This window comes from Brienomyrus brachyistius, chromosome 4 (genome assembly GCF_023856365.1).
Source record: "Brienomyrus brachyistius isolate T26 chromosome 4, BBRACH_0.4, whole genome shotgun sequence".
NCBI classification, from domain to species: domain Eukaryota; kingdom Metazoa; phylum Chordata; class Actinopteri; order Osteoglossiformes; family Mormyridae; genus Brienomyrus; species Brienomyrus brachyistius.
Window position 1 is genome coordinate 38,208,135 of NC_064536.1, and position 69,616 is coordinate 38,277,750.

The 69,616-nt window shown below is 46.6% G+C and overlaps 5 protein-coding genes across 16 annotated transcripts; 2 read left to right on the forward strand and 3 right to left on the reverse strand.

The window, feature by feature from the left end:
• Window positions 1-23,453: 23,453 nt before the first annotated feature.
• On the reverse strand, window positions 23,454-34,743 carry LOC125740747 (beta-galactoside alpha-2,6-sialyltransferase 1-like). 7 transcript variants are annotated; one of them, XM_049012348.1, is made up of 7 exons: window positions 28,544-31,155; window positions 28,289-28,396; window positions 25,784-26,155; window positions 25,420-25,517; window positions 24,228-24,329; window positions 23,868-24,042; window positions 23,454-23,779 (listed from the first exon to the last, which is right to left on the reverse strand). In XM_049012348.1, the coding sequence occupies exons 3-7, from the start codon at window positions 26,064-26,066 to the stop codon at window positions 23,469-23,471; spliced, it is 969 nt and encodes a 322-aa protein (XP_048868305.1). In that variant the 5' UTR covers window positions 26,067-26,155; window positions 28,289-28,396; window positions 28,544-31,155; the 3' UTR covers window positions 23,454-23,468. The 7 variants fall into 7 exon arrangements, with proteins under 7 accessions (XP_048868305.1, XP_048868300.1, XP_048868302.1 ...); XM_049012343.1 differs by having other exon boundaries at window positions 25,784-28,396; window positions 28,606-31,155; XM_049012345.1 differs by lacking the exon at window positions 28,289-28,396.
• LOC125740751 (adiponectin-like) lies at window positions 25,832-37,758 on the forward strand. Of its 3 annotated transcripts, none has more exons than XM_049012360.1 (4): window positions 25,832-25,882; window positions 35,738-35,979; window positions 36,349-36,560; window positions 36,644-37,758. In XM_049012360.1, the coding sequence occupies exons 3-4, from the start codon at window positions 36,374-36,376 to the stop codon at window positions 37,189-37,191; spliced, it is 735 nt and encodes a 244-aa protein (XP_048868317.1). In that variant the 5' UTR covers window positions 25,832-25,882; window positions 35,738-35,979; window positions 36,349-36,373; the 3' UTR covers window positions 37,192-37,758. The 3 variants fall into 3 exon arrangements, with proteins under 3 accessions (XP_048868317.1, XP_048868315.1, XP_048868316.1); XM_049012358.1 differs by lacking the exon at window positions 25,832-25,882 and adding an exon at window positions 33,868-34,305; XM_049012359.1 differs by lacking the exon at window positions 25,832-25,882 and having other exon boundaries at window positions 35,738-35,975.
• A 614-nt stretch (window positions 37,759-38,372) lies between these two features.
• and1 (actinodin1) lies at window positions 38,373-41,307 on the reverse strand. Its single transcript, XM_049010459.1, has 4 exons — window positions 41,235-41,307; window positions 40,209-40,253; window positions 39,983-40,119; window positions 38,373-39,797 (listed from the first exon to the last, which is right to left on the reverse strand). The coding sequence occupies exons 1-4, from the start codon at window positions 41,305-41,307 to the stop codon at window positions 38,373-38,375; spliced, it is 1,680 nt and encodes a 559-aa protein (XP_048866416.1).
• Window positions 41,308-46,436: 5,129 nt separating this feature from the next.
• LOC125740750 (apolipoprotein D-like) lies at window positions 46,437-52,834 on the reverse strand. The gene is made up of 6 exons (XM_049012357.1): window positions 52,782-52,834; window positions 51,513-51,647; window positions 49,649-49,789; window positions 48,807-48,928; window positions 48,511-48,596; window positions 46,437-47,948 (listed from the first exon to the last, which is right to left on the reverse strand). The coding sequence occupies exons 1-6, from the start codon at window positions 52,821-52,823 to the stop codon at window positions 47,710-47,712; spliced, it is 765 nt and encodes a 254-aa protein (XP_048868314.1). The 5' UTR covers window positions 52,824-52,834; the 3' UTR covers window positions 46,437-47,709.
• LOC125740748 (myosin heavy chain, fast skeletal muscle-like) lies at window positions 52,174-55,319 on the forward strand. 4 transcript variants are annotated; one of them, XM_049012353.1, is made up of 11 exons: window positions 52,174-52,310; window positions 53,151-53,303; window positions 53,379-53,496; window positions 53,630-53,680; window positions 53,771-53,848; window positions 53,940-53,996; window positions 54,146-54,205; window positions 54,299-54,351; window positions 54,570-54,681; window positions 54,894-54,985; window positions 55,069-55,319. In XM_049012353.1, the coding sequence occupies exons 1-11, from the start codon at window positions 52,213-52,215 to the stop codon at window positions 55,271-55,273; spliced, it is 1,077 nt and encodes a 358-aa protein (XP_048868310.1). In that variant the 5' UTR covers window positions 52,174-52,212; the 3' UTR covers window positions 55,274-55,319. The 4 variants fall into 4 exon arrangements, with proteins under 4 accessions (XP_048868310.1, XP_048868309.1, XP_048868308.1 ...); XM_049012352.1 differs by having other exon boundaries at window positions 52,175-52,310; window positions 53,792-53,848; window positions 54,849-54,985; XM_049012351.1 differs by having other exon boundaries at window positions 52,176-52,310; window positions 54,573-54,681; window positions 54,849-54,985.
• Window positions 55,320-69,616: the final 14,297 nt, after the last annotated feature.

Sequence of the window (69,616 nt, forward strand, 5' to 3'; positions counted from 1 at the left end):
GACCAGTGAGAGCCAGCAAGGCATGTAAGGGTATGCTGTACGCCAGCAGATGATTAGCTGGAAACTAAGCCTACAGTGAACGAACAAGGGTCTCTCGTTTAGTGATGGGAATTCCGGCTCTTTTTAGTGAACTAGATGATTTGGAAATAAGAATTGGTTTTGTGTGCATGAATATCATTTAAATTATTCAGTGTATTTATATATACACAAATGAGTTGGTATGTGAACAGGGGACTCAGATAAGCTATATATAGTCTACATGTGCAGTAACGTCCAGTATAGTGCAGTTGGATTTTAGAGATTCCCAGACATTTTCACAATTTTAAAATTATTTTAAACAAGATTTATTAGCATTTGGACTTGTTAGCTGACTATGTGATGTTAGGTTCGTGTTTATAACAAACATGGGTGTCTGAGGTATCAATGTTGAAAGGTATTGACTATATTTCAATAACAAATATTATTTTTCTCACATGACCTATTGGTGATATTTAGCTTACACCTTAGCATTATTTAGCCTAAATAATAGGCTATTTTTGACATAGCAGAACACAAGTGTTTCAGTTCTATTTCATGCACACAGGAAGTGCCACTAAATGAGTTGATGAATGAATCTGAACAAATCTTTTAAGTGAACTAAATTAAACAAATGGCGTCCCAAAAAAGTCATTTAGCCCATCACGATTAGCTAGGGATAATGATTGACTGCTCTGGTATGACAACCACGCAGTAACACTTTCAGCTCACATGGGGGCAGCACATTCCAAATGAACATGTTCAGAATAAAGAGCGGTGCCTCTCTTTCCTCTCTGTGGCTTTCAGTTCTATAGGTGCTTCCTGGCTCTTCTGCAGTGTCAGCTGCCAGAGACCACCTCCGGCTCCAGGGGCTCGTCCAGGCCCACCAAGATCGCTCGATCGTCACTGCGCGCCAACAGTAACTGCATCACCATGGCAACACGCAACCAGAGGAACAAGCTGCAGGGATCTCCCAAGCAGGAAAGGCTGACATGTGTTGTGCTGACCAAGCATCATGTGATCTTGTGTACAAACAGCATTTATCATGCGATTGGAAGGGAGCTCCAGTTTCAGTGGGACATCTAGGTTCCCCACGGATATGATTTGTGACCGAGGCTTCCTCTCAATCCCATGATTCCTACTTACCTGTACCCCCATGCCGGAGGATCCGCTGAAGTTCCGGACCCCTGGTCCAGTCTCTTGGATCTGCACGTCTTCAACGCCGGGCTTTTGGCATCAGGGAGTTATCTCGATGTCATCATTTAGAAGCTGAAGAACGGTCTGAGGTTCGAGTCTGAGTATCTGCGTACAGTGTCTGGGTGAAGGACTTCCCGAAGAAGGTAGCAATTTAATGAAGGGACTTCAAGCAGTGTTGTGTGTTTTTAGGTGTCTGTACATGCATGGTGTTGGCTCTCTTTGTTGTGGCATTCTGGCCCGTGGATTCCATAGTTCTGGTCATGTTTATATGAATTCCTAGCCCTTTGATCCTGACATCCTGTACACATTGGATTAACTTCATGGTGACCTTGCTTGGTGATTTACTGCACACACTTTCATGTGGGTGCCAGCAATACATTTCAAAATGATTCTCAGCCCTTTGCTGGAAGGTGTGGTGCCTATTGTGTCTTTCTGAGGTTTTTGCCAGATTAATGGTGCCTATGACAGGCCATAAGCCCACAGGCAAACGATTCCACCTCTGGTTGGCTACGCGCCCTTCACAGCAGATATTTGTAAATAAAAAACTAAATAGTGCCACAACAGAAATAATTTTCCACCTGAACCTCACCTGTGTTTATGTCATTGTCAATAGGTATAGATGAGGGGCTGCAGCAAGAGGGGGTTCCTTTGCTGTTGGAGAGGTTTCTGATTGCCCTGCGTTCGGCAAGTTCCCCCCACCAAAAGCACTCATAGCTGGGACAGAGCACAGATCACAGAGAAGGGAATAGAGTCGCTGAGCTTGAGCTCTCTGTAGCAGAGAGATGAGTACCTGAGGATTCTGGGAAGATGGGTTAACAGGACCATCAGATGATGCTGGATGAGTGCTTCCCAAGCGAGCTTGAGAACTATACTTGTTTGTATAGTTCTTATGTTCTATGTCGGGACCATCAGACGATGCTGGATGAGTGTTATGTGACTGGTGAAGAGGTGGAATTGGCAAACAGGAAGCAGGTGGTAATAACTGAAGTTTAATCTCCTTTGTATCTTACAATCAGCAACTATGGAGGAGCATCATGACTCTCTGTTAGAGGCTGTTTCTCAAGATGTTTCCAGATGTTTCTGTGATGTTTGCCAGCGTGGGGAGGATGCTTCCAGTCCCTGCAGATGCTGCCTGTCCTGGGATGGCCTGAGGAGTCTTCACTATCACTGGTCCTGAGTTGTGGAGCTATCATACCAGGATGTGATCCCGCTCAGTGCTGACAAGACCTGGCTCTCCTCATTGGACCACTGTCCATTAGTCACTCCTGGAGGTGGGTTTGAGGCACAGTGGAAAGCAAGCAGGACACAGAGAGGACACAAAATACCTGGGCAGCAAGTCATGGCTCCTGGGAAGCCAAACCAGATTTCAGAGAGGGCACACTCTTGACAAATGCAATTAAACATGGTTACTGTTGGTTTGCCTGGTGCCTCCTGGTCACAAGATCAGAAAGGAAGGAGCTGAAGGTCATCTGAGACCTGACCAAGGAAGGGCTGTCTCCATGGAGCTGTCACCCTGCTCTCCAGGAAGGTCTGACCATGTGGAACCTGTCATGTTTCATTCTATAATCATTGTTTGTTTGTCTGCCTCTCAAGGTAGAACCAGGTCTGGTTTTTGTTCTTCGGGCCTGGTTCCAGGTGTTTCTGGTACGGCAGTGGTTTTGGCCTTGCTCCACACAGAAACTTTCGGATGCTAGTATCTCCTTGGCACAGTTATTCGGCGTGTCTCTCTGGTAACGCAGCGATGAGTCATGTCCTGTGGTGCACCTCCTTTTCTATCGGAATCTGCTCTTTCGCTGAGCAAGCATGGGCTTTGCACAAGACGCAGAAGCAGCCTTTCGGTCCCAGGAGTCAAGTGTGAAGGGGCCATGAGAATGTGGAGATTCACTGAGGAACGACGCTGGCCGATAACGTGATGCAAAGCGGGGCAGAGATGCAGCGACAAGCGCTCCTTGGTTTGAGGGGGAGCCTGTTTTGGAGTGACAAATAACCTTTTAAACCCAAATCAAATAAAAGCAGACAAACTGGAGGGACTGCATATAATTCAAGGGTCAGGTAAAAATCACATGCCCTCTGTCGCGGGGCTGCTTAGCGTCAGTCACTGGTCCTCCAGTTATGTCAGTCACCCCAGGACACCGAAAGCCCCTCCCAGCCCAGTTTACCGCTGCTGTGCAAGGTGTCCCCCTGCTTGATGGATCAGGGTTTATGCAGGAATCCTAGAGTCCAATCGGGCAGCGGCCAATTAAAAAAATATATATATTTTTTTGGGGGGGGGGGGGTTAATCTTAATACTCATCATAAATATTAGGCAAATTAATGTTTAACTGTTTTTATTGAGTATTTTCATTAAATATCATTTGATTTTTTGCAGTGTCAAGCGGAGTTTCGTTTGTCCTTACCTTACCTCTAGCCCTTGGGTTATCCTAACCAGAACCCTTAACCCCACCTACTAAAGGCAACTTCACACTTCTTAAAACAAATGACACTTGACAACAGACATAAACATTAATAACATTTTATTTCTGTCATGTCACACACTCTCACACACACTAAGACAGACACACATTCTCATACACACAGAATAAAGTAGTGAATTATTTCATCACCAGGTAACACTGTGGATTAAAAAAACTGTCCAAAGAGTCCATGGAATGGTAATGGGTGGTAACCACTGGTATTTATTGGTTGATGCAACGTGAGATAAAAGTTGAATATGTCTCAAAATAAATCTTAAGAGAAAACAATTTTACCTGTTTATACAATACCTGTATTGTTTACAAGTAATTTCTTAAAATGCGGTGCAATGCCGAATCGAATCATGTATGCAGTCTTATCCTTGCCACATGCGAAACTTTTACCTATATCGGAGTCAGTGAACATGCTTCTGAATAGTTCCCCAATACCCTCATTGGAATTGTACGAATGATGGCTAACTTCAGCTCTGAGAGCCAACCTTGGTGACAGTAAGGTCTGCTGTCTGTCTGCTGTCTGTCTGCTGTCTGTCTGCTGTCTGTCTGCTGCAGCCGCTGTGCTGCTAGTCGCACTAGGTTGCTGCTGAGGGGGTGTGATGGCAATGTTTGTGCTCGTAGCTGACCTTATGTTTGCATTTGCCCCGGTCCGTGTAGCATCACCGAACAACGAAATAGGGAAGTGCTCCCCCACACGCGAATCCGCTGTTGATGGCTGGCGGATTCCCGGTCAGATTTGATTGCGGTAATGCCATTTAGAGTTTTTTTTTGCATATACCGCAGAATGCCTTCCGGTCATTCCCCATGACCGTCTCACACCAGTCGTTAAATGATGGGTTATCAAGCCGACTTTTAGTAAACTTTCAATTCCCCACTTCACCACCAAGTGTCTACTAGCTAATTTCAGAGGCTCTGCTAATATCAACATGTTAGACCACACTGGCTCTACTGAGGTAAAAAGCGGAGAGATGGCATCAGCGTCACTCTGATAGGCTAATAATTCCAACTCAGGTCCTGCTAGCATGTATATTATATATTTCTTAATTAGATGAAATTAAAACACATAGACAAATGGGAAACTCGTAATATATCGAGCTGGATGATGGAAAATTGACTACCGAGTCAAATTCCATTTACTACCTTTTAATACCTTTCAAGGGTTTTAATTTTGTCTGATTTCATTCACTCCCTTTTACTACCGAACGGACACCCTGTGGATGGATGCTATCGAACACCCCCTCTGGGGAACAGAAACACCCAATAATGCTTTTAATTTGGGTCATGTTCTCTCCTTTTAATTAAACTGGTGTTTTTTTCTGCCCACAATTTGAAACTGAAGATCTTGAATAAGGGTCTAATTTATTAAACACGATACCCCTGCTGCTACACTGTTTTGCTAATGTTTACTTTGCCTTTATGCAGTTACAGTGGATAAAGTTTACTGAATCTCCACTTGAACTTGTCTTTCAAAGACTTACCATTGACCCAGGATAATAATTCATGCTAAACAAGGTATATCTATATAAGCTATGTCTATATACTGTGTATGAGTTTGTGTGTAAAAATATATACTACTGGGAAAAAGATTAGAAAATATTACAATGAGAAATGTAAACTCTGTACTTATGGAATGCATGCACAAAGCAGGTTAATGTCTGAATAACTGAAGGTAACGACATGGATGAGTGACCATGGTCAGAAGTTGCAGGTGTTCAGTGGATTGACCTGCTACTCGGTCCATGAGTTTATCCATGGTCACATGAACACCGGAACTTCACAGTGTGCTCCTGAATCAGGCCTACGCTCATAAATTGTCAAATATGTGCTGTATAAACAGTACTGTATGAAAGTCTTAGGTAGTCAAAGGAAACATTTTTATAGACAAAATATTGCAGTTTTATACCAACTTGAAGATCATTAAAGTATGTTCTTTGATTGGCTACTTTTGCACAGTACTGTAGTCACAACAGTGACCCTTTTTCCAGCAATACGAGCAGGCTGACACCAGGAATTCCTGCACGCTGATCTGCTTGCATCAGCGATATCATCAAGGCAACAAAATACCTGAGGAAGAGTTCAGCTGAGAATCCGCGCAGTCACCTTGTCATAATCAGTGCCCTGGCTGCACTACATACTGAGCTACTTCTTCTCAGTACTGTTTGTAAATGAGGTCCCATGGCATTATAATCAGGATGCAAATAGCTTAGGTGGGACTCCTTGGTTCACACTTCAAACAGATTAGTCGTAAATTTGGGCCGACCACTCTTCTGATGGCTGGGCTGATCCTTCCCAAGTTCCTTAGCTGAAATACACCTGACAGAACATCAGCCAAGGGAATAAAACCTGATGCCAGGTTTTTCCCCTTCAGGCTGATGTCAACATGGCAGCCAAAGATGGCTGACTCTGTGGTCCAACACGCTGCCAGCAGCAAGGCAGCCACATTTACACCTTCACGGCAAGTCCATGCAGGCCTCATAACGGCTGGATACTGCAGACAGAATGACTCCCGCCAGGCAGGATGATGAGCTCTTTCTTCTCAGTAATATTAAGTTACAGATGAATACCAAAGTCAGGGAGTAATTGCTGGTGAACATGGCCTTAGGCCTCGTGATGATAGTGAGCATGACCCCGGAAAAACGGCGTCAGAGACCATTAATGAAGCCGTCGTAAATGCTCATGTGACCTGACGATGAGCATGTGGTTTGGCATCAGGGTCTAATCTGCTGCTATATTTATTTTGTTACGATAATAGACTGTTGTGACACTGTACCCATGAGTTCACAAGATATATGGTCATTCTGTTGTCCACGGCCGTGCTGTAGTTTTGGATGGAAGCTATGTTAAACCATCTATGGACAATATCTTGCAAGGGATTTCATTATTGCTGGGGACAGGAACAGACTCAATAAGTGTGGGAGTCGTCAAACCTGTCCTCACATTAGCCTGCATGACCTCATACCTTGTACTTATGTATAGGTTACCTATAAGTTTCAATATTGACTCAATACATTTTCTTAATCAGGCTTACAAAATGTTTTGTCAGTCCATTTGGATCAAGAGCACTGTTTGAATTATTATTGAATAAAATACCTTTCAATGAAAATAATTGTGCCTGAAATATAGTTACCATGGCATCTGAGCAGGATATTTTATTTTAAGTCCACTTGTTGACAGCAAATCATTCCAGATATAAATATACAGCCTAGTACTGTCGAGCAGGCAATGGTGGCTCCCCTGACATTATAGGACAAAACTAGACCTTAAGGAAATTCCATTTTGTTTTAATTCTACTATTAACAAAACTACCAATGTTTTCATCCATCCATCCATCACTGTAATTGTTTAATCCCAACGGGGATTGTGGGGGGCCTGGAGCCTATCCTGAGAACAATGGGTGCAAGTGGGAACCAACCCTGGGCGGGCGCCAACACACCACCACACAATTACAGAGCCAATTTAGACTTGCCAATCAGCCTACACTGCACGCTTTTGGACCGTGGGAGGAAACTGGAGCCCCCAGCGGAAACCCACGCAAACACCACATGGAAAGAACCCAGGATTGAACCCACGACTTTCTTGCTGTGAGACAACAGCGCTAACCACTGCACCACCATGCTGCCCCCAATGTTTTCATTCAAATAAAATGCAAATACAGCTCTGGGCTTTTAACAGCACAGGATTGCGGTCACAGATCCATCACTCCAGGAATAAGAACTTTTTCCAATCCTTGGGTACTGGACAGGCTGTCCTAATTAAAACATTGACAGCACATTACGTTCAATGACATATAGTAAATAACAGTAATTTCATGAAGTGATAAGACCTAAAAGACAGAGCTTTGGCTTGCTTATAATGCACTTTGAATGACCTTGTGTAAACGTTCTATATAAATAAGCTTTGACTTAACTTGATTCCATTGCCTATAGTTTCCTTTTCTTTTAGGTGTGACCAGCTTTTTAGGTTTTACTTATTTAGGCAACAAGTCAAGTTCGACTACTGACTCAAATGTTTCCGTTTTCAAATTCCATTTATAAGAATATAAGAAATTTGCAAACGAGAGGAGGCCATTCAGCCCATCAAGCTCATTTGGGGAGAACTTAACTAATAGCTCAGAGTTGTTAAAATCTTACCTAGCTCTGATTTAAAGGAACCCAGGTTTTTAGCTTGCGCTACACTAGCAGGAAGACTATTCCATACTCCAACTACACGCTGTGTAAAGAAGTGCTTCCACAAAATCATTTTCAAATGTTCTCCAGCTAATTTCAAGTTATGGCCACGAGTTCTAGTATTTAAACTAATATTGAAATAGCTATTTGGCTGAATAGCATCCAAACCTGTTAAAAAACTTATATACCTGCATGGATCATGTCCCCCTTAATCTCCTTTGCTAAGCTTCAGCTCAGCTAACTTCTCATAAAACATTCCTCTAAACCTAAAACCAGGAATCATTCTCGTAGCCCTACGTTGCACCCTTTCCAAGGCAGCAATGTCCTTTGTTAGAGAAATATGTACTTTTATTATTGTCATTTTGCTAGATGCCATTCTTGGAAACAACACCTTGCAGCAGCTTGATCTTAATTTAGCAATAACCCATCTTAGGAACTGTCGCTTGAAAATTTCCACCCCCATACATGGTGATAAACAATGTTGAATGTTATTTGCATATCCTGTTTGTGTACCTCAGTAAAAGATACTGTGAGGGGAGTTCGTCTTTCGAAGTTGGCTGAGTTCGACTGAGAGGCTGACACCTCGAAGTCAGAACCAGACTTCCCTTGCAGCAAGTTAAAAGTCATCACAGCTGTCTGTGTTGTTCTGTGTTCAGAGACTGGTTGATTTCCAGCATATTTTTAGAAGATAACCCTAACATCCTTCTTAAGGTATGGTGACCAAACTTGCACACAATATTCTAGGTGGGGTCTTACCAAGGAATTGTATAATCGTAGCATCACCTCCACACACCTAGAGATGTAACCCAACATCCTATTGGGCTTTTTTATTGCTTCCCCACACTGGCAAGAATGGGACATGGAAGCATTAACATACACACCAAGGTCTTTCTCGTAATCAACTACCTTTATTTCAGTGGAACCCATAAAATATCTGTACTTTATATTTCTGCTCCCTGCATGAATTACAGGTTTTTGGTCTATTGTTTCAACTTTACCAGAGATAGCACTTAGTTCAATCCATCTATTATAACCAAAGGATGCGCGTCTTACAACTGCAGCATGACCTTTTCAAATGCCTGGAGCGTCAGCAGTTGTCTGACAGTGAAACAACTAATCAGTGTAGCAGTATAGAGTTTAGAGCATCCCTCCCAGTGTCACTCCGGCTGATCCAGTCTAGCACCAACCATGTCATTATTGCCACAATCCCTTTCAGCACCGCTTGCTCTGGATCACTGATAAACTTTCCCATAGAAGTTTATGCGTATGCAGCTGGAATCGCAGGCTATACGCTTTTTCCCCTCAGCCAGTAAGAACTGAATTTTCCAAAGAAGTTTATTCACATGTTCAAAACAACTCTGTTTTGAATATTGGGTGGGATGTGTCCCACCCATGCCCTAGAAAGGCAGATAATGTTTTACACCGCAAATCAGAATTCTGTTTATTTTACAGTATTTTACTCTTACATCCATGTACTGTAGCTTAAACTAGCCACCTGCGGGCAACCCATTGATCTTGTTTGTAAATGTTTCTAAGCAACCCAGAGGACATAACCATGGTGCACATTGTCAGTGGGCCAAGACTCAAGCCAAGCAGTTGCCTAAGAGATCCCAGGAGAATGATCTGTATCTGACCTTCAATATCATGAGGGGCACCCAAGCTCGGAAGTCATGCAGAAGGTCATCTCAGCTTGTCGTTGGCTTCTCTCGGGGGACGTGGTGGGGCACGTAGAACTTGTTATAGGCCAGTATCTCTGGAAGACAAGCACTCGTTTGGGCCTGGTATATTTGCTCCACATGGGCCAGTGGATGCCTCGGGCAACTCTGTAGAGTCCTGCCTCTGTGCCGTTCCTCCTTCCATGCTCCCTGCTCAACAGCACTTGTGTTTCCTTATAGAGCTGCAGACTTCCTATCATGTAGTATTGGAATACAAACAAGCACAGAGAGACACCCAGCCTGGAAAACAGGCCACATTTTATTTTCATGCTCATTGACGTCATGAAGAGGAAGATAATGTTGAGAAAAGTAGAAGCCTTTGCCACCAGGACACGTATAGACTCATGATAATTCTTCACCTGTGTATCTCTTGCCTGTGGAAATTTGGCAAACACACATCGCTTCCTGAGTGAAGGTTGCCAGTCTTGCTCTGTGGGTTTTGCAGTACCGCTGGTACGTCATGCGGCTGGATGCCCTGTGGCAGAACCATGACATTGGGGCAAGGAGAGGCCAACAGCAGAGAAGCGAGGGGTGTATAGTAACAGAAACATGGAGGAGAGGAGTCATGCTGCCCTGTCAGATTTAATCTGTTTGGTGGCCCATCTTCTAAACAGACTTCATGTTTATTTTGTGTTTGTTAGCAGGTCTTCCTGAGCTTATGAACACTCATAATACAGCTTAGGAACACTCATACAGAAACACTCATAATACCACTTATGAACACTCATAATACAGTTTATGAACACCCATACAGCAACACTGTATATAAATGTGCAGGTACTACCTTGACAATTATACCGGAATCAGTGGGGTTGGCACGGCAGGGTACTTTTTCCATGGTTGTCCAAAACGTTTTGATTAAATCATGGTGAACCCTGTAACAAAACTAAGTTTTTGTTCAATGCACCACCAGTTTCAAGTGAAGGTCGTAACCCTAAACCATATGTTCAATCTCAATGTAAGGGTGATCTGGGAGTATGAGTGGTGTAAACTACAAACTTAAAATGCTGATGGCCATCTTGAGGGAATTTGACTTTCCAGAATGCTTCAACACCCATCAGGTTCTGTTTGGTGGCAGAACTAAAGTCTTGCAATTGTACAGTCGTGGCCAAAAGTTTTGAGAATGACACAAATATTGATTTTCAAAGTTTGCTGCTACAGTGTTTGTAGCTCATTTCGTCAGATGTTTATATGGTATACTGAAGTATAATTACAAGCATTCAATGAGTGTCAAAGGTTTTTATTGACAATTACATTAAGTTTATGCAAAGAGTCAGTTTTTGCAGTGTTGGCCCTTCTTTTTCAAGACCTCTGCAATTTGTCCTGACATGCTGTCAATCAACTTCTGGGCCAAATCCTGACTGATGGCAGCTCATTCTCGCAAAATCAATGTTTGGAGTTTGTCATTTGTTTGTTCACCCACCTCTTGAGGATTGACCACAAGTTCTCAGTGGGATTAAGGTCTGGGTAGTTTCCTGGCCATGGACCCAAAATGATGATGTTTTGTTCTCTGAGTCACTTAGTTATCACTTTTGCCTTATGGCACAGTGCCCCATCATGCTGGAAAAGGCATTGTTCATCACCAAACTGTTCTTGGATGGTTGGGAGAAGTTGCTCTCAGAGGTTGTTTTGGTACCATTCTTTATTCATGGCTGTGTTCTTAGGTAAAATTGTGAGTGAGGCCACTCCCTTGGCTGAGAAGCAACTCCGCACATGAAACATCTCAGGATGCTTTACTGTTGGCATGACACAGGATTGATGGTAGCGCTCACCTTTTCTTCTCCAAACAATCATTTTTTCCGGATGCCCCACAGAATCAGAAAGGGGATTCATCAGAGAAAATGACTTTACCCCAGTCCTCAGCAGTCCAATCCCTGTACCTTTTGCAGAATATCAGTCTGACCTTGATGTTTTTATTGGAGAGAAGTTGCTTCTTTGCTGCCCTTCTTGACACCAGGCCATCCCCCAAAAGTCTTTGCCTCACTGTGCATGCAGATGCACTCACACCTGCCTCCTGCCCTTCCTGAGAAAAGTCTGCACTGATGCTGTCTCAATCCCATAGCTGAATCAACTTTAGGAGACTAAAGCTCACGAAAGCGGCAGTTTTATACAAACTGCGGGGTAGGATAGGTTTGCCTTCCACTTTGAATAGGTCATTTTCTTGTATGGCCCCCCTCAATATCCACTTATCTTTTTCTGTCTTGGGGGCTTGTTGTTGTGCATCATGTAGAACATCCTGTTCTATGAGAAACAACCCCATGTCTGTTTTTTCAGGCATATGTTGGGCCGCTTCCTTTGCGGTTCGATCAGCGAACCCATTGCCTTTTGTTTCTTCTGAATTATCAATCTGATGTGCCTTGCATTTGCACAACGCGAGCCTTTTTGGTTTCTGTACAACGTCTAGTAATCGAAGTAGAAGTGCTGCATGTGTCAAGGTTGCTCCTTGAGAACTTTTAAACCCTCTGTTTTTCCACACTGCTGCGTGGTGGTGCACTGCAGAGAACACGTATTGACTGTCCGTATATACTGTAATCTCCTGTCCTTCATGTATTTCACAGGCTCTGATTACAGCATATAATTCTGCTGCTTGGGCTGAGCATGTGGATGGTAAGGCTCCTGCCTCTATTACTTTGTCTTTAGTCACAACTGCGTATCCAACCTTATTTTTCCCGTATCTGTCTTTGGCTGCAGAGCCATCGACAAATAAGGTTACGGCGCTTGGAATTGGAGTGAGGCGCGAGGTTTTGTCTGTTCCTGTATTTCAGTTTTACAAGAATGTGCTTGTCCATCTGTTTCTAAGGGGAGAAGTGTACTGGGGTTCAGTGGACCGCATCTCTGTAGGGTTATATTTGGTTGCGAAAGCAGAAGTGATACCAAGGTTAAATGTCTAGTATGTGTCAAGAACGGTAATGGTGTTTGCAACAATATGTGAGATACCGCATGTGGCACTTTTAAGGTCAAAGGGTGGCATAACACTAATTCTGCTGATATTTTTACTGCCTCAGCAGCTGCCGCGCAGGCTTGTAAGCAATTTGGGAATCCTGCAGCCACAGCGTCTAACCGTTTGGAGTAAAACGCTAACGGTCTGTGTTTCGACCCGAAGGGTTGGGTAAGCATGGCTTTCATATACCCGTCTTGTGCATCTACACACAGTGTGAATGGTAGGTCGTAATTTGGTAAGGCCAGCACTACATCCGTCTGTAACATGTGTTTCAGTCTGCTGAACGCCGCTTCTCCTTCGGGGGTCCATTGTATATGGTCTTTAAGGGTCATGTCTTTCCCATATATTAACTCCTGTAAGGGTTGTGCTAACGCTGCGTAGTCTGGTAGCCATTCCCTACAATAATTACACAACCCGAGGAAAGACATCATCTGTTTCTTTGTTACTGGTTTAGGAACTGTTTTAATGGCTTGTTTACGAGTTTCTAAAAGTGCTTTCCCATCCCCGGTAAGATAATGGCCTAAGTATTTCACTCTTTCCTGACAGTATTGTAATTTCTCCTTTGAGGCCTTGTGTCCCGTTTTGTACAAATGTTGGAGCACTGCCAAGGTCGTCTGTCTGCAATGTTCCTTTGAGTCTGCTGCTATCAGAATGTCATCCACGTATAGCAGGATCTGACTGTGCGCTGGCACTGGGCACGTTTGCATAGAATGGCGTAACGCCATAGTGTATACATGAGGGCTCTCGGAAAACCCTTGTGGTAGCCGGGTATACGTGTATTTCTTCCCTTTATACGTAAACCCAAACAGATTCTGTGAGTCTTTATGAAGTGGACTAATATTGTGGCTGGTGGGGCCTGGCCCTCTTCACCTGGGGCTGTACGGGGATTTGCAACCTCTACCATGGGAGCAAGCAATTCGGATTCATCTTCGGACTCCGATCGGTGCCATTGTGTTTTTTTATTCTCGGGATTTATTCGCATTCGTAAATGCGGGTCTGTCGCTCTCGTTTGGTGTGGCCTTGCACTCCCTCCTTCAGCTCCCCGCACAGCAGGAAGTGGGAGGTCTGGCATGTTATGATATGGTGGGGGATGCTGTAGTACTGGTGGGCCGTCCGCTGGTGTCTGCGGGGGAGCAGACGGCGGTGTTTCCTCGTCTATGTTAACAAGGGCCGCTTGCAGCGTCTCCTTTTTCTTTTCCTGTTTCTTTTTCCTGGCCATATCTCGAAGTTTGCTTTGTTCTAACCATGCGTTAGATAAGACATATTCTCGCCTTTTCTGTACTCTATCCTTGCCCGTACAGCGGCTCGACATCATTTCTAATTTCAATTCTGTTTGTAATTTCAGTATACCCTCTGTATTCAGAGTTCCTGAAAACCCATGCTTTTTTCGCCACTTTTGGTTGCTTATTATTCCTGCCCCCTCCTTATACTTTTCCATGAATTTCTCATCACCCGCCAATTCTACCTTGCTTTGACTCTGTCCCATTATTGTATATACAAAAAATAATAAACCCTAAGTGCAAGTCCCTGGCATGAGACCTCGGGAGGATACTGGCACGGCCTTCTACTGTCCTTTAAAGAGACAGCGGTGTCAGTTTTCAGAGGTGAAACCCGTCCTTTTTCCCTTGGTCACCAGTATGTTGTTGCACCTAGGTCGGGTGTATGGGGCTGCTAATGCCCTCTCACTCACACCCGCTTTCCCTGCTGCAGCGTCGTGCTTCTCACCTGGTCCTTCCTTTATGACGAAGTGGTTCTAGTTCTTGTCCGGGGACCCGTCAGGCGCCAGCCCAGCCGTCAGGGAACGGTTCTAACCACCGGCCTGTGGCGAATTCACGTCGCAGGTCTTTCACTCACTCCCTATGAGCGAGACTGTTGACAGCTTTCGGTGTCGTTCGTCGGCGGACTGGTCGGCGCCCTCTGGTATCTCTCCGGATCCGGCTCGAAGGACCAAGTTATGTTGGAGAAAGCGCCGTAGCTTTCACTCCTACAATCTCCTGTGTGAGGAAGCGCCGCAGCTTACTACTCACACACTTCCACTTCTAGGACCCAGGAAGAACGAGACAGCACACGTCTTTCTATTTTACTTGCGCAAGGGTGCCCACTCAGGTGCAACAGACAATATCTGCGCCTCTGTCGAGTGTCACACAGGACAGTCCCTTGGCTTCTTTATTTATAGGGTAGGGGAGGGGTACATGGGTGTGGTCTTAAGCTAGTTAATGCTATGTAAGGTCTTCCTGCAACAGAGTTAATACATAGCATTACATTCCTCAAGGTGGGCCCCCTGCTATGTCGACAGATGTTATCTCCTTTCTCTCTCGAGGCCTCTCATTCCTGCGTCACAATCTATTACGTCCCTGAAGAGAACATCCTGTCTGCACTTCTCTCTGGGCCATGGGTTAGTTTTCAGGGTTTGTACGTACATACGTTAAGAGAGTGATAATATGATAAAACGAACAAAAATATTCTAACAGAGACGGTCCTAGCGTTTGCTGGACTTTCTTGGGCACCCTGAAGCCTTCTTCACAACAATTGAATCTTGAAGTTCTTGATGATCTGATAAATGGTTGATTTAGGTGCAATCTTACCAGCAGCAATATCCTTGCTTGTGAAGCCCTTTTTCTGTGCAAAGCAAGGATGACTGAATAGTTTCCTTGTAGGTAACCATGGTTCATAAAGGAAGAACAATGATTTCAAGCACCACCTTCCACCACTACCTGTGTTAATGAGAGAATCACTGAAATTATGTCAACAGGTCCTTTTGTGACAGGGCTGAGATGCAGTAGAAATAGGTTATTTAGGATTAAGCTAATTTTCATGGCAAAGAGGGACTTTAATTAATTTAAACAATTACTACAATTAATTGCAATTCATCTGATCACTCTTCACAACATTCTGGTGTATATGCAAATTGCCATCATAAAAACTGAGGCAACAGACTTTGCGAAAATCAGTATTTGTTTCATTCTCAAAACTTTGGCCACGACTGTATTGTATGAATACTTTGCAGCATCTGCTGTGAAGCTGAAAACTAGGGATGCTGCTGTGACATGTACATAAAGGGAATCCTATGGCACTGTGTCACGCCCAGCTCGTCCGCTCCTCGTGTGTGCCACGCCCCCCTGATTATCCACGTGTGCTTCCCTGATTGTGCCCAGCTGTGTCTGATTATTTTCAACCAGTCCTGTCTTTTTAAGTCCATGTCTTGCCTGAGTCCTTCGTCTGTCATTGATGTTAGTCGTCGTGAGATGTTCCCTGCACCCTGTTCGCTAAATAAATCCCCGTTCACCCTGCTTTTGCCTGCTCGCCTGCTTCCTACTTGCTCGCCTGCCAGCGCGTTCACCCGCTTCCCGGGCGATCACAACACACTGTGACATGTTAATGTGTTTATTGCAGCATTCACTGCAGCGTACAGGTTTGTGCTTCACAGCCTCATGGATCGCTTAGGTATGTATCACGTTTCAGAAATTTCAGTCCCACATGGTATTCTGGGTTGCGACGTCACTGGAGTTACCATGCAATGCTCCCCAAACGTCAAGCTAACATCCCCTCTATAGTGGTACACAGATAGCTTGCGTCTCCTCCCAGCACTGGATCAAACCGCACATACACTTTATACAGCCTTCATTTTATGGGTTTGGCCACTTGCAAGCAGGCCCCCACTCAGCTGTAGCTTTTTGTGGTTTTCCTGTTCTGTCTGTCAAGCTCGCTCTAAACTTACATTTCTGTTCTCTAGATTGCATTTCTGCTCAATCTAATGAGCACATATTGCTACACTAAGCTTAACTCTTAATTGTCTTTAGCTAACATTCTTGGGAGTTAGCTGCTTAACACACAGGCACTCTTGCATCAGTATATAAAGGTACATTCTAAAAGCTTATTACAAAACACCCCTCTGATTAATTTTTCTCTCACACACAACACAGACTCTGTCATCTTTATCAGCAAACCTGGGTGTTAGATGCCTCCTTTGGGGGATTTTCTTGGGGAGTTGACCAGTGACCTGGACTCAGATGACCACATTGTTGAATTTGTCTCAGGGGGTCCTAAAATGGACATATACAGAACGCTGGAGGGTAAAACATACACGAAAATGAATAGTATCACCCTGCATTATACCAACTCAAAAAGTAATCAATCTTGCATCCCTCACAGACTTGCTGCATGACTTTGCCAGTAGCCCACAGGGCCCCACTGAATGATTAGGACAACAACACAGCAGATCGTCCAGGATAAGAGAGAGTTCCAGCTGAAAATGAAGACAGTCAGCAAATGCTTCAAAGTTGTGCACACTAAGCACCAACCTCTGCCAGACTACACCGCTTTATCTCAAGGCTTATAGCAGCGGATTTAACAATTGACTTCAGCACCCATTTTTGTGTGTTGTGCCAGGGCTGAACACTCTAAAAGAGTGTTAGAAAATGCTGATTACACATTGTCCAAAGTGCCTGAGTGCACCAGATTATATTATATTATATTAGATTAGATTAGATTAGATTAGATTAGATTAGCAGTACTGCTTCCACAAGACCGTTGTCCAACCGGTTGACCTCTTTGGTACGGAGTGCTGGCCTGCAACAATGAAGCATGTGCAGTCGCTGCACATCATGGAGATGCGGATGCTGCATTGGAGCATGGGTTTGACCTGACTGTACCATGTGATGGAGGAAGACGTATGGCGTGTGATGGGAGTGGCACCCGTCACGAATAAGATGGCAGAAGCACGCTTGTGATGGCATGGCCACATGACGAGGAGGAACGACCAGAAAATCAGATGGAAAATGGCCGCGTGGAAGGCCGGAGAAGCAGTGGCCAGATCGGCTGAGCGAGGACATTACGGAAGTCAGATGACTGAAGAAGCCTTGGACAGGAAGGAGCGGAGGAAGATGTGCTGAAAAGCAAAGCCAGTGAAAATGCGGGATAAACACTAGGAAGAGGAAAATAATCCAGCCCGTTTGCTTCACTCTCAAATGGGCTACCTGACCACTGGCTATAACAAGGGCAAGGTAAATATTTTGCATACAAACATTTCAACAGAGCAGTTTGTGTCCAGTCTAGCTTGAAGCAAAGTCAATGATGCATAATAGCACGTAGGGAGAAGAAGACGAAAAGCTAAATTATCTTTGAGGGTCTATGACCTGTTCTTCCTTAGCATTTATATGTAAAGCATGACTGAAAATAGAACAAGGAAATTTACGAGCTGCCGCCCCATGCACAGCACCAGTACCGCCCCAAAGAACTGAGTACTCGGGGCGGTATCCGCGCTGGTGGAGATGCGATCCCGCGAGTGCCCCGTTTCTTAAAGGGGACAGCGATCGCGCCTTCGATACCCAACTGGCCAGTCCCTCCTGTCGAGGCAAACCCCTTGCCTCGATCTGAGAAAGAACTGTTGGCGCATAAGTTCTTCGCCCTCCAGGGCTTGTTTTGGAGGGTGATCGCGGACCCCGCAATTCCCAAGGGTCCCACAGCGGCGCATCTCACGGCAAGACTCCAGCGAGGATTCGAGTTGTTCAACCCCAGGTCGGGACCGGACGATCTCGAGCGCCTCGCAGAAGATCTACAGGAGCTACTCAATCTAAGAGAGGCTCCTGATCCCCTGACGACGCAGCCGCTTCCGCCAACTACGGAAACCCCTTCTCTGCAGCCTGCTGTCACTAAGCAGGTCCTTCCTCTACCCGCGGACCCGGCTCCCGCACAGGCGCCACAACCAACGCCTGCGCGGCCGTCTCCGCTGATTACTGCGGCCCGTAAGCCCGGGCCTCTACCTGCGCTGCCATCTGCGCAGCCTGCGCAGCCATCGTCGCTTGCGCAGCCACCTACGCAGCCAGCGCAGCCCTCGCCTGCAGCAGCTCCAGAGGCGCCCCCACTGCAGCCACCTGCAGCTCCCGGGCCGGCGCCCCCACTGCAGCCACCTGCAGCTCCCGGGCCGGCGCCCCCACTGCAGCCACCTGCAGCTCCCGGGCCGGCGCCCCCACTGCAGCCAGCTCCAAGTCCTGACCGCGCTCCAAGTCCTGACCGCGCTCCAAGTCCTGACCGCGCTCCAGCAGCTCCCGGGCCGGCGCCCCCACAGCCGGCTGACCCTGTTCTGGTCCCTGACCGTGCCCCAGTTCCTGTCGCCCTAGTCCCCGAGGTGGTCCCGGAGGACTCCAACGTGGCTCCTCCCTCTTCGGAGGTGGAGGAGCTGGAATGGGACCCCTCGGGGATCACACTTGTGACACCTTTGCCCTTGCCCCGGCGCGAGAGACCCCGGACTAAGGCCTATATGTCTGTGTCCTGCAAAGGGAGAGGGCACAGACGCAGGGCTGGGGTCCCGCCCGCCCTGCCCCCTGGCTCGCCCTCCCTCGCCTGCGCTCTGGCTCGGTTGGCGCCTGCGGGTCGGATGTTGCCTGCGGGTCTCCCTCCGAGGCCTCGTCGCCCTGCCTCGCTCCCCTCTCCAGGGCCTGGTCGGTCACCTGCGGGCTCCCTGACGGCGGCTCCTCGGTCGCCTGCGGCGGCTCCCCCCCTCGCCTTACCTTCGCCCTGGCCCCTTCCAGCTCCCTCGTCCCCTTCCCCGGTGCTCCCTCCTGCTCCCTCCCTGGCCCCTCCGCGGGTCCCTCACCCTGTCTCCTCTGCCCCTTCACGGTCCCCTCCGGTTCCGGCCTCCCAGCCGCCTGCGGCCCCTCCCGTCGCCCGCTGGGTCTCCCTCGGGCTCCCCTTTGTTCCCCCGCCTTCTCTCCTGCCCTGGTCCCTCCTTCGTTTGCTTCCCCTTTCTTGGTCCCGCCTGTCTCTGCTCCCCCTCGCTTTGTTCCTCCCGTCTCTGCTCCTTGTCCTTCTCTGTTCCCTTCGTTCACTCCTGGTCCTTTTTGTTCCTCCTGTTCCCGCTGTGTCCCCTTTCCTGGTTTGTCTTTCTGCCTTCCCTGTCCTGTGTCGGCTCCTGTCTCACGTCCTGTCGCTTGCCCTGTTTTGTGCCTCGGTCCTGTTTCCCGTCTCTCGTTGATGGTTCTGTTTTTTTTTGCTCCAGGTCCCGGTTCCCGTGTCCCGTCTGTCGCCTCCTCCCTGGCGCGCCCGGTGAAGTGCGCCTTTGGGGGGGGGGTTCTGTCATGCCCTGCTCGTCGGCTCCTCCTGTGTGCCACGCCCCCTGCTTACCCACGTGTGTTTCCTGGATTGTACCCAGCTGTGTCTGCTAATTTTCAATCAGTCCTGTGTATTTCAGTCCGTGTCTTACCCGAGTCCTTTGTCCGTCATTGATGTCAGTCGATGTTCGTGCCCTGGTCCCTGAGATTAAACCCCTCGTTTGCCCTGATTCTCGGCTGTCTGCCTGCTTCTTACCCGCCTGCCCGCACGATCGCCGCTCTGCCCGCGATCGCTGCCGTCTCCCGTGACATCTTCCATCCATCCATTTTCCAAACCGCTTATCCTATTGGGTCGCGGGGGGTCCGGAGCCTATCCCGGAAGCAATGGGCACGAGGCTGGGAACAACCCAGGATGGGGGGCCAGCCCATCGCAGGGCACACTCACACACCATTCACTCTCACATGCATTCCTACGGGCAATTTAGCAAGTCCAATTAGCCTCAGCATGTTTTTGGACTGTGGGGGGAAACCGGAGTACCCGGAGGAAACCCCACGACGACATGGGGAGAACATGCAAACTCCACACACATGTGACCCAGGCGGAGATTCGAACCCGGGTCCCAGAGGTGTGAGGCAACAGTGCTAACCACTGCACCACCATGCCGCCCCCCCGTGACATCTTATGCATACTAAATGTTTTGCTATTGCACAACTTATAATGCAATTACATATAATAATTTCCATACAAATAACAAGTGCTTCTCAGAGCTTTGGACCACCTTCTCAGAAGTCCTGCACCCTCTCCTCCACCTCAAGCAGCTCAACGGACTCCAGGCTCAACCACAGGTTTCTCACTCTCTAGTTTCGCTAGGCCACCTGCCTTAATGCAACTCAAATGGCCTGCTGCTGAACCCCTGAGCATGTGGTGAGGAAGAGAAGCACACACACACAGAGTTGTACATCCTCGTTATAAATAAAGCCTAAGACAGGAGTGCTCAACTCCAGTCCTGGGGGGGCAGAGCCCCGCACATTTTTGGGTTTCCCCTCATTTAACACACCTGATTCAAACCCTTGTGCTAATTACCACACAGCTCTTGAGCTGAATCATTTATGGTGGAACAGGGAAAGAACTAAGCTACACAGGGCTCCGGCCCCCCAGGACTGCAGTTGAGCACCACTGGACTAAGACACTGTCATCGATCCATCCTAACCCATCAATTTTCTTTCCACACTACGCACATACCCAGATGTGCCACCTCAGACTGGGATCCAGCGGGCGTCGCCTGACCACTACACCGGTTCTGATCCCCAACAGACTTGGATCCGGCGGTCTCGACTCTTTCAGGGATGCGGCTCCCGAGGACTTTCTGGGCGCCTGCAACAGAGCTACTCCCACAGAGAGCAGAAAAGAGCCTGTGAAGATTTTTACCATGGCTGGAGGACCGCTTACAGATCCAATTGCAGTTTAACGCTATACCTTCTTAGAGTTTGAACTCTCTTGCGTAGCTTGTTCTTTCTTCTGTGAAATCTGGTCTCTCTTGTAAAGTATACTGCATGAGAGAGACCACCTTCCATGAGGCAATTCAGTCTCTCTCACACAGTAACTCATCATTTCTCGTGTATGTATCCCCGTTTCCATGATAATCATTTCAAAACTTTTCCCACCTTTAATATGACCTATAACCTATACAATTCAATTGAAAACAAAAATAACAATTATAAAAAATAAGAAATGTACAATAAGGTGGTTGCATAAAAGTGTGCACTTCATTAAACCACTTTTTAATTTAATTACAGCATTCAGTGTTTTTGGGGACACAGCTGCCATCAATTTAAGTGACTTTGATTACCGGTAACCCCAAATGAAGTTCAGCTTTCCTAGCAGAATTTCCCTGACATTTATTCAATTGCATCCTACAGCAAAAACCATGGTTTGCATAGAGCTTGTAAAGCATAAAAATAATTGAATTGTTGAAAGGTATCAGTCAGGAGAAGGGTACAAAAATAATTCTATGGCATTAGATAAACCATGGAACACAGTGAAGGCAGTCATCAAGAAGTGGAGAAAATATGGGACAACAGTGACAGTTCCGAGAACTGGACACACACACATTTTGACGGACGCCACCTTATAGCACCCCCCCCCCCCCCCCATCACCCCACGGTCAAGAAAGAAACATTGGTGCCCCGTTTTGCAAATTTCCTGTAACACCGGTTCTCAACTTTCTTCATTTTGGGACATTTTCATTCAATTCATTCATCCATCCATCCATTTCCCAAATCGCTCATCCTTCTGGGTCGCGGGGGGTCCGGAGCCTATCCGTGAAGCTAGGGGCACGAGGCAGGGAACAACCCAGGACAGGGGGCCAGCCCATCGCAGGGCTCATTCAATTCAATTCAATTCAATTTTATTTCTATGTTGCGTTTTCACAACTTCACATGGTCTCAAAGCACTTTACAGCATCACCACCCAAACCTCGCAATGAGCAAACCAGATGCGACAGTGGCAAGGAAAAACTCCCTAGAAGGGAGGAACCAGACTCAGAGGGACAAAGACCCGATTCACATTTACCCAATCTAATCATTTGAGTCATAAATCGGGTGGCAGGGAGCTGATGACAGGTAAATGCTGGAGCTGTTTCAGATGGCAGGATGAACAAGGAAGACGTCACAGGCAGAATGTAGTCATCCTACTCATGCCTGTAACCATACCCTTAATTTAATTATTAGCCATGGTATCCTGGTGGAACACATAATAATTAATTAATAATTGATACTTTATTGATCCCCCGTGGGGAAATTGTCTTTACGCCTCCCTCAGCTTGCTCTATGTAGAGTAAGATGCCAGCGAAGGGCTGCCACCCGCAATGGCGCCCAGGGAGCTGGGGGTTAAGGGCCTTGCTCAAGGACCCACAGACATGCTGTGGCTGGGTTTGAACCGGTGACCTGCTGATTACAGGCACAGCCCACTGCACCACACGCTGTCCCCTAATCTATTGTACATCTGAATCCTCTGCTTTCAGATCATTACTTGTTAACGTTTAATCTGCAAATAAGTTTTACTTTCATCCCTGTATGTATAAGCGATAAATAATTCACAGTTACTGTGGGACTGGCAATGGAAATAAAGGGGGGGGGGGGACTGCGGTATGAAGATGGAGGTGCCTCCTTTATGAGGTGGTAGCCAAGGTCTTCCCAAGGTTGGCAGTCATTGTAGGAAACGCCTAGCATTATCCACTGCTAAGCAAAAAGAAAATATCATGGAGCTCAAGGTGCACTGTCTGTTAGACACAACAAAGGGGGGGTTAATTATAAATGATTGTTTATTGAAGCAACACAGTAAGCAGCCAGTGCTGTGGCACAGAAACAGGGGAGCCTAAATGTCTGTGCATTGAAGTTTACCAATACAGGCTGTAAGTATTCTTTTACTTTGGGGAATGTGGAGAGTCACCCGTGCATAAGTAGCTCACAGATGTGCTTTGACCGTCCTGGGGAGGATCCAGATGAGTGTAATGTTCACCTCTGCAAATAATTTATGCATAAATTTGTAAATATAGATGGTAATAGCCATGTGTGCAGCTGCACGGTGCTTTTTAAAGCTGCTTTAAGTGACAGAAAACACCCACTTTCTTTTGGGTATGCCGGGTGTGTGGATTGCAGCCAGTACTTCGGTACCAAATATATTTTTAAGTGCCGATTCGCGTGGGTGGGGAGCACGGGTTTGGACCTGCAAAAACCATCAGCGTTTATGGCTGCAGGTTATTTACTGTAACCTGGGTCGATCGAATTCCCAAAAGAGACACCTTGCAGACCGCAGTAAAATCGACAGGGAATTCAGTTTTGCTTGGTAACAAAGGTTGTTACTGTCATTAGTCTTGGTTTTCCTAATAATAACAACAACAATAGTCTATCAATGGATTTTATTTCAAAATCAGCAAGATCATCACTGCCCACAGGAGACAGAACTGTCTGATGGGTAAAATACCCGGGGAAGAGTTCAGTTGTGAGAATCCACGCAGTGTCACCTTCCCAGACGAGTAGATGTCATAATCAGTCCCATGATTGAGTCGCTTTATGAGGTTCTTCTCAAAGGTTATGGGGTGGTAGTGTCCCATAGTGCACTGCTTATTATGAATGTTTTCAAAGTAGTGGCAGAGACTGGTTCTCCTGCGCGACGGCAGGAACTCGTACACACTGATCTGCTCACAGAGGTTCATCATCACCACAATGCCTTCAGAGAAAAAATGGGAAGTGATTATGCATTACCCAGCGACTCTCTGTTTAGTGCTGTACTGGAGTCTGGTTAACAGCTAACTTACCCAGCATGCCAGAGGACGGGGGGTGGGGCTGAATGGGCACTGGGGAGTTCTCCTGAATGATGTCCCACAGGTTCCACTGAAAGCTCGGACTCAGGATGTAGAACAGCTGCTCCGGGTGAAGCTTTCTGTACTGCAGGTACGTCCGGAAGAAGTTAAAGTCTGGATTCTTATACCACTGCGGAGGCAGAGAAGCTACGATTTACCGAGACGAAGATGAGGGTTTGTGACCTCACAGACGGGTCACTGCAAATCGAGATGTTACGGTGTGAGGTGTGAAGACTCCTGAACACAGACGCTGATATGGAGGCAGACAGTGAGAGCCATGGACAGTCCAAGATGGGGGTGTTCGGTAACACTCACTGCATAGAGGTCTTTGGAGTAGGGAGAGGGGTCCCACATGATAAGGACACCTGTGCTGTATAGGGGATTTGTCAGGAATCCATTGTGATTAGAAGTCAGAACCTTTGGGGCAGAAGAAAGAAAATCCACTAAGCTCTTGAGAAATTCACCAGAAGTACCGGCAACCTTAATATCTCAACCAGTTAGTTACAGCATACATGTGTGTTTCTCTGTAGTGAATAATCAGCAAACAGTATACATGCTTATTGTCCTGGATGGTTAAAGATCAGTTGATTCCCTTGCTAGTAATACAATTGGCCCTCTGTATCTCTGTATCCACATATGCATAATTATATTTTATACGTGCACTTGTAATTTAACTTTATTCTTTGTATTTCTCCACTGAACACACACTGTGGCAGTAGGTTCTTTCCTTGTCAATATTCCTAAAATATTGGGATGGGTCTGAGTCCTATTCAGCCAAATGGCTTTTTCAATATTAGTTTAGCACTTGTGGCCATAAGTGGAAATTAGCGGGAGAACATTTAAAAATGAACTTGAGAAGCACTTCTTTACACAGCGTGTAGTTGGAGTATGGAATAGTCTTCCTGCTAGTGTAGCGCAAGCTAAAACCCTGGGTTCCTTTAAATTAGAGGTGGATAAGATTTTAACAAGTCTGAGGTATTAGTTAAGTTCTCCCCAAACGAGTCTGATGGGCCAAATGGCCTCCTCTCATTTGTAAATATCTTATCTTCTTAACAATATAGCACAATTATTTACATAGCACTTACACTGAATTAGGTACTATAAGTAATCTAGAGTTGATACAAAGTATAAGAGTGCTCAGTATTTGTAGGAACTCCAATAGAGATTAAGGGCCTTGCTCAAGTCCCCAGTGATGGGATCACTCTACAGACTAAGGGAATTGAACCTTCTGTGTCCCAGCCCAAAGAGCTGCCCTCCCCCCAATTAATTATTTTAATATTTTTTGGTCATTGCATAATTCCATATATGTTAGTTTCGGTGTTTTTATAATTACAGTAGGCTATTCTAAAATATAGAGAATCATACAACTGGATATTCCGAACACAGCCACCGACTCCTTGAAATCACCCGACCCCATACATACACAGACCTCCTGGTCTTATCAGGGTTCCAGACGAGTCACAGAGTCTATTAACACCTACAAAAAGACGACTTTAGGTAACTGTACCTGCGAGTTCACGAGGCGCATACTTGTCCTGATGCCCACGTCGGCGCTGTAGTTTTGGGTGGGAGCCGCGTTGAACCGGAGCACCGCGTCGTGTTTATCTGAGCGGGGAAGCGCAGGCGCGCGCAGCGGCTGTCATGCATCTCTCGCGCTATTTCCACCAACCCAAGTGCTTCGCTTCACCCACAGTTTGAACCAAAGCAAATTACATTTCTACTCTTAAATGAATCCCTGCACTGCAGTTTTAACCCAGATGAATAATTTATTTGGTATTTAAACAGACTACAGCTCCGTCCAGCAGCAGACGCCGTTTTGCGGCACGGTGGAATCTCTCCGCGTCATTACGCGCGTTTGACAATAAACTCACCAATTTCTGCTCCCAGCGCGGAGTTCACGATGGACCCAGAAGACATGACCACAGCACACGTCTTCAGAGGTCCCAGACTCTGCTCCAAACTCCGCCTAGGTAAGTACTCCTGCCACTCGTTTCCAGAGAACGGACCGTCTCCCGGCTCTATCGTCCGGAGGGGAACCCGAGTCCGCAGTTCCTGCATGATGTCGCTTTGGGTCACGGTAACATTGCGGTGGGTGATGTTGGGCGGGACGCCAAACTTGTTTATTTTCCAAAACTTCTGTATGGCACGACGCATCTCCACCCCGATCTCCGTGGCGTTTTCATCCCACACCGGCCAGTGCTTCTTCTGCACCTTCCACACCAACGTTTTCGCAGTAACCGTGGCTGCAGGGTCCAACCGCACGGGCAAAAACGATTTCGGCAGCATGAAGTACACCATCATCAGCAGGCAGGTCACAATCGTGAAATTAAACCCCCAATGGGGAGAGTGTAGCCATAGTGATGGCTTCATGATCCAAATCAGAAGCTACATCAGAAAGTGGCTAAATACATTTTACGTGTTCTTCAGAACTGATCCAGATCTTTCTCCTCGGCACAGGTCAGACGTTTATTCGAGTGCATTTGTAAATTTCCCTCACAATCTGCTCACTCTCTCTGATGTGACACGCAGAAATCCGCGAAAGCACCAATAAAGCGTCTGTATAAACTGCAGCACGACGCACAAAGGTGTGGATGATTGAAACAAGCAATACAGTGGGCGTGCTGCGTAAAAGATAAAGCCAATAAAAACGGTCGTCGTTAAAGACTAGTCGTATTCCATCGAGACTCGTGATTTGAAATGGCCACATATTTTCCAACCTTCGACCGATTTATGGACCTGGGTAGGGTATCCCGAGAATACAGCCTCACCAGATGCGTAAAACAGATGTTTATCTTCTGGGATTTTATTGTGCGTTGCTTGGATTACATACGTACTATTCTCATATACTCCGATTCATCCATGTGAAAATACTATGCCTGAGGTGGGCGATCACGACCAAGGGTCCTTTCTGTCAGCCATCGGGCTTTCGCTTGTTCTGTCCCTCTGCGCGTTTTCCTGATCTTGGTCAAAGCCGCTTTGGCGGACTTTCGCCTTCGCTGATGGTGACTCTCGTTGTGTCATCAAATGGTCGGTTTGTGGCTTTAAAGTATGACTAGTATATAGACTTTACTTGCAGCTTAGGATTCGGGCATAGGTCAGGCAGGATAAAGGCGACGGTCCACTCGCATCTCAAAGACACTGGGGTGAAATACTAAACGAGTACCACGACGATAAAAAAAACAAACTGGGAGAAATACGAATGAACTAATGAAACCACCAAGTAACACAACAAAACAACTGGGCTAAACAGGGACCTGTGGCCTGCAATACGAAGCGGGGTTACTGGCTTATCGGCGCGGGTAACTTGTCGGATTTAAGGTAGTCTGGGCAAATTTAAGTGAACGAATGAAATGAAGTCCCTTTAAACTGTGGTACCTTGAATCCGACAAGTTACCCGGATAAGCCAGTAACCCCGCTTCGTAGTAAAGACCGCAGGACTAGAAAACCAAGTAGAGTTCACAACAAACAGTGACCATAAGCACACAAAGTACTGTCTCACAGTAACTAGAACACAACGACTGAGTAAAAAGCGGAGCAGGGGCGGCACTTAAATACAATAGGGAACTGGGTTATGGGGAGGGGCAAGGTGTGGAACCATTAACAACGGTGCAAGGAGAACAGGCAACAAGTGCAGTAACAAATGCTAATGCACAGCACACTTGGGGAAACTCCATCCTACACTGAAAAAACACTAATCACGCACTAGGAGCATTACAATTATAAATGATAGGGTATCCCAACCATTTGATGTTCGCGGATCGATCTACATCGTACAGAAATTTCACTGATAGGGGGACGAGGTGCAGTCTGATCAATTGGCAATTTCTTGTTTCACCGGTTCCACTAAAAGCTGATTCCATCCATCCATCCATCCATTTTCCAAACCGCTTATCCGATTGGGTCGCGGGGGGTCCGGAGCCTATCCCGGAAGCAATGGGCACGAGGCAGGGAACAACCCAGGATGGGGGGCCAGCCCATCGCAGGGCACACTCACACACCATTCACTCTCACATGCATTCCTATGGGCAATTTAGCAAGTCCAATTAGCCTCAGCATGTTTTTGGACTGTGGGGGGAAACTGGAGTACCCAGAGGGAACCCCACGACGACATGGCACTGTGTAAAAAGCTGATTATAAAAAAAAAAAAAAACAGCGCAAGATAGCACCGACGATAGTTGCATTTCCCCAGCAGAGCCACATGGTGGCAGTAGCATGCCATAAGACGATTGCGGGTGAGCGTGTGTCCCGGTCGGTGAACTGAAACATGAACAATTGTGCTTCTTATAGTTATCCTTTATAATATAATAATAATACATTTCATTTTATTTGTATTTATTTCACTTCTGTAATTAACATTTGTTTCCTTAGCTCCTTACCTCTCCTCTATGACTCCATGTGACACAATGTCCTTGAGCAGTAAAATGTAAATCTTCCTTTTAAACTTTACTAGATTTATTTACCAGAGCTGGCTTGGTTAAAGTTTACTGGAAGACAATAGAAAATGACACAGCGCCATTTAAAAAAAGGTCGAGCCATGGTCAAAGAGCAATACAAGTTCATTACGTTTTGTGTATAAAGATTGGAGTAAATTACGTTAAACGATAAATTCTTCATCAAGTCTCTATTTTTACCTGTATCATTTGAGTCCATGGATGTAGTATTAGTTTTTAGCCTTGATTTTAGCCTCCTTTACCTCCTGAGAAAGGTCCGTCCTGCTCTTTCCGTCCTGAAGGGCACGCCAGCCTTGGCGATCGCACATCTCTGCTGACTCTTTCCCCATTGAGTGACCGCATGTGGAATTTCTTCATGGATCAGTAGCTCTGTACTGATGTTGCTGTTAACACAAATACTCAGCCTGTCCCTGTCCAGCACTGTGGTTCTGGGCAGTATTTCAATTAAATGTATTTCAAATATGTATTTAACTACTTTTGAGTATTTTATAATTTGTTTTTTGCTCGAGGGTAAAAATCAGATGTAATTTGTAACAAGATACTTTGAGAGATTGTATTTTATGTAATTAACATATTTAATAAAAAATGTCTATTTATTTGTCACTTTAAGAGCCTTCATCCCCAGGCTTTAAATACAGCCTGTCACTATCATTGGCTAGATGCAAGTAAATCACGTGGCACATCCTGTTGGGCTCAGCTTGCTCTTTGTGAACAATGGTTGCGAAGTTCGATTTCCTTTGATCAGTAATCCAAGGAAAGGAGCTGCTTTGGTGCAAACTGCCTTAAGGTAAATATGAAGTAAGATATACTATCAGATATCGCTCACTGAGTATCATTATAGGACAGAAAAACAGTGATTAGCAAACAGCAGTGCTGCGCTCTGAAACTAATTAATTTGCTAGTCTGCTAGTGGCTTTCTAGTTCATATCAACAGGCATGTTCAGGCAGCGGCATCCTGTGGTTTGTCATGTATGGAAGCCTTCATTAGCGATAAGTTAGGCTAGATACTTTTGTTCCTAAGGTCAAAATTAATTTCTGTCAGCTAAACTGGTGTTTTTATAGCCACAACCTGTGTAAAAGGGAGAACCAGCTGGTGAACTTGACATCGTATGTTATATGCTGGGTTCAGTGTTTTTTTTTTTTTTTTAAGTGTTTATGTAAAAAGCAGTTTCTTATTTGAGTTTGTGCATGTGCAGCACCCTGCTGTAAGATGAATCGGGAAATTCATGCGAACACCTCAACCAGCCTCCGCCATTAATTCCGTGGGAAACACTGGGTATAGATTAAAGGTGTATCAATTCCAATCCAAATCAGGAAATAGAACTGGAGTTGGAATTTAAATCTCCGTGAAATTCAAATTCAATTCCAGTTCTGTTCCCCATAGTTGTTTTTTTGTTGTAGTCTCAGCTCCAGTTCCATTTCCTGATTTGGATTGGAATAGAAGAATGCATCCCAGCAGGGCCCCAGCCCAGGAAAATATTGCACATTACTAGAGTTATAATGGTACATGTATTTGACGTGTATGATTACTTTTTTACGTGTATTTTTAGGTTGCTTTTATTTTAATGAAATACATTTTCCAACACCAGTATATTGCAGTTTATTATATTTAATGATCAAGTATTTGTCATTTTTAACTAGATACTTTTTGATGTATTTCTGCCCATCTCAACCTTATAAATTGTATAAGATTGAATTTCCCTTTGTGGGGGCTGGAAAAATGTGCCCCCATGCTCTCCCAGTCTGTCTACTGACTTCATAGGAAGAGTCACCAGAGACATGAACGTTACTGCTAAGCTAAATGAACCTCTCAATGCAGTCAACATTCCCTCTGCCGACAGACACACAGCTGATGGCTGTGTCCAAGAGATCATTTAAGGCCTGGATCTTGGTTTTTGTCCAGGACACTCGCAAGACTTTGACTCATTGCTCAGTCTCTCAAGAGCCCCAATCAGAGCCTCTATTTGACTTCCTGCACGTGTTTGCATCAATTGCGCAATTGCCTTGGTTACCCCCTTAGATATTCCTTCCCATAATTATCAAGTCACCCTGACCATCTGTTGATATAAACCATGTGTCAAAATGTGTTTGCACAGCCAGTACCTTCCTTTCTTTCACTCAAAGTGCATCACAAAGCCTCTTTTGTTCAAACCATAGCTCCCTTGTTTAATACTACAAATTCTATTGTCATCATTAGCAAATATATATGCGTTGTACATACTAAATCTTATGCATACTAAATGTTTTGCAATTGCGCAGCTTATAATACTGCAAATACAATTACATATCATCATTTCTATGCAAATAGCAAGTGCTTCTCAGAGCTTTGGACCACCTTCTCAAAAGTCCTGCACCCTCTCCTTCACCTCAAGCAGCTCAATGGACTCCAGGCTCAACCACAGGTTTCTCACTCTCTAGTTTCGCTAGGCCACCTCCCTTAATGCAACTGAAATGGCCTGCAGCTGAACCCCTGAGTATGTGGTGAGGAAGAGCAGCACACACAGACACACACAAAGTTGTACATCCTCCTCATACCTAAAGCCTAAGACACTGTCATCGATCCTTCCATCCTAACCCATCAATTTTCTTTCCACACTACGCACCTACCCAGATGTGCCACCTCAGACTGGGATCCAGTGGGCGTCGCCTGACCACCACATCCGTTCTGATCCCCAACAGACTTGGATCCGGCGGTCTCGACTCTTTCAGGGATGCGGCTCCTGAGGACTTTCTGGGCGCCTGCAACAGAGCTACTCCCACAGAGAGCAGAAAAGAGCCTGTGAAGATTTTTACCATGGCTGGAGGACCGCTTACAGATCCAATTGCAGTTTAACGCTATACCTTCTTAGAGTTTGAACTCTCTTGCATAGCTTGTTCTTTCTTCTGTGAAATCTGGTCTCTCTTGTAAAGTTTACTGCATGAGAGAGACCACATTCCATGAGGCAATTCAGTCTCTCTCACACAGTAACTGCATTACTGTGCATGTATCCCCGTTTCCTCTGGCAGTTTTCACTCAGCTTTTGTCCAGTTTGTTGCCTTATAGTTGAAAAGAAAGAAAGAAAAAGCAATAAAGCAAGGCTGCTTTTATGTTTTACTTGCATATATGCATTTTTGCTGCGTTATTTTACAAGGAATGTGGGCAAGAAACTGGCTGTTAACATCAAAACCTTTACAGGGCTAAATTCTTGCTGGATAACCAATAGGTTCAGTTTCTACACCTTTCCTGCTTCCTGATTAGCATTTAGCTTAACTGCAGAGCGTTTTGGCTTTCACTGCTTCAGCTAGTGTCAGGACCAGTTCCTGCCCTATCCTGTCTGTGGTCCTGGCTTGGCCAGCAGGTGTCGCTAGTCATCCCATTCCTAGTGTTTGAGGCCTTAGTGTTTAGTATTGATGGCCCTCACCTGAGCCCTGTTCCCAACCCTAGTGTTTAGTTAATTGTGAGGTCAAGGGGGCTTTAACTAGTTAACTAATGAGCATTTTGGTTTTCACTGGTTTTACTAGCAAACATTTTAAGTCTGACTAGTTGAGTAGTAAGATCAGCCAAGGTCTTCCCAGTCATTGTAGGAAACGCCTAGCATTATCCACTGCTAAACAAAAAGAAAATATCATGGAGCTCAAGGTGCACTGTCTGTTAGACACAACAAAGGGGGGGTTAATTATAAATGATTGTTTATTGAAGCGATACAGTAAGCAGCCAGTGCTGTGGCACAGAAACAGGGGAGCCTAAATGTCTGTGCATTGAAGCTTACCAATACAGGCTGTAAGTATTCTTTTACTTTGGGGAATGTGGAGAGTCACCCGTGCATAAGCAGCTCACAGATGTGCTTTGACCGTCCTGGGGAGGATCCAGATGAGTGTAATGTTCACCCCTGCAAATAATTTATGCATAAATTTGTAAATATAGATGGTAATAGCCATGTGTGCAGCTGCACGGCGCTTTTTAAAGCTGCTTTAAGTGACAGAAAACACCCACTTTCTTTTGGGTATGCCGGGTGTGTGGATTGCAGCCAGTACTTCGGTACCAAATATATTTTTAAGTGCCGATTCGCGTGGGTGGGGAGCACGGGTTTGGACCTGCAAAAACCATCAGCGTTTATGGCTGCAGGTTATTTACTGTAACCTGGGTCGATCGAATTCCCAAAAGAGACACCTTTCAGACCGCAGTAAAATTGACAGGAAATTCAGTTTTGCTTGGTGACAAAGGCTGTTACTGTCACTAGCCTTGATTTTTCTAGCAATAATAAACCTTGGAGTGGCCGTTGACAGCGTTTTTAAATTTGATAATCTGGTGAGCACTGATATAAAAGCGAGTTTTTATCAACTGAGACTTATAGCAAAGGCTGAAGGCTATCTATCCCCACCAAAGACCTGGAGAAGGTTACAATGTTGTTGTTTGTTTTTAAAGCACTGAATGGGCTGGCACCCCAATATCTCACTGAACTGCTACACTTCTACACTCAGGCCAAAGTACTTAGGTCGTCTTCACAGCTTCTGCTCAAAGTCCCCAAGACCAGGCTAAAGACCACAGGTGACCGAGCCTTTGGGGTGGCAGCCCCTAGACTTTGGAATAGCCTACCATGGCATGTTAGATCTGCCTCGGGTCTGGAAGTATTTAAATCGTGCCTGAAGATACATCTTTTCTTGATGGCTTTTAATTTAGCTGGCAGACTTCTCTGTCTCTGTTGTTCTCTGTTTTATGTTTCGTATTTTATGTCTTTCATTGTTTTCCTTTTATCCATGTAAATCTGTACAGCACTTTGGTCAACCTTGGTTGTTTAAAAGTGCTCTATAAATAAACTTTGATTTGCTTTGATTTGATGAAGGTCTATCAATGGATTTTATTTTAAAATCAGCAAGATCATCACTGGCCACAGAAGAAAAAATTGTCTGATGGGTAAAATACCCGGGGAAGAGTTCAGCCATGAGAATCCATGCAGAGTCACCTTCCCACATGAGTATTTGTCATAATCAGTCCCCTGGTTGAGTCGCTTTATTTATCGAGTATTTCGATTCAGATCCATTCACTCACATTCTGCCTGTAATTTACTATTATTGTGGACACTGTCATCGTTATTGTCATTGCTGTCCTACATGTCTCACCGGAATGCCATTCACACATCTGTTTTAACAGCACAGTTCTACTATATAATCTTAATTACTTAAGTACATATTGTTAATTTGTAGTACATATTGCTTATTTGTCATTTATCTATTTGACTAACTTGAAAGTGTAAGCTATAAATGCGGACAATTCCATCCATCCATTATCTACCGCTTTTCCTGGTTGGGTCGTGGGGCAGCAGTCTAAGCAGGGAAACCCAGACTTCCAGACATAGTCCCTCCAGTGTGTCCTGGGTCTTCCCCGGGGCCTCCTCCCAATAGGACATGCCCGAAACACCTCACCAGGGAGGCGTCCAGGAGACATCCTAAACCAGGCGTCTCCAACTCCGGTCCTGGAGAGGTACTATCCAGTAGGTTTTCTGTCCTACCTGGCTTCCGATGAGCCACACCCCCCCCCCCCCCAATTAATTATTTTAATACTTTCTTGGTCATTGCATAATTCCATATATGTTAGTTTCTGTGTTTTTATAATTACAGTAGGCTATTCTAAAATATAGAGAATCATATAAACCCAACCAACCCAAGTGCTTCGTTTTACCCACAGTTTGAACCAAAGCAAATTACATTTCTACTCTGAAATGAATCCCTGCACTGCAGTTTTAACCCAGATGAATAATTTATTTGGTATTTAAACAGACTACAGCTCCGTCCAGCAGCAGACGCCGTTTTGCGGCACGGTGGAATCTCTCCGCGTCATTACGCGCGTTTGACGATAAACTCACCAATTTCTGCTCCCAGCGCGGAGTTCACGATGGACCCAGAAGACATGACCACAGCACACGTCTTCAGAGGTCCTAGACTCTGCTCCAAACTCCGCCTAGGTAAGTACTCCTGCCACTCGTTTCTAGAGAACGGACCGTCTCCTGGCTCTATCGTCCGGAGGGGAACCCGAGTCCGCAGTTCCTGCATGATGTCGCTTTGGGTCACGGTAACATTGCGGTGGGTGATGTTGGGCGGGACAACAAACTTGTTTATTTTCCAAAACATCTGTATGGCACGACGCATCTCCACCCCGATCTCCGTGGCGTTTTCATCCCACACTGGCCAGTGCTTCTTCTGCACCTTCCACACCAACGTTTTCGCAGTAACCGTGGCTGCAGGGTCCAACCACACGGGCAAAAACGATTTCGGCAGCATGAAGTACACCATCATCAGCAGGCAGGTCACAATCGTGAAATTAAACCCCCAATGGGGAGAGTGTAGCCATAGTGATGGCTTCATGATCCAAATCAGAAGCTACATCAGAAAGTGGCTAAATACACTTTTCGTTAGGCAGAATTTTACGTGTTCTTCAGGACTGATGCAGATCATTCTCCCCGGCACAGGGCAGATGTTTATTCGAGTGCATTTGACTTCCCTCACAATCTGCTCACTCTCTCTGATGTGACACGCAGAAATCCATGACGGCACCAATAAAGTGTCTGTATAAACTCCAGTACCACACGCGAAGGGGTGGATGATTGAAACAGTCATTAAAGGTGGGCGTGCTGCGTAAAAGACGTTCTCAGAGCCTATTATTTAGGAGCATTAGGAGCATGCTGATCTGGCCCCCTGCAAAACATTTACCTCAGACGATGCAGGAGCAGAGCTGCCAAAATCTGCCGGGACGCAACCCACCTATACAACCACCTCCTCACCAGACAGATCTGATAAGCGCTTCTGCTGTCGCTCACTGAGAAATGCGAGGCTCAGGAGGAGCTTCTGCCCTCAGGCCATCAGTCTGTTTAGAACCTGACTGACACTATTTCATATCCCCTCCTTATTTATCCATCTCACACTTTATTGCATCTGTGGTGCACATCTCTGGCCTTTTTATCTTGCGGTATAACTTTCTTTTTTTCATGTCTGTTTATAATCATATTGTTACTTTTAATGTCCTTCTGCTGCCACTATTTATTATGGCAGAGTGACCACCTTGCATTTCACTGTGCGTGATGGTCTGACTCTATACCTTGTAAGTGACGAATAAAACCCACGAATCCTTAAATCCTCTATACAGCAAGAAGGACCACTTTCTGAAGATGCATATGGTGCATGTTTACTAGGTATAAGAATTTGTCAAACATATTTAATCAAGCCAGTGGAGGTTAAAACTATCCTGTAATGAACACAGTCAAGGTAAAAAGACACGTTTGTGTGGAGATGAGGGCTGTGGTGCCCCCTGTGGGCACATAGCTGTCGTGTCCATTATCTGCCAAAGCTGATATAACTATGTCCATTTGACCTGGTTCTGACCATTTCCCCTGCATACAGTTCTGGTGAAGAAGCTCAACCCAGGTTTAAAAGGGAATGGAGGTGGGGGCACTTGTCTGGCAGCTCAGTTGGCGCAGCTGCCCTGTCACATCTGCAGGCTATTAATAGGCTGTGCCGGAAGGGAGAGATGTGGAAAGGGGCTGGCGCAGGCGAGGACGGTCACATGTGAGGCGTCCGGGACGAGTGCGACACGGGCATCTGCACATCGAGGGCCGCTGCGGCCAGGAACCGCAAGAAGGCAGGTATGAGGCTGGCCGGCTGGCCCCCCTCTGCATCGAGTGTCTCTCTGCACACGGCTGCTCAGCCTCTAGGCTTCGTGACCTTTGATTGCCTATTTACTGTGGAATTAATGTTTTTATTTGTGTTTACAGCCATGGAAGAGACAAGGAAGCAGTGCTTTTGATTGGCTGTCATTTTCTCATCATTATTATTATAAATAATAACAATTTGTTGTTGATGTTTGTGTTATTATAATCGTTATTATCCTTGTCGTTGTTGTGAATGTTCTGAACTTCACAAACAACTTAGAAACATTGCTTTCCAATAGCCAATACTGTTTCATTTTTATATACTTAATTATTGAAGTAATCCGTCTGTCTTTGATTGGACAGAGTTTGAGGTCAGACAGGCGTGCGCATGGAGCCGATCTGGGTGCTGGTGGTGGGGCTGCTGGGGGCTGGTGTGGTGGTGGTGGAACCCGACAGCCATGGGCCGTGTGCCCGGTGGATGGGTGGGATCCCGGGGACACCTGGGCACGATGGGCAGCCAGGCCGGGACGGCAGGGGTGGTCGGAAGGGCGAGAAGGGCGACTCTGGACAGCCTGGTGAGCGCTGTGGATCTTGGGGTTGGGGCGGGGGTGTAGTGTAATAAAGAATGGGACTAACAGGCAGCTTGTCCCCGCTGCAGGTGTACCAGGGAAGCGGGGCGAGGTGGGCACGTCCGGGGAAGGGGGCCCAGCCGGCTACCGCGGCTTTCCCGGATACCCGGGTCTGAAAGGAGAGCCAGGTGAGATGGCCTTTGATTACCGCTCGGCCTTCAGCGTGGGACTAGTGGGACCCGTAAAAGCTTCTGGCGAGCCCATCCGCTTTGCCAAGCTCTTCTACAACAAGCAGCGCGACTATGATGAGCTCAGCGGCAAGTTCCGCTGTGCTGTGCCGGGCCTCTACTACTTCAACTACCAGCTGGTCGCCAGAGGCCAGGACACCAAGGTCGCCCTGTACCACGGCGGCAAGCCCGTCACCTTCAGCCTGGATCAGTACCGAGCTGGCAATCTAGACCAGGCCTCAGGGTCCGTGCTGCTGCGGTTGGTGGGGGGTGACGAGGTCTGGCTGCAGGTGTATGGTGAGGAGGGGCCGGCCGGAGTCCACACCGACAACACCGCCGATTCCACCTTCACCGGGTTCCTGCTTTACCCAGACCTGAGGGCAAATTTGCTGGCTAAGCGCCGCCGTTAGCTGCAGGACATGGAGGAGGGGGGTCTTGAAGATGGGGGGGGGGGGGTTCTTTTTGGGGCGAGGCAGGAGAAGAAAAGCTGGACATCACACCATGGACACCAGGGGGCGTACTGCACTCTGCTCGCTTTCTATGTTTTAGTGCACATGACGGGCCACTGCAGGCACGTCCACCGATGATGTCACCACCACGGCCCCACCCCTTTTCACCGGGCATGCTGGGAAGCCGCTCGGGTTTCAGGGTGCTGACAGCTGCCCACCCACCCGTTGGCATGTAGCAAAGCACGGATTTTAATATCACTGTATTTTTGCTCCGGATAAAGGTCAGGAACACGCCGCTTGGCAGCTCTGCCCCGTGCCTCACATTGCAGAACGTGCCAGTTCCCTCTGCTCTGTGCAATGGCTTCAAGCCCTCAGTGTCTCCCAGCAACCCCCTGCCACTAACATCATAGTAATGTTGATGCTTTTATCCTTATTTTTCAGAGCCACGGATATAGAATATGTAAATGATTTACGGTTTTGTTCATTGAGATGTGTCAGAATCTCATTAAAACTGCCATCTCTCTTGAATTGAAGTGCACTGTGTGCTGACTTCAGATGCGAAGCCTGTCAGAAGCCCACTCCCTAGGCCTGCTCTGCGGTGCAGCCAGCGTCGCTCATACATCACCCTACAGTAGGAACACACCGGCTGTGGAGGATGTCTTTCTGAACTCCGATTCCAGTCACTAGCACCTAGGTATTTACAATTAAACTGCCAGCAGTTTAATCAGCAGCTTCTCATGCCTGGTCGGGCAGCGACCCTGGAAGGGTGATATAAGTAGGGCTGGTCAGACGGCCTCCTGTCTAAACGCCCCCAGAGAAGCAGCCGCCGAAGCATCTTTCAGTCAGACAGCTTTATTCAGAACGGTTTCTTACAGTCGTACATTAATTCGTTTTTAAAAAAAAATCTTAAAATGAGTGGGGAAGTGAGGGTTTAGGTTTGTGGAGAGAAAAGGCACAGGAAGGCAGAGCGTAAAGACTCCGGGAGAGCCATGTCGCCATGGGAACACAGAGAGGCGGCAGGCATGCCAGAGCGATGTCCCCTTGGCTACTTCAGGTGACAGCAGCAGTGTCTGTGGTGGCGTGGGGGGGGACTGATGGGCTGCTCCTCCAGGGACCACTGGTCCTCTCGCCAGCGGCGTGCTCTACTTTTTCCGGTATTCTCCGCTGTAGACCCGGTGGTCTTGGGCCTCATCATACCTGCTGTACTCTCCCATGATGTCCTCCAGCTGTGTGCCCGTGTGCTCTTGGGGGTTGTAGCTGGCATATGGGTCCTCCTGGCCGCTCTGGTAGGGCTCGTACATCTGCGGGTCGAAAGCCGGGCCATCAGGCTGTGTGGCGTAGCTGAGTCGGTCCTGCATGGCCTCCCCCTGATAGTGGGGCTCCTTGTGCTGCATGGGCACATCTCGCTCCTCTTGTGGCGCCCAGCCCCCCTGCCACTTCCGCTCCCTTGCAGCACTGGCCCCCGGCACGGGTTCCTCGGCGCGCCGTAAGCGGCAGTTACGGTCATATTCGGGGTCACAGTCGGGGTCGGGCTCGACAATGCCGCTGTTGCGGCTGCCGTCGGGGTTCAGGTGTGGCTCAAAGGATCCGGAATCTGACTGCTGGGGGGGAGGGTGGCCCCTGCAGCTGGGATCTAAGGGATGGCAGGTGGCAACACTGCCTTGGGCTGGCCGGACTGCAGTTTCGGGCAACCTGCTGGCAGCGCTGTTCTGGGCGTCGCTCGCCGGGTCCAGGGGCACGCAGTTTTCATCGTAGAATACGTAGCAATCATAGCCCTCCTTGGTCTTGCCCCGGGGCCCCAGGCGGTGCCGGGGGTCCTCGTCTGCTGGTGCAGGGTGGCCCTGCTGGCAGTACGGGTCGTAGCGTGGGTCACAGGCAGCCGGGTCGTCCATTGCGTGGCGCTCAGGCCCGGCGAGCCGCGCTCCCGTCAGCGGGTTGCAGTTGTCGTCATGGAGCGGGTTGCAGGGTGGGGCCTGCATGCTCTGGGCGGCAGGGTTCAGGCAGTACGGGTCGTAACGTGGGTCGCATGCCGTGTAGCGCTGGTATAGCCCAGAAGGCGCCTTCGAGAGGGGTCTCGCCCCGCACCCAGGGTCCTTCTTGGGGTCACAGCCCAGGTACGCGTAGGAAGGGGCAGGGCCCAGGGCCGCCTGGTAACCATAGGCGGCCCGCAGGTGATACTGTAGGCACTCGACATCCTTGGAGTCGCAAATGCGCAGGAGCTCCGCCTGCTGCTCGGTGGACAGCAGTGGTGACAACGCCGGTGCGTGGTAGAAGCTGGGCGCCACGACCTTGGGCGGGATCCAGACAGGCGCCGGCACTCTGGGCTGGGAGGCACCACAGTAGGGGTCCCTGTACGGGTCACAGGCCTTCACAGAGGGGCTCCGGGGGGCCTCAGCTTTGCCGACTGGCCGGCTGATGTAGGACGCCACGCAGTTGGGGTCGTTAGTCTCGGCGCAGGACTTGTAGATGTCACCCAGGTGCCGCAGGTAGAGGTTGTATGAGCGTTGGCCCTCAGCACGGTTCTTGTTCTTCAGGTAGGCCAGGTAGACGCGGTCGAGCTCTTGCACCTGCAGGACACACAAGCGCATGTCACTGCAGCCACCACATGAGACCCTGGACCTCTGACCCCTGATATCTCTGACCTCACTCCTGCCCAACAGCCCACTGCCTGTTTATGTAACACCTCACATCTTAGGATCCTTGTGTATCTGTTATTTTTGAGAGCTCTGTGGGGGGGTCTGTGGGTACTCACCCCCTGCTGGTTCCCTGTGTCTGTAAAGTACTTGTACCAGCCCCAGAAGTCTGAATGCTGGTTGTACCAGCTGATGTTCCTCCTGCTACGTGAGAGCTTCCTGGAGGGGGATGCGGCAGCGTCTGCCAGGACCCCGTCTGTCGGGATGCAGCCCATTAGCGGCATGCTGACACGAGGGGGGAGAGAACGGGGGAAGGGGAGGCCAAGAAGGAGGCGCCATTCTTACCGTCACCCTTCAGACGTCGACCAGTGGGCCCGGCGCTCAGGAACGCTGCAGGGAAGAAAGGTGGGTGTGGCAGAAGGTCCAGATGCTACATGTTAGAAATGCATACAGAACTCCAGGGGGCGACATGGTGCTTTGAAGGGCTGCTGTGGGGGGTGGCTGGTGGGTGGCGGGGCGCCTGTTAAACTACAAAGCGGAGACCGGGAGCCCGAGGCAGCCAATTAGAAGGCCGCAATAAAACAGCAGCTGCTGCTGCTTGCACTGCAGTATTCCCACAGTGCTTTACTGCGCTTCTGCAGCACACAGCAGGCTGCTGTCTGCAGGCTCACGTGCAGGGGGAGCTGTAGGCAGGCAGGACGTGTTTTACACCTCATATCGCAGCTGGACTTCGGGTATGGGGGCAAGTTAAAACCCACACTAGCACATCTGCATAGTGACGATCAGCTGGCCTGTCATCTTTCGCCTCCATATCCACTGTATCCTGTAATCTAAAATTACCCACAAACTGCTTTAAAATAGCCAGATTCACTGGAGATGACACACATGGCATCTTACAATGCAAGGTCTGATCTTACATGACCAGTGATTTTTAGGAGTTTTTTTTGTGAAAACTGCTTGTTCTTTATTTCAGACTTTATGTGGCGACTAAGTAGAACCAAATGCTTGAAAGCATTTTAAAGTGGTGCTTTCAGGCTTCCCGTTGACTAATATAGCTTTTTGCCTGTTGTTTATGATTACAAACAGCTTTACTTTTATGTCCTAGATATAGTCTTCACTGAAATCTATAATTATGTATTGTTGCATAAGGTGATTTCCTCTCAGGCATGTGCTAATTCATGATTTTCCTACTTAGTGATTTTTACTGTTATTTTGCTGGGATTAAATAGTTTGTCCCATTGGCTAACAAACGAGAACCGCTTTGGGCTTTGGTCATTACCCAGCAGCCTGCCAGCCGTGCACTGGGGGTGGATTTGCCTAGGGGGGGGGCATTGTCCTGAACACTAAAGCCCAGGGGAGGACGCGGCTCACCTGGTAATATTGCCACAGCGAGCAGCATTCCAGTGAGGATGGAGAAGAGGCCGACTCCTCCGGCATGAGCCATTCCTGTTATGTTCCTGCTTCCCAATGGCAGACGACTCGGATTCAGGATGTAGGGAGACAACCTGCTTCCTGAGGGGGGTCATTTATCAGGGACAATCACTGTGGTAAACTTTACCCCGGCGAGTCGACAGCTCACAGGCCCTGTGCTGCCTAAGGGTATCTGCTGCAGTTACTAGCTCACCCCCCAGTGGGTTCAGCCCTGTCCTCATTTTCAGAAGAGGTCTCCAAACATCTGCCAGCTGTACAATCTACTGACACTTGATAAGTGTGGTTTTGGCTTGGGGGGAGAGGGTTGGGGTTGTAGGATACTGAAAAAAGAGCCAGTCAGTAGAGTGGATCCTCAAAGTGACTGTGATGTGACTGATGACCATCGACGACCAGCAGACGATTGACAGGTCGACTCAACCCAGCAGGACATATTGTACTTCCGAGGAGGAAGCTAAAGTAGTATGCGAAAGTCTCAGAGGAGGAAGCTACAGTACTGCGTGAGAATCTCAGAGGGGGATGCAACAGTACTGTGCTAAAGTCTCAGAGGAGAAAGCTACAGTACAGCGCTACAATTTTAGGCAGTCAATGAAAATGTTTAAGGCTATTAATCTGGCTCATAAGTATGCATTTGCTCAGAAAAGAACACAATTTAACAATAGAACATATGCAAATTAACAACAACACAATAGAAACTCCAGGAATTTCTTATGTTCTGCAAGAAGTTAGTAATATCTTGTTGAATGGATAGATGAACACCGCTCTGGTTTCCAAACCTCTTCTGAGGGCACTCCAGCCATCCCATATATCTGTGACACTTCAAAACTAGCTCACGTAATTAATTCATTAGTTAAATGACTCAATCAGGTATTGATCAACCAAACAGGGCAGGGTATGCTAGTGTTTGGATAAAAAAAATACATATATATATATATATATATATATATACACACACACACACACACACACACACACACACACACGCAAATACTGGGGTGACTTTAGGAGAGGTTTAGAAATGGCTGGATGAACACAATTTGTGAGAGATAATAGTCTTACACCAACATAAAAATTATTTAAACACCATTTTCAAGTGCATAATGTAAAACATGTTAAACAGCTTTACAGCCGGGGCATGACTGGTGCTGTTTGAGGGGCTTTAGCCTCGCCTGCCCCCAAATGAATGTACATTAATTAGAGCAGATAGCATGTTCTCATTCACTTTCATTAAAAACAGACCCTCCCAGTAAAGGCTTAGCTCAGCTTTGCAGCAAACCTGCATGAAATCTGTCACCCTGGACTGACTTCATACCAACCCGGCAGGAACTAGAAATTCTGGGCCCCCTGACAAAGTACCCTCCTCCATCCCCTTCCAATCTTATATTGTATTCAGGGGCCCCAGTATGGGCCGGGCCCCCGGAATCTGCCAGGCTGTCCATGCCCATCCGATACCCCTGTGTCTGGTGCACATAGTCTTCATGCTTGGATGAAGGAATTCAAGCTTGAGTTTGTGAAGTTACACTTGAGTTGCTTAATATTTCTATTTCTTTACAAACCATGACAAGTATCTCCTTGCACAAAGAATGCTGGGATGTAACACAAATATATATAGGAAAGCAGAACCATAAAGTACAGCTACAATATACAGGTAAATATAGAGGTGGCTGTTTGCAGTGGGGGACGTGGGGGGTCTTACCTGTGTGACCTTGGCAGATGGGCTGTACACCCTGTAGGACTGGCTGGAGCTCCTCACACTGGGCTGAGCAGGATGTAGCTCTGCTGCTAGGCTGTGGGGGACTGAGTTGATGCGTGCAGGTCAAACCCGAGCCCTCTCCAAGCTGCCTCTGTGCACCCCTTGCAACCACTTGCTGCTTGCTGGAGATGGGGCAGCGTTTTAAACCGAAAGGTGCGTCTCCAGGCTGGGGGATGCTGTTAGCTGCACCGTGATTGGCTGTCGGCCTTCCACTGGACCGACCAATGGGGTCACATAATTAGTGAAGAGCAGCGGGACCCAGCTTGGGGAAAATCATAAAAGCAGAGCCTCCGAGATTAATGGGCTGTAATTTCTCTGGCTGCCACGTTTGATGGCGTCCTGGACTCCAGGTAGAGCACAAACAGCCCAATAAATGCAGCCAGCCACTCCCCCTGCTGCTTTGGAGTGAGAGAGAGCAACTGCAACTTTCCAGTGGAAAAAGCATGGAGTCGCTTTAGGGCTGCTGTGAGTCTGTGGGCCTGCCTTTCTCTTCCAGTGCCTGAATCCTGCACATGTCACATTCTAAAAATATAAGCCTCTATTCACTGATTTCACCGTCAGTTAAGGTTATCCCTGCCAGCTGGCACTCCAAAATGCTTAGTGCACCGAATATTCAAACGACCAGAAATGGTGCCCTATGTCTTCATTGTTTGAATAGCTGGAAATCCCCTGGGTGCTCCTTAATCACGGTCATGTGTTACCCCTGAGAAAATAGACCTATAGGTTACTAGTCACCTATCTATGACATTGGGTTAAATGCAAAACATTTGTCTCAAGGACCCTTTAAACTTCCAACTGTAAAACATCCTGCTGATTCCTCATTCTCCGTTTCCTCCATTTTGCATTAGAGTTCCATGCTTGCAACGTTGCTTGTGCAGCTTAATAATTCAAACAACGTGGCTATGCAAAGTCCACTAGCTCCTTTGCCCTCATTCTGCTCCTAAGTCCTCATCTGGCATCTCACGGGTCGACCCAGAACTGCTCCAGGAACCCAACCAGGACTCTAAAAGCCCAGGAGTGACTACCACCAGCTACACAGATCAAAAAGTCTCCTGATATGGCTCAGAAAGTAGGTTTTCATGAGAGGCGCTCTCAGAATAATACTCATGTCATGCAACGTGAGGAATAAGGTATTTCAAGTCCTTACGTGTCCACTTTGTTGTAAAAAAAAAAGGGTTTTCCAAGATTAAATGGCATCGGAGAATGCAGACCTCATCGCAAACAGCCTCGGGAAATCACACATGTATAATTATGGTTCCGGACAGCTCGATAACAGGTGTTCTGCATGACAACCGGACCTGGAACACAGTCTGCAAAATGATATGGCCGTCACTCCATCTCAGGCACTGGAATGTCAAGGATTCGCAGTGTGCAGAAACAGCTGGACCAGGCGTGTTTGGCAGAAAAGAGAAACGAGTCAAAAAGGGAAATGCGCAGCGCGAAGTGCTCACTCTCCCTGTCGTCATGGATGCCTTCAAACGGCTGTGCTCATTTGCACCTCTCTGTGGCGTGAATCTCCAAAGGGTGAAGTGTGATAGCAGCAGGGCACAGCCGGCCCAGCAATGCCTGGCTGGCACTGCCAGCTGCAGAGTCACCTTGACTCTCCCCTGGGCCATTAAGGAGCAACTCACACACCGGGGTATGGGGGAGAAATGGACACTGGGATAGGTGGCTGGGTCCCAACCCATTGGCGTGGCTCAGTGCTCGAGGCCCTGCTTGAAGACCTCTGGAGGTTTGTTATGCCCTCATGAGGCTGGCAACTGCTGCTGAAAATGAAGCCTGACATCGTGGATTCCAGATGCGCACTCTGATCTTCCTCTGGAAAGCCCCTGGAACCCCATCGGCGCAGGCTGCCGTTACCAGACCCCACCAGGTCAGTCTGATTGCAGACGCTTCCCCTTACACTAAAGCGGAAGTCACAGGACTGTTACTGTGAGCCTGCAGGCTGCTTTCGCAACTGGGCTGTTAGACACACGTGCAGGTTCAGCAGCTCTCACGCAGGATCGGTGCCAAGCAGCCCCAGCGCCCCTGGCTGGCTATTACGTGGGGGTATCTGGGGCTAATTTCATCAGCCCGGGTGGGAGGGGGGCACCTTAAAAGCTTTGCTGCAAGTCAGGCTGCCTCTCAGATCACGCCGCACCATAAAACCGAAAGCTCATCTGGCGAGCAGGACATCAAAGAGGTTTGACCAAAGAGTGGAGACGGGCCCCCGTGGTGGCGGAACGTGCTCGTAAGCAACTCTTGGCAGCCCCCATGGTGCGCTACTCGTGGCACGGGCTTACAAACCACAGATACTGATCCAGTAAACTTTGTTTGGTCTGAATCTATTCTGTCATATTATTATGCTCACACATTTAAAGGGAATACATGTGTGGTGGCGCAGTGGTTTGCACTGTTGCCTCACGTTTCCAGGACCAAGGTTTGAGCCTCAGTCTTGGTTCTGCGTGTGTGGAGTTTGCATGTTCTCCCCATGTCATCGTGGGGTTTCCTTTGGGTGCTCCGGTTCCCCGTACAGTGAAAAAACATGCTGAAGTTAACCGGAGTCACTAAATTGCCAACAGGTGTGTGTGATTGGGGCCTGTGATGGGTTGATGCCCCATCCTGGGATGTTCCCTACTTTACATCCATAGACCTGTGAAGCTGAATAAGACAAATGGTTACAAAAAATGGATGGATAGAGGTGCAGAATCTATGGAAAGTCTCCTTGGGATGGTCACTATAACACTGAAGCCACTTTAGTCAAAGTAAAGAGGGCAGAAATGTGATTTAAATATTGACTAAGAATGCCTACAGCATAAAAGAGTGGAATGTATTTAAAAATTAAATATAAACACAGGATTTCATTTTATTCTACAAGCCGTTACATTATTGTGTGCTTTGCTGAATAGGTGGTGTGAAAATCCACGAGGTTTTTCATCCATCCATCCATCCCTCCATCCATTTTCCAAACCACTTATCCTACTGGGTCGCGGGGGGTTCAGAGCCTATTCCGGAAGCAATGGGCACGAGGCAAGGAACAACCCAGGATGGGGGGCCAGCCCATCGCAGGGCACACTCACACCATTCACACACACACACCTATGGGCAATTTAGTAACTCCAATTAGCCTCAGCATGTCTTTGGACCATGGGGGGAAACCGGAGTACCCGGAGGAAACCCCACGACGACATGGGAAGAACCTGCAAACTCCACACACATGTGACCCAGGCAGAGACTCGAACCCGGGTCCCAGAAGTGTGCGGCAACAGTGCTAACCACTGCACCACCATGCCGCCCCCTGAGGTTTTTCAATGTAGGTAAATCTTGTTAGTCTGGTAAAATGTCATGGGTGACCCAACATCCATATGCCTCTTATATGAATATTTTCACATATGAAAATTGTTTCCATAAAGGAAATTAAAAAAGAAACTTTTAATGACAACATCTCCAAAGAGCGACCATCCTGCAGGAGGGGGGGTGAAGCACAGCGATTGACTTTATTACAGCACAGGACCGCAAACAGAAGATCCCAGGTATCAGCATCTGTCAGTCTCCACCATCTGAGCAAACTCCCCGTCAAGGTGAGCAAATACTCAGCAACAGAGCATGTCAGACATTCAGTGGTTAATTACTGATCACAGGAAGAGAAGCGTCCAGACAACGTGCCCTTCACATGTTTGAGAGCGGTGGGTGACTGGAGGTTTTTTTACGACAGCAGGTGAGGCAGTACTTCCACAAGAAAAAAAAAGAAAGCGTTGAGGTCACACAGAATAGTGTACAGCAGCGTTTGCCAACCCCTAGTGGGCTGTTAGAGTATTGAAAGAGGATCTCATAGACCAAAAGGAAAAAAAAAACAGATGAAACCAATGAAGTGCCATTACAGACATTAAAGAGACATTAAAATCGAAGGTTAGGAGAAAATGCAGATAAAAAAACAGTATTTTGACCACAGCTCAACCAAAGTTGATATCTGGTATTCAGATTTGATATGTTCGCTTACTGGAATTTGTGTATATGTTGGAACGTAAGTGTAAGTGTTTGTGTGGTTACATTTATTGTGAGGGCCACAACTCATTTTTGAAAAGTGAGGCATCATTTGATTTTTTTTTTATTTATTTTTATCACATTTGAAAACGGCTGGAAGGCCTTTATCTACAGTTTGCTTCACTAAAAATTCAGCAGCTGCCACTGCGGGTTTGCACTGCATTTATGGTATTCTTTATTTTTGGTATATTAATTAAGCACTGGGAGAGTTACGCCTTGGCATGAGAGTTTCCCTTAAGATAACATTTTATTTAGTCTACCTTGCCTGCTTTGCTTTCTGTACTTGCAATAACTGTTCATCTATCATTTAAACCACAGTGTGTTATTTAACCTAAGGTTAGATGCTGACAAGGTACAAGTGTTTATGATTTAGGGGTAAAAGATCAGTTCTGTTCGCAAAGCCATTTTGGAAATATATCCTCCGTAAATTTTTAGTGTTTCTCATGTTTTACCTAGAGCAAGAACTTTGAAGATGTTGCAATTTTGCTGAGACTGCTTTAAGAAAGAAGCGTTTCTTTAGGTAATCAGTGTTTACATGCATGCATATGTGCTGTAGCAAATGATAATGGTGTCAGTGAAATGAGTAAAAAGCATTGTGTCTTCACTTTGCTGCAGTGATAGAAAGCAGCCAAAACTAAAACCCTAAACTGGTGGCAGCTCACAGCCCTCCTGGTCGGTGGGCTTCATCCTCTCCATGTCAATGTGGCTCCTTATGAAGATGTCCTTCACAGCACTGATGGTCTTTTCCGGCAGAGAGCGGGTCCGGCCCAGGATCCAGGCATAGTCCACGTGGAAGATCCGCAGCACGTCGAAGCAGGAGTACACAGCTGCTGAGGTCTCATAGTCGGTGGACAGGATCCAGTACGAAATATAAGGCGTGACTGGGGGCCAGGGGGAATTCAGATGAGCATTCATGCTGTTACATTCTCAGCTGACACATACTAACTGTACACTGTTTATGGTCCAGATTATGAATTAGCTCTCAGACCTACTGAGTGCTTGGAATTCAATCTACTACTGCTTCAGGTTGCAGGAGATACCCGATATACTTGTCGATGAATACTGTACTTAAGAAATGAGTACTGTACTTTGTACCTCTCCAGTAAAATGTGCAGTAGGGTTGGATTAACTTATCTGGGACCTGAGGCTGGGATCAACATGGGCACTCAGTTGTTGTCAAATTAATTAACCATTTTTCCCGCGGTAGGTGAGGCCCTGATTGCCTAAAGTAGCCTTTGTATTGATCCACCCTTGGCTCTATAAGCTGGGTAAAAAATGTAAGGCTTGGTATAACGTTTAAAATGAAAAAAAAAAATTCAAGCTTCTAAAGTAAAAACAACAATAAGCATCTCTGACACACACTGGCAGGAAGCACAATGGTGAAAGAGCATCTTATGGACAGAGTAGTAAATGACAGTGGTCACACAGCGGCCCAGCACTCACAGACAGAGAAGCTCACTCCCAGCTTGGCAGGCTCGCTCACGTCCAGGACCACAGCTGTGCCTTCAACAGACCTCAGTTTTCCGCCCCTGGAGGGGGGGTCAGAGAAAATGAGAGGAATGACAGCTCGCCTCAACTGATACAAGTGGCGCCTGTTCTCTGTGCGCCGGTTACTGCCTTGTCTTTGTTGCTTGGCTACAGCCCTCTGGACTCTTTGTTCCCAGAAACAGTGCCGAATGTCTTAACGTAAACAATGGAGGCAGTTTCTGAGGTGTGGCCCCTCCCCCGGCGACACTCACAACTGCTCTGTGTTGACCACCTTGATGGTGTTGTCCCCCCGCATAGAGTAGTTGGTCTCCATGCACTTGCCTCTTTCGAAGGAAATGGGCAGCTTCTCGATCTCATACCATTTTCCCAGGTACTGCCATGACCATTAGAAGATAGGAAACACACAATTAAGAGGAATGACATGCTGTTGTAGCAGTGCTCGGCTGACCTGGTGTAGAAGCAGTGAGAAGTGGCCTCTAGTGACCTCTACAGGCTGTTTATGGTTTCATTTAACATACTGTCTCCTCTTGGCACCACATTGTCCATCTTTGACAGGTGCTCATAGTCCTCAGGGGCAAATTAACCTGAGGGCTCTAGGATGACATCAGCATCGACACTTAGGTGTTGCCAATTTAACCAACAGTTTCATATATGCCGAGGTGGGGTGAGGCCCTGATGATCGCCAAGGCCCTAGTCCACCTGATTAGAAAATAATAATTTATATAGTGTGAAGAATAATTTACACGACTGTATTTCATGGGTTGAATATCTGCTCTGTCCCTCATACAATCACAGATTCAGCAGCAGGTGCTGAGCACTTTCTTCTGGTATCTTTACACAAAAGCTTTATGCCTTTTTTTGCTTTATTGAATTGATTTGGAAGGTTTTTACCCTTCAGGTCCAGGCCTATGACCACACTGCCTGTGTGGGTGCAAGGAAAGAAATATCTTTCTGGCCTTTTAGATTGGCTTGTAAACTGCCCTGTGAAGTGGTCAATCCTGGGAGGATTGAGGGTGGCTGGCAGTGAGGTATCGGGTAATGTGTAAACTGTGCCGTGTGTCGCAGCTGAGCGGTCACAGTTAGCGGACACTACCATTTGGAGGTTGAAATTTGGCTGGACCCCCAGCTGTGGACACGGGCCCCAGTGGTAGACCTGCCCCCCTGCCAGGGGGAGGAGCAGGGGCAGCAGGATGATGAAACGGGCCTTCATTCTCACAGAAGGGCTGCGGCGGTGCTGGGGAAATGATCAGCACGGTTTACAATAGAGGAAAAATTGGCAAAAGCTAAATAAAAGCAGGACTGACACTGCATATCTTTCCACATCCTCCCATCTACACATCTAGTGCCACCAATGTCTGGGCGGAGCCATGACAAGCTCATGAATATTAATGTACACACCTGCTGTTATAAAATGGTCACGTTCGGCATCAGGAACTCAGTTCGCCCAGAAAGTGGCTCTCTGTTTGGCCACTGTACGGTTTGAAAAGCAGTATTGTAAATGGTTACTCTGAGGTTCACCACACATAATGCGGCACCCGGTTACTAGAAGCAGGTGCTGCAGTACACAACTTAAATTCCCCAAGGCTTTTTGGACGTTGCCCAAAACTTACCATGTTGCTCCTCCTTTGCAGAGAGACTAGTTTTGGATTATAAAAAAAAAAACGCAGTGAATATGTAATGTATTTAAAAACTATCTTAGGGTCAACAGACACATGATCTTTGTCCCTATTATGTTTGCTGTAGTGTTTGTACCATATTTTACATCAGTTGATCATTCTTTGTTTTTGCACTATCGGTCTGTTTATTCAAAAACTCTTAACAAGACTTCAACCCTAGCCTTCGGGTTGATAAGTTTGATAACTTGATAAGTTGTCTTGTAATGTTTAGCAGACAACTTAAATGTAAGGCTCAACTCGAATCTGCCATCTGCACCCCACCCTCGCCCCCTTGGTCCATCTCACTCCCCGGGGCACTGACAGCTGCACCTTATTCCAGTGATTACTTAATGTCATATAACCACTCTATGCAGTCCGCTCAGTGCGAGGAATTGACTCATGTGTCATTACTCAGGGTCTACTACCTCCCTGGGTTTCTGCAGAGTCCCGCGTGTTGGCGTTTCCCGCCCCCTGCCTGGTGAGCATGTTTCCTGGCCCTGCTGCCAGTACAAGTGCGTTTCTCCGCTTTCCCATGTTGACCTGACTGCCTGCCTTTCCTGGCATCCCAAAGACAGACCTTTTAGCCTTCTGATCCCAGACTATACCTACCACTTTGACTCCTGTCTCTCATTTTTGACTTTCTTTTGCTGTGCATCTGGATATATGATCCCAGGGGGTTTTCGAACTGAATAAATCCTGCTTCTCATCAGCATTAAGTCACACTGGCATCTACAACTAAAGTTTTATAGTAATAATCTTCAAACACATTCCTAATATTTTTTCTCATAAATAGGAGAAACATTAAAGTGTGTGTATATGTATTCATACAGAGAGAGAGACCTGTACTAACATCTTTGTGGGGACCGTAAATTCATTTCTATGGGCAAAACCCTAATCCCAACAATGAAAACCATAACCAAACAAAATATATCTCTTTTGCCATTTTTAGTTTTTTGATTGCAGTCACAGATTTTTATAAAATGGAATTTCCCCTTGTAAGGACAGAAAAAAATGGTCACAACGTCAGAATAACTTTTTTCTTTAATTACATTTGATCATCACAATATAAGATATATTTGCCGCCCACACACGTACTTAGATCTGTGTACATTGACTGTGTATCAAGTAACTGTTTTCTGTCTGCGTTGCTGTTAAGCATCACATCTAGAAATAATTCGCCTAATTCACCAAATGACCAAATTCACCAAATGACAGTCAGCAACCCAAAAAAATGTTTTTCAGATATGATGCGACCTGCTACACCATTGACGATGTGCTGCAGTGCGTGGATGATACTCTTACCTCAGTGCAGCTTGGATCCCGACTGTTGCCGACAGCTTGGTTTGTGCCACCGGATGCTTCAATCTTGTCAGAAGCCTGTGCAGACTGACTAGGCGCTGGGTCGTACCTCCTCCTGAGCTGATGCGACTTATTAGTCTAATTGAAATCATGAGACATTCTGCCGTCAACCATACAAACAGCATTTTCCTTTGTATATCTGTATGAATGCCGCATTGTTTCTGCGCCTTGCTCACTTTTTCCTTTTTTAAAAGGTCGGTTTTTTTACACAATACAAATAAACAATTATACGAGTCGTAGCCTCGTACGCGATCCGCTCTAAATAATAGAGTAGATTAACCCCCCAAAATAAGCCTTTATTAACCGGCCCAAATTTAAAGTTGCGTTTAGATTTAGCACGCATGTTGAATGTACGCGACAATATGCCATCTTCGATGTATGAGTTACCATTTAGACTACTGACCTATTAAGTCACTAATTCCCTTCCTGTTCATGAATAATTTGTCATTTTTCCAATAAATGTGACCACCTTTGTCATTATGTTATTATACTTATACGTTTCAATACGACCTTTGGTAGCCTAAATGGAAACGAAGCAAGGCCGAGGGGTTGAATCCTACCCATGTGCGAATATGGAGGGGTATGTCTGTATGCTGCCCCAGCGCAGCACACGTTTCCTCCTACAGGCCAAAAACATGCAGCTATGCAACCTGGACTTGCCCTGCAACGGACAGCAATGCAACCACGCGCCCTGCGACTGACAGGACCACCTCGTGGCGCGGCGCTACCTGGAATATGCTGGTAAGTTGCTACAGGGTGGACAGTTGCCTATTTTTCGGTGATGGATCGAAAATTTAACACACATCTTACATTGTCGACTAACATAAAGACAGCTGTAAACTTCATATACATCTTTAAGGCAAAAAAACCACGAATAATGGAAAAATATTAAGAATTTCTGTGTGAGAAGAGAGTAAACATCGCGCAATAGACGAACATGAGTTATGAACCATTTTAATTTTCAGCGTAAGTGTCTGATTTTATATATTAACGTCGGTAATAACATCTGTCTTACGTTTGGGTGTTAAATTCAAAGCGAGGGCAGGGAAGAGAGCAACTTTCTGAGGTAAATCTCAATTTTCTTCGCTAATACGGACGCTATCTTAGGCATAATCGGGAGGGTGGCCGTTTAACGTAAATAATTACAGCACTGGACTCAAAATCCATGCTACGAAAAACTTCGCTTCCCCCGTCAATTTGCGCCGACTGTACCTGCCCAGGCCTAATGCAGGCAGCAATACAACAGTCCGCCATCCGGGCCGATAACGGTGTGCGCATGCGCTGACATCTATTACGTCGTAATAAATCGAACCGGTGCTGCTGCCAGAACATGCACTGTATTTGTATGTAAGTATATTGTGAGGAAAATCGTGTTATTTTTAATTGCGATATAAAATTAAAAACCAGAGGGTAATACTAAATAAGTACAAATCGTATATACAGAATTTGGAAAGTTCAGTTTGGTATATATTGTATGCATTAAGTACAAGCTACATTTTTTGTAATATTTTCAATAATATTTATTCTGCTTGTTCCAGTTGCTTCCTGTGATTAGTTTCTTATTGTCTTTCTCCCATGAAGCATGGAGAAGGATGTTGTGCTTGAGGAGCTGGTTCACTCCAGGTCCTGGCTGAATGAGGTGAACGCGGAGCTCCAGAAGTCTGTGGACCTCGCTGAGGTCAACATCACAACTTTGCGCTCAGAAATGGGCTTCCTGCGTAGTCAAGTCAAGAGGTGGGGCTTATCCTGGTGTAGTGACTGGGGGAACTGCAGCGAAAGGTCATGTGACAGGTGATTTCTATCACTCAGCATGGAGTGGTCTGTCGCAGAGGCGGAGGAGCTGACAGAGGAGCTGGAGGAGGTGCGGGCCCACCTGGCTCAGCAAGGAGTAGCTAACTCCGCCCTGCAGATGACTATCAGACGGCTGGTGGGTGGCGGGAAGCTCCTGGGGCAACCGTAGGAGGCTTGGTCCCCAATGCAGATCTCCTGAACGGCGGGGCAGCTCTTCTGTGGCAGTCCTCATACCTCCATCATTCACTGTTTCTGTCTCTCCATGGCAGGAGAAGGAGAATGAATCTCTGAAAGAGCACATTGAATCCGTCACTGCCAAGGTACGGACGTCTGCTTTGAAATGGCACCATCCTGTCATGACCCATTCTAACCTCGACTAAACCGGAGTGATATGACGTTACATGCTGCAGATGGCCTGCATGCTTCCGCAGACAGAGATGGACAAGGAGCGGTTCGCCAGTCTCCGAGGTGACCTGCAATTGCTGCAGGTAGATGGCTCGGCTCTGGGGCGTCTGGACGGCGTGATTTTGGAGTCCTGTTTCCCAGCTGATGTCTCTAAACGCCGCGTTGCTTTTCCAGGACCAGATGGATGAGATGAGACTGGCTCTTCTTGTCAAAGAGGAGCTCATTCAGAAGGTTTGTTTATGAATCATGTGCAGATCACTTATGCTTTTAATCTACACTGCAGTGCTGGCAGTGTACCTGACCTTCATACGCAAATAAATGATGAGCATTTTTATTATAGGAAGTGTACAGGGACACTCTTTCTGGTGTGTTTTGTCCAGAAAGATTTTATGATTGAGGAGCTGGAGAGTTCGCTGGATGAATACGCCATAATAGCACAGGTACTGAGCACGGCACTCATACTTCAGCTGGCAAGACGATGAAAGCCGTCTTGAGGTAGGTTGTGATCTCTGTTCGCTTCATTTTTTCTGGAGGATCTCAAAGAGAAGATCAGGGAGCTTGAGCAGCATCAGGAGGAGGCTGTGATGTATGAGATGCCGGTGGATCCTACGGAGTATATTTAACGGGAATCATTAGCACACATTAGTTCAGATGTGGGAGTTAAGATCATGGTCACATATGTAAGGCTTACAGATGAGGGGCATTTTGCGAAGTGCAGTACAGACCCAGCAGGTCAGTGGATTCACACTTTAGGGGAAATGCTGGGAAATGCTAACGGACGTCCCCATGGCTTCTGTCTGACAGCAGCTGCAGCAGTGGTGCCTTTCAGCCCTTCAATGGCATGTTCTCTCCTCCCACCGCACCCTGCGTCTGCCTGAGCCATGAGCTGAGGCTGCAGCCACCCCATAGCACTCAGGTGTGTCCTGGCAGGTGTGTGTTTGTGTGTGTGTCTGTGCATGTGAGCGCCCCCTGCCTGCAGTGCAGGAAGGACACCTGCGTATCTCCCCAAAGGACACAGCTTGTCCAATCCAAAGGCCACCTTGCATTAGTCATTTAGGTAACATTGGTTTGTATTCCTGACAGACACCTTTACCTGAATCTTTTCACGAGACGCCATCTGGTCCCCAGGAAGAGACTGACTTTGAGGAGGAGGAGGCTATGGATGAGCGGGAGAGGGAGCCCCCAGTGGAACCTGCTCCCCCTGAGCCCCTTTTGAAGAGGTAAGCTCATTTTGTCTCAGGTGTGGCGTGAGTGTCGTTTTTCAGGCTTGTACCGAGCCCTCCCTCCCCCCACCCTGTATCAGGCAGGAGGTGCCCTGTTGGAGGTGGCCGTTGCAAGCAGTGGCTGCTGTGGCCCTGGGCCTTATCTCTCTGGGGATGATCACCATCACAATGCCTGGCTGCCTGGACTCCCTGGTGACAAGCTGCTCCAATGGCCTGCGAGCCATGGGCCAATTCATCCTCCAGCCTCACTGCTCCCTCCACCATGCAGACCTTCCCCCCATCTAGAGAGCTTTTCCTCACCCCAAACATTAATAAAAGCACAGATGCCCTAGCCACAGCCTGCTTGTCTCTTTACAGCTTTAGAACAGAATATATTTGTCATTTTACATATTCGACAAAAAAGTTTGCTTCCCACAAACAGCGATTATTGCTCCTGGTGGAGGGGCTCCTGGATGGGCTTCCTGTGTAGTAATTATACATAAGATAAAAATCAGGGAAGAAATGGAGAAATATATAAACATAATGTACAAATAGGTCAGGTTAGGCAGAGTGCAGTGGTACAGCACGTTGCACACACCCACCTGGCCGACACACAGTCCAGTCCCTCCCTCCGCAAATGAGGGGGTGGGGCGCATGTTCAGCGTAGTTCAGACTACGGCTGGCGACGTGCTACTGGTGTCAGTACGGGGACGGCGGACCGTATCGAGTGACGTCTAAATAAACGTGGATATGAAACCGACGATTGTGCGTAATTTCCACGGACACAATCCTCTGAACTCCCAGCCATTCGTATAAAGGTTAAACATCTGTACGTACTTACTTTTGGATCATTTTAACGCGCTCCGGTGATTATTACCAAGTGACACTTGCGCTACAATTCACGTGATTTCATATGCAAGAACGTGCTATTGGTTGCTGCTGGCGTTTCGCAGTGATTTTTTAGATACAAAATTACGGTAATTAGTATTCTTGTACCAACATCAATATTTTTTTGAGAATGAAGCTGTAAATAAAGGAAAATGTGAAAAATAATTAAAAAGAGACTGTGGTATTAGCCTATAAATTTACTTGAAGGTTAGTTGGCACAAGTAATTGATTTTGATGAAGTGATTCGCAAGTTTGCAGGTTTGAAGGCTAGGAAAGGAAACTGGTTTTAGTCCAGCTAAGTGCTGAAATATTTATGCATTTGTTCCTGTTTATTTTTTCCTCAGTATTATTTCATTTATGAATAAATTTACACATGCATTTGTTTATAATTTCTGCATTGTTTTGGTCGATATTAATTATGCAAATGTGTTTTACAGAATTTTAAACTTTAACCACATAGGTCATACATAAATACATAGGTGAGCAGCAGTTATTGAACGAGAAGTGTACAAACAGAAACACTCGCCCGTAAAGAAATGTGGAAAACCACGTGACGCGCAAAGACAGCTGCGTAGCGTGAAGCCTCGCAGTTGGAATGGTTCATATTAGCGAACGTGTGTGGTTTAGTGTGCCCCCTAGTGCCGAAATGTCGACGCTACAGCTCGATCATCATTGAAGTTTAGAATATCTGGCAGACCCCCGCGATGGATTCATTGGGAAACGAAGGTCTCGCTATCAGAAATACTTAATCACGGGTATATTACTGAAATTTAGGAGGTTTGTCGAAGAGGCAAACATATAGCACAAACTTTTTTGACACGCAGGTACCTTTCTGAATTTCCCATATAGTGTGCGAGAGTGTGTCATGCGAAGCACTGTTATCCCATCCAGGGTGGAACCCTAATTGGAAGTATAACTTTTCAGAATACAGGAAATGCTGCCATGAACAGGCGTTAAACACGTATCGAAGAATAGGAAAGAGAAGACAGAGTTTTATGAGACCCCGCAAAGGCGCTAAAATGAATAGAAACCTACTCTTGAGAAATACCTACACAACTGTAACAAACCGGAATGTTCCGTGGTATGACATGTTAAATCAACACATGGCGTAAGGGCAAGGGTTTGAGTGACCACTAGGTGGCACCAACCGTGACTTCTTGTTACAGCCCTATTCAAAATTAGCCTGCCTACATACTTTAATGAATTGACATTATTGTGTAAGTTTGTTGTTAGGCTGCGTTTTGGCACTATTAACGATTTTCGCTACCTTCGAAATTTTAAAGAAGTTTCCCATGCCAGATGCGTGAATGTTTGTAATGTAATGTAATGTAATGTTTGTTATCATAATTGTAGATTAAATACAATAGAAAGCAGATTTTTTTGGTGACTAAATTATTTAAACCTTTAGCAGTATAGAGACAATAAAAACAGAGTAATTTAAGTGATTTATATGCATGTCCAGTCTTTAATTTAATTTTCATTCTAGGGCGACATGGTGGTGCAGTGGTTAGCACTGTTTCCTCACACATCTGGGACCCAGGTTCGAGTCTCCGCCTGGAGTCACGTGTGTGGTGTGTGGCTTCCCATGTCGTCGTGGTGTTTCCTCCGGGTACTCCGGTTTCACCGGAGTCCACCCCACAGTTTCACCCTCCTCCGGTTTCACCCCACAGTCCAAAAACATGCTGAGGCCAATTGGACTTGCTAAATTGCCAGTAGGAATGCATGTGTGAGTGAATGGTGTGTGAGTGTGCCCTGCGATGGGCTGGCCCCCCATCCTGGGTTGTTCCCGGTCTCGTCTCGTGCCCATTGCTTCCAGGATAGGCTCCGGACCCCCCACGACCCAGTAGGATATGCGGTTTGGAAAATGGATGGATGGATTTTCATTCTATTGTGTGTGTGCGTGTGGAGGGTGATGGATGGGCGTGGAAGGTAATAATTAAGTGGCTACACCTGGGTTGTGAGGCATCTGTGGTTAAGAAAGGGAGTGGGAGATTTGGTCTGGTATGCGCCGTACGCGTTGGGTCCGGGGGAGGTGCTGCTCGCATGCCGTTTAGGGCTGCCAGCGGTGAAGCCAGAGAGTGGGCTGTAGGGACAGTTCTCGGTGCGGTAGGGCGAGGACAGTCTGGACGGTGGGGGTAGGAGGCTATGACCACTGCTTAGACGGGGTGGTTGACAGACGGGAGTAGCGGCACCCTCATAGGGACGGATTGGCGGTGAAGGGTGGAATTCTCTTTCCCGTTCCTTTCCGTGGGACGTTCTAGGTGACGGACCGGTGTGATTGTTCCTTCCCGGGGGTGAGGGTCCTGATCCCCGGGGGGAGGGGGTATTATGTTTTAATTATTTCTTTATTGCGTGTGTCTTTAAATGCGCAGCATAACCGCTTAGGGTCGGGACAGGACTACAGAGGCGGTTCGGGTCCCGTAACGCTTACCTGTGCCCGAAGTGGAGGGATTACTGTGTATTGCAGTGCTATTGGTGTGCCGTGCCCTAATGGGGATGTTGTGTGGTGCGGGATTTATTGTGTGGTAGCTTGGGTTAACACACGCTTGAAAAGGGGTGGTGTGCTACGGGGAGAAAGCGGGACCGAACTCTTTGTGAATCCAGATCCGACCCGATGGATCGTTGCATGAATTGTATTGAATAAAATTATCTTTGTAATTGTAGCTGCAGTCTGGTGGTGCTCTGTTCTCTTTGCATAGCCTTTGACGCTAGTTTGGGTTCGTTACACTGGTGGCAGCGGTGGGATCATTTTCCCTTTTAGAAACCTAGTATGCCGCTCTTAGTCACAATGCGAAGTTCCAAGTGTCGTGCACACATGTTTATTTACAGCACACTTAGCACTGACGTAAACACCGTAGAACTAAAGATACAAGACAAATACAAAGAAAATATATATTACATATTCGCTAACAATAAGATACAACGATAAACTTAAAGTACAACATACCACTTTTGCCTGCTTGTTAGCTAAGAGGGAATGGTGTTTGAAAATCCTTGTTTATGGATGTTTCTCTTAATTTCTTGTGCAGTCCAAAACTCCAGCTCCGCTCGCAAAAACTTATTCCTCTCCCGCCAGCATACAGGAAATGACGTATAACATATACGTATGAAACAGTTAAAATATATGCAAAATATTTAAAGGAAACATCCCTTAATCAAATAAAATCCCCTTGCATTCTGCAATGTACGTAATATTAAATATAAATACATATGAAATTAATCAAAAGCAGATGAATCTATTGAAAATGAAGCAGTAATGCCAGCTAATGGTAATAACAAATTAAACCAAATTACAATTTAAAACAAAGTTTACCACTGTCAGCACACTCCCACTATCACACAACGTGTGATTTTTAACAGAACGTGAGTTAAATTAAGTGTTTTTACAGGAACATTATACAAAATATCTCAATGAATGACCGCACTTAAACTACATATGGCAAACTTTAAGCTTAAATTTAACAAAGATTACCACTGTCAGCACACCTAGAATTAGCTTTAAGATGGCGGAGGATAATGTACAATCTCCTAATTATGAGGGCGCTGATTGTCCTGTTATGTCTAGAGAGCGGTGGCCCCACCTGCTCGCCCAATATTTATACCGGAAACTTTTAATGGTGTGGGGCGTGAGTGGTCTGATTGGTCGGAACACTTTGATCTTGAGGTAAACAGGTGAGATGAGTCTCTGAAAATTAAGTTTATGTCTTTGCTATTGTCTGGCCGTGCTAGGGAGATGTATAGTGGTTTGCCGACTGAGGCTAAAAGTAATTATGGGTTGTTAAAAGCGGCAGGAGGTAGGAGGAGGTAAAATCGCTTCGTACCACGATGGCTAAGATGCAAGAGGGGATGAAAAGCTCATACCCCATTAAGCCCCCTGGTGAGCCTGGGCAAGATTTACCTCACACTAGTGCCCTAGTGCAGGACCCTTTAACTTGAAACTGCCCCATGGCCGAGTGGTCTCATTCTCCCGACTCAACGTGAACGGCCTTCCGAAGTAAGGTGTATTCTGTTCTCCGAAGTAAGGCGTGGGTTCGAATCCAACTTCCGACAAAAGTTCTTCAATCACTACAGCAGCAACTGGTTAGCTCTAATTGCTTTCTTTTATTTTTGCGTTTCAGGCAAAACTACATAACACTTAAAGACCCTTCCGGCATGTAAATGGAGAACGAAATTATAGTTATACCGAATCTCCTACACACAATACCAAGGTTACCAACTTTGCTCAGCTGACCGGAGTCAGACGTTCAATTCCCGTAAGATTTCATTGCGCCAGCCTGAGAGTCTGAAAACACGTCACACCAGATGCATGAGAGATGGAAACCTGGGATATTCAGTCAAATCAGATCAAATATGATGCTAAGTTAGTACTAAGTTAAAATATGTTCCGGACTTGTAACATGCACCCATGATTTGGAACAGTCAGCAGGCTGTCTCTGGCCACGCCCCCTACACTCGGTCCGGCCCCTGGCTTTTCCTGAATTCTGATTTCTTTAGATAAACATTGACTTCATTGATATTGTTATTGATTTATCGACAGACCATCATACGTTTTAGACGTTATAATAACAACACTCTATTGATCCCCAAAGAGAGAAATTCTCTCCTTGCCTGCCCCCTCTTACTGTCCATGATACACAAGCACATATGTAGAAAAACGTCTGCTTGGAAGCCAAGGCTGGACTTAACCTACTCCTTAGGGTTCAACTGGAAACTGCCCCATGGCCGAGCGGTCTCAAGCCTCCCACGCAGCCTAAATGGCCTTTCAAAGTAAGGTGTATTCTGTTCTCTGAAGTAAGGCGTGGGTTCGAATCCAACTTCCGACAAAAGTTCTTCAATCGCTACAGCAGAATTTGAGCAACTGCTTGGCTTTAATTGCTTTGTTTTATTTTTGCGTTTCAGGCAAAACTACATAACACTTAAAGACACTACGGGCATGTAAATGGAGAACGAAATTATAGTTATACCGAATCTCCTACACACAATACCAAGGTTACCAACTTTGGTCAGCTGACCGGAGTCAGACGTTCAATTCCCGTAAGATTTCCTTGCGCCAGCCTGAGAGTCTGAAAACACGTCACAACCAGATGCATGAGAGATGGAAACCTGGGATATTCAGTCGAATCAGATCAAATATGATGCTAAGTTAGTACTAAGTTAAAATATGTTCCGGACTTGTAACATGCACCCATGATTTGGAACAGTCAGCAGGCTGTCTCTGGCCACGCCCCCTACACTCGGTCCGGCCCCTGGCTTTTCCTGAATTCTGATTTCTTTACATAAACATTGACTTCATTGACATTGTTATTGATTTATCGACAGACCATCATACGTTTTAGACGTTATAATAACAACACTCTATTGATCCCCAAAGAGAGAAATTCTCTCCTTGCCTGCCCCCTCTTACTGTCCATGATACACAAGCACATATGTAGAAAAACGTCAGCTTGGAAGCCAAGGCTGGACTTAACCTACTGCCGGCCCCCAAGCGTGTTAGTACATCTGTGGCCTCTGCACGCAACAATGGTGGTTCTGGGTACATTGCAGCGAAAGTAGGTCCGTTAGACTCACTCTTATTAGTGGATAGTGGGGCAACATTGTCAGTTATCCCGAAGCAAGTTTGGCTTGATGTTACTAAAGGAGGGTCTGATTTGGCGGGATATCATGGAGATGTTTCTGCAGCCAATGGGGATCTTGGGAAAATGGCAAAGAGTTTGCCAGTTTGGTTCATTGGCATTAATTGCTGATTTTTTTGGTAGCTGATGTGCCGTTGCAGGATATTCTCTTGGGGTTTGACTTTTTGAGTAAATATGGGGTGGTGTTGGATTTTGGTAGAAAGGAGTGTCAGATTATGGGTAAATTATTACCTCTCCTTGTGCCAGCAGATATGGACAAGCCTCGGGTCGTCATAGTTCCAGAAGATACAGTAATCCCTCCTCGAAGTGAGGCAATCATTGCTGGTAAGGTGGAGAATACAGGTGGGGCTGCTTTTGAGGGTATGTTGGAGCCTTTGGATTCGGCATCTAGCCAGTGTAATATAATGATGGGGGGATGAGGGTAGGTACCTTGCATACGGGTATTGAGGTGAGTCGGAAAGCAGAGAATGTAGACCTGGGTGAGGATGAGGAGGATTCTGTTGTGCCCTGGACAGTCGATAGGCTTGTAACATATTTTGATTGCACCAGAAGGGGTTTGCCTCATCTGATATGACTGGTATTTATACCGTGTTGCAGAAGAATTTGTCCGTATTTAGTGCCGGAGAGGGAGATTTGGGGAGAACTCGCCTAACGTTGCATAATATTGATACTGGTGAGGCGAAGCCGGTAAAGTTGCCACCCCGCGGTGTCCCCCTCCATTTGCAGGAGGAAGTATCTGGTCACTTAAAGCACATGCTGGCGAATAACATCATTCAGCCCTCAATTAGTCCTTGGGCGGCGCCGGTGGTTCTGGTACAGAAGCAAGATGGTGGCCTTCGGTTTTGCTTTGATTATCGCAGATTGAATCATGTTACCCGTAAAGACGCGTACCCCTTACCCCAAATTGATGATGCATTGGATAGTTTGAGTAAGGCTTGCTGGTTTTCTACATTGGATTTAGCCAGTGGGTACTGGCAAGTTCAGGTGGATCCAAAAGATAAGCTTAAGACGGCGTTTATCACTCGTCAGGCCTTTTCCAATTTAATGTGCTGAGTTTTAGCCTGTGTAACAGTCCGAGTACATTTTAGCGTCTCATGGATTTAGTGTTGGCGGGTCTTCAGTGGACTACTTGTTTGGTGTACTTAGACGATATAATAATATTTGGCCGTATCTTTCAAGAACATCTGGACCGTGTGGATGAGGTTCTGACGAAAATGCCTCAGGCTAATCTGAAGGTTAAACCGGCGAAGTGCAACTTGTTTGCCACAGAAGTGCAGTATTTGGGTCATATAATATCGGCTAGGGGTGTGAAAGCGGATCCGGCTAAAGTGGAAGCTGTGCGCCAGTGGCCGGTGCCTAAAAATCAGACAGAGGGGAGGAGTTTTGTGGGCCTTGCCTCTTATTATAGGAGGTTTATTCGGGGTTTTGCTGAACTTGCTCGTCCTCTGCACCAGCTGACCGAGAAGGGCAGACGGTTTACATGGACAGAAGCTTGTCAGGCAGCATTTGAACAGCTCAAACTTGGTTTGTCTTCACCAGTCCTGTCTTACCCCGACCCTAATAAAACCTTTATATTAGATACGGATGCGAGTGATGCAGGTATTGGGGCGGTATTGTCCCAGGTAGAAGGGGGACAGGAAGGGGTGATAGTCAAAGCCCTGCTAGCATATGCTAAACAAGAAAGGAAATATGCAACAACCAAGAAGGAGTTGTTAAGTATGGTTACCTTCATAAAACATTTTAAACACTATTTGTTGGGGAAGGAGTTCATATTGCAGACAGATCATAACTCATTAAGATGGTTGCATAATTTCCAAGGATTAGAGGGGCAGTTGGCTAGGTGGGTGGAGCAGCTGGCCAGCTTCCAATATAAGAGAGTGCATCGGCCGGGTCGGGGACACGCTAATGCGGATGCCCTCTCTAGAGTGCCCGCTTTTCTGCCAGTAACCTCAGACTCACCGCCAGCTACCCAGGAAAAAGGGGGAGAGGTGATATGTGCGGTGAAAGAGGTGTGTCTGGAGGCAGTGGCATGTCAGGAGGAGTGTGATGAGCTGGGGCAGGATCAGCAAGGAGATGCTGAGCTGCGAAAGACTTTTGCTCTAAAAAAAGAGGGGAGGGCAGGTAGTTCAGCCTCCAAATGAGTTGTGGAAATGTGCATCAGTGTGGGATCAGTTGCAGGTGCAGGGTTCTAGGTTGGTACGATATCCACCTTTGCATTCTGATGCAGCAAATCAAGTCCATGTTGTTATCCCCAAGTCTTTGGTGCCAGAAATTTTGAGGCAGTTGCATAATGTTACCACTGGGGGTCATTTGGGAATACAAAAGTTGCAAGCAAAGGTAAAAGATCTGTTTTATTGGCTGGGATGGTTTGGGGATGTGACGCGTTGGTGTCGGGAGTGTGTGGATTGTGGTTCCCGGAAAGTGGGGGGGGAAACAGGGGTGTGCCCCGCTGCAGTCTGTTGTAACCGCTAGGCCATATGAACGGGTAGCATTGGACATTTTAGGGCCATTAGTGGTAACTCCAGGGATAAATATGTACATTGTGGTCATTGGGGATTATTTCTCAAAATGGACTGAGGCATTCCCTCTCCCTAATCAGGAAGCTTCCACTGTGGCCAAGGTCTTGGTGGAGCAGTGGGTCTGTCACTTTGGGACCCCTCGCTCTATCCATACAGATCAGGGCCGAAATTTTGAGTCAAATCTATTCAAAGAGGTGTGTCAATTGTTGAACATTCAAAAGACCAGGATATCAGCTTACCACCCCGAGTCAGATGGGATGATTGAGAGGTTTAACAGGACATTGTTGACAATGTTGTCTCTCTTTGTGGAGGAAAATCAGTCCAATTGGGATGTTTTGTTGCCTTGTGTGATGATGGCTTACAGGAGTAGTATTCACTCTAGTACTGGGGTTACACCATATAAGGTTGTTTTTGGGCAAGAGATAGTGTTGCCAGTGGATGTTATGTTGAATCTCAACGAGGAGGAAAGATTTTCCTCTGTAACGGAATATGTGGCCAGACTAGGGGACATATTGTCCACAGTGGTGGAAGCAGTGAAATGTCATCAGGCAAGAGCTTCAGGTAAGCAAAAGCAAGCGTATGACTTTAGAACGCAAGTCCAGTACTATTTAGAGGGGGAACTGGTATGGGTTCGGAGGAAGGCTGAGACCAAGTGATGCCTGTTGGTACCCTGCCTGAGCTAAGGGGTTCCCCCCCTGGTGGTGGCCATCCGCAACCACGGCCCTTAGTAGAAAAGGGTGGCGAGATGGAGGGGGGGATGCCAGGGCTAGAAGTGTGGGCAATGGCAGCGAATCGGTCAGAAGAGAGAAGTGCAATTGGACCAGGACAGCATGGGGAAGGGGTCCAGCCTACCTGAACCTGGCGGAGCCGAGCCCGTAAGGTCCCTCCACAGCCACACAGCGATGGGCCTGCTGCTATGCATGGGGCCAAATAACAAGAACGGAGGGAAGGGGCTCCAGTTCAGAAGACTCGTCTGGGACATCAGAGGAGGCCACCAACATAGTCCAAGGGCTATGAAATGTTGTGACTCGAGGACAAGTCGGCCCTAAGGGTGGGGGGAGTAAAATGACGATGTGTGGGGGGTGAGGGATGGGCGTGGAAGGTAATAGTTAATTAAGTAGCTACACCTGGGTTGTGAGGCATCTGTGGTTAAGAAAGGGAGTGGGAGATTTGGTCTGGTATGCGCCGTACGCGTTGGGTCCGGGGGAGGTGCTGCTCGCATGCCGTTTAGGGCTGCCAGCGGTGAAGCCAGAGAGTGGGCTGTAGGGACAGTTCCCGGTGCGGTAGGGCGAGGACAGTCTGGACGGTGGGGGTAGGAGGCTATGACCACTGCTTAGACGGGGTGGTTGACAGACGGGAGTAGCGGCACCCTCATAGGGACGGATTGGCGGTGGAATTCTCTTTCCCGTTCCTTTCCGTGGGACGTTCTAGGTGACGGACCGGTGCGATCATTCCTTCCCCGGGGAAAGGTCCTGATCCTTGGGGTGGAGGGGTGTTATCTTTTAATTATGTCTTTATTGTGTGTGTCTTTCGTGTGTTTTTAAAGGGGCAGCGTAACCGCTTAGGGTCGGGACAGGACTATAGAGGCAGTTCGGGTCCCGTAACGCTTGCCTGTGCCCGAAGTGTGGGGATTACTGTGTATTGCAGTGCTATTGGTGTGCCGTGCCCTAATGGGGATGTTGTGTGGTGCGGGATTTATTGTGTGGTAGCTTGGGTTAACACACGCTTGAAAAGGGGTGTTGTGCTACGGGGAGAAAGCGGGACCGAACTCTTTTTGAATCCAGATCCGACCCGATGGATCGCTGCATGAATTGTACTGAATAAAATTATCTTTGCAATTGTAGCTGCAGTCTGGTGGTGATCTGTTCTCCTTTCATAGCCTCTGACGCTAGTTTAGGTTCGTTACACTATTTTTTTGTTCAAATAAAAAGGTTACGTAGCGAAATATTTTAGTCCCAAATGACGCTAAATCATCACGCTTCAGAAAACTTTTTAGAGGCGTATTAAGGCCCCTGATACCTGATGCAATAAGCTAGCATAGCTTCTCCAAAATATATTTAAGTAACATTAGATTAATTTTTTACATTGTCGAATATCCCCTACATCCGGGATAATCTGTCAGAAAAAAATACCAGTTTGTACTTTTGAGGGGACAATTACTTGTTACTGGGACTGCACCCTCAATTGTCTCCCAACTGTACCTTAGCTAGGGTTGCCACCTCAGTCCCATAAAATCCTGGACACTCAGTCACTTACCAAAATATCTGTATAAAGCGACACCATTGCAAAGGTTTGCTTAGGTCTATTTGATTGAGAAGCTGATTGGCACATTCCGTGTCCCGGAATAAAGGTGTTTTTTTTCTTCCAGGACAGGCGACCAAAATCCTGCATGGAAAATTGTGGCAACCCGTAGCTGTAGGTAAATGCACGCTTGCAGAAGGCAGAGGCAGTCCTCGCCTATATGTTTACGTCACTTTGTTAAAAAAACACACGCCTGAAGCAGTTTGAAGGTTTATTATTAGTTAACTGCTGTGGACGAAGGAGGTGAAAAGTATGCTTGGTGCATTCACCGTACTAACAGTGCAAAGGGCATTTTTATTAGATGCTTAATATGGTTTGTATTATAATATGGTGCTGCTAAGTTCAAATTATGTCAATACGGATCTGTTAGCAGGGTTGTCATCGTTGCACATATTTGCATGTATGTAACAGTTCTATTGTCTTGTAAATAGTTTTTAGGGATTGCAAACTACTCAAATGCGTTTGATGTAGATAATATTAGGTTTATAATGGAATAATATAGATTTCTTGCGTGGACGTGATAATCTGAAAGTGAGACTGTCATGCCAGACGCGCGAGAGTTGGCATCCCAGCTCAAAGTTAAGTAGAATGTAATTAAACAAATGCAAGCTGTCTATAAGACGCTAAGCTTCTGGAAAAATAAGCTGATAATTATGGTTTCAATAGATAATGCAGGCAGATATTAATACTCATGTAACACATGTAAAATCCACAGCAGAGAATCGGCTGGGTCGTATAAGGTGGTATTGATGGTGAATCAAATGAAAGGGTTCCTTCTACAATTCCAACAGAACAGCCACTTTTATGGGTCATTTCCCATGAGTTCATCTGATTGTTTGTGCCTTTGCTCAGCCGGTAACCCTTAGAAATCTGAAAAAGGAGACAAAATGACATCATCTTCAAATATTATATTGAATATAAATTCATTTCATTTCTATCTTAAAAGCACATGGCTGGATGGATGTAGAAAAACATGTAAACATCCTTTAATAATAATAATAATGATAATAATAATAATATATTACTGGTGTCATGCCCGGCTCGTCCGCTCCTCATGTGTGCCACGCCCCCTGATTACCCACGTGTACGACCCTGATCGTCTCCAGCTGTGTCTGCTTCCTTTGATTAGTCTTTGTGTATTTAAGTCCTGGTCTGACCTGTTCCCCTTGTCCGTCATTGTAGTTTGTTGTGGTTATGGCGTGGATCGTACCTGTCAGTGTTCCCAAGACCCGATTCCCCTATTAAACCCCAAGTATCGCCCCGATTTTAACTTGTTTGCCTGTTCTTCGCACGCCTGCCCGCACGATCGCCGCTTTGCTTGACCACGATCGTGACAACTGGTATGAATTCTGCATATAACTCATATTATGTCTAATAATGTAAAAATAACACCAAAGGTCACCGCATCCCAAATAAACACACTGTCCAGTATTAGATCGAAAATAGGTTGAGAAAAAAAAATTATGAGATGGAACTTTAAACAGCAGGGTATTTGTCAATGGCTTTGTAGTGCAATATATGTGATGGTTATGAAAAGGTAGTAATCAGGACTTGAGATTAGTGTTGAAAGTAATCATTTCTATTTTAAACATTTAATTAGCAGTCTGACTTCCTTTCAAATTTAGTCATTCTATTTTCCATCTCAAACAAAATGTGGACTTCAGTGCTCAAATTAACACAAATTAAACAGGTATGATATAAAAAAAGAACAGAAAATAGGTTGAGAAGCTGTAAAATGGTAGCTGTGCTGCCCTGTGACCTTGACTAGTACAGCTGGATCGATTGGTGGACGTTACCTTTCATTTTCTTGGCAACCCAGGGAGCTTTTGGGTTGGAGCAAAATTTTCCCTTATTTGTCTGAAACCTAAAGCAGGAGACAAGAGGGAGTTATGAAACCCTGAGCACTCTGTGTTGGAGGAAGCAGTGTGCTGTACTATATAAGGGACAGACAGTGTCGCTCCATTGTACCAATAGATCATGTCACCATTGGCCCCCTGAGCAGAGAATTTTATGGCAGATACATGTAAAAATATATGTAAAAATTGCACTGTTAATTTTCTATTGCACTTAATATGGCAAAAGTGTTTGACTGAAGGAATCTGTCATCAGATTAACTCTTATCAATGTCACACCTCCTATTAAAATGTAGTGGTAAATATAAAATCCTTTATTTGCCACATGCACAAGTATGAGTAGCTTGAATACTTCTCTTAGCCTACTCTAGCTCGCTCTCCATGGCTGGGTGGGCGGGTGGGGTGGGGGGGGGGGCAGGGGTCACAGCACAGGTTCAGCCAATATGCTGCACCCCTGAAGCTGGGGGTTAAGGGCTCACAGATATGTGACTGTTCTGCTGAGGCTGGGGCTTGAACCAGCAACCTTCTGATCACAGGTACAGAGGCTTAGCCTGCTGAATCACTCACCACCCCCACAAAGTGGGAGAAGACGGGAATACAATGCAGCAAGAGAACATGCTTGGGCCCCCCTACACAGGTTAAGATATTGTTTGTCTTGTATCGGTTCTGCAGTGATGACAAAAATTGCTAATGTTTATTAACACAAATATATTATCCAACACTATTTTTTCCTCAGTTAATGACACTGCTCTGAATATTTATGAACAAAAAGAACTAAATCAAAGACCTATCTGTAAAATCAGAAACCTGATAACCATTAAACATGCGCTTAATAACTAAGCTCTCTATAATATACAGCCGTAGACTCGCAGTGCCACACTCAGACCCGCATCTCTCAGACCCGCCACACTCAGACCCACCGAACTCAGACCCGCATCTCTCAGACCCGCCACACTCAGACCCACCGAACTCAGACCCGCATCTCTCAGACCCGCCACACTCAGACCCACCGAACTCAGACCTGCATCTCTCAGACCCGCCACACTCAGACCCACCGAACTCAGACCCGCATCTCTCAGACCCGCCACACTCAGACCCACCGAACTCAGACCCGCATCTCTCAGACCCGCCACACTCAGACCCACCGAACTCAGACCCGCATCTCTCAGACCCGCCACACTCAGACCCACCGAACTCAGACTCGCCACTCTCAGGTCTGCCACACTCAGACTCACCACTCAGAACCGACACACTCAGACCTGCATCTCTCAGACCCACCAAACTCAGACTCGCCACTTCCAGGCCCGCCACATTCAAACCCACCACACTCAGACCCACCAGTCAGAACCGCCACACTCAGACTCGGAACTTTCAGACCCGCAGTGCCACACTCAGACCCGCATCTCTCAGACCCGCCACACTCAGACCCACCGAACTCAGACCCGCATCTCTCAG

Coding starts and splice junctions, on each gene's coding strand:
- LOC125740748 (XM_049012350.1), top strand. CDS start 52,213: ATGCAACCTGGACTTGCCCTGCAACGGACAGCAATGCAACCACGCGCC. Junction 54,682..54,848: donor AGCCACCCCATAGCACTCAG/GTGTGTCCTGGC, acceptor TATTCCTGACAG/ACACCTTTACCTGAATCTTT. Junction 54,986..55,068: donor CCTGAGCCCCTTTTGAAGAG/GTAAGCTCATTT, acceptor ACCCTGTATCAG/GCAGGAGGTGCCCTGTTGGA.
- LOC125740747 (XM_049012344.1), bottom strand. CDS start 34,705: ATGAAGCCATCACTATGGCTACACTCTCCCCATTGGGGGTTTAATTTC. Junction 24,043..24,227: donor ACTCCAAAGACCTCTATGCA/GTGAGTGTTACC, acceptor CTGCCTCCGCAG/TGGTATAAGAATCCAGACTT. Junction 23,780..23,867: donor CCCGTCCTCTGGCATGCTGG/GTAAGTTAGCTG, acceptor TTTTCTCTGAAG/GCATTGTGGTGATGATGAAC.
- and1 (XM_049010459.1), bottom strand. CDS start 41,307: ATGGCTCATGCCGGAGGAGTCGGCCTCTTCTCCATCCTCACTGGAATG. Junction 40,254..41,234: donor CGCTGTGGCAATATTACCAG/GTGAGCCGCGTC, acceptor TCTTCCCTGCAG/CGTTCCTGAGCGCCGGGCCC. Junction 40,120..40,208: donor TCGACGTCTGAAGGGTGACG/GTAAGAATGGCG, acceptor GCATCCCGACAG/ACGGGGTCCTGGCAGACGCT.
- LOC125740751 (XM_049012360.1), top strand. CDS start 36,374: ATGGAGCCGATCTGGGTGCTGGTGGTGGGGCTGCTGGGGGCTGGTGTG. Junction 36,561..36,643: donor GGGCGACTCTGGACAGCCTG/GTGAGCGCTGTG, acceptor TCCCCGCTGCAG/GTGTACCAGGGAAGCGGGGC.
- LOC125740750 (XM_049012357.1), bottom strand. CDS start 52,823: ATGGCGGACTGTTGTATTGCTGCCTGCATTAGGCCTGGGCAG. Junction 49,790..51,512: donor GGGATCCAAGCTGCACTGAG/GTAAGAGTATCA, acceptor TCATTTCCCCAG/CACCGCCGCAGCCCTTCTGT. Junction 48,929..49,648: donor CAAATTTCAACCTCCAAATG/GTAGTGTCCGCT, acceptor TGGTCATGGCAG/TACCTGGGAAAATGGTATGA.